This window comes from Lactuca serriola, chromosome 8 (assembly GCF_051521515.1).
Source record: "Lactuca serriola cultivar US96UC23 chromosome 8, Lser_US96UC23_V15, whole genome shotgun sequence".
In the NCBI taxonomy this organism is placed as follows: domain Eukaryota; kingdom Viridiplantae; phylum Streptophyta; class Magnoliopsida; order Asterales; family Asteraceae; genus Lactuca; species Lactuca serriola.
Genome location: NC_136415.1, coordinates 233537318 through 233609406, shown reverse-complemented (window position 1 = coordinate 233609406; position 72089 = coordinate 233537318).

Below are 72089 nucleotides of genomic sequence, written 5' to 3'. Positions count from 1 at the left end.
CTCATTAAGTCATTTTAGGTGAATACAAGTTAATGACTTAATTAATTGACGAATTCGGGAACGGATTTTGAAACGGCGTTTGGTTGATCGAATTAGATTACAATTTGAGTTACAAGAAGTGATATGAAATTTCGGGTTGTTACACGTTTGATAAAACACTTTAGTATGAAGAAACATTTGTTTGAAATACAATTGTAAATAAGTTTGGAATGTGATATACAGAGTAAAATATACAGTGTAATAAGGAGTTTATAACATATAAAATGTTTATAAAAATCATTTGAAGGAAACTGTTTGGTAAAACAGCTAATGAGTAGCCAAATCTTTTGAATGCTGTATATTAATCACATGTGATTGATGTAATAAGTAGCATAATTCTACTTATTAATCACATGTGATTGATATAATAACTAGCATGATTCTTCTTGTATCCCCCCATAAAACATTTAAAAATAGTTTAAAACATTAGTTAAGGGGTATGAACTCACCTGCAGTAAGTGACTAGAATTGAACGGACTGTTATCGTAAGGAAGGATCGGGCAAGTGCTCGGTGTCAAGTGAAGACTTTAGACACACACAATGATCCTAATTACATATGAAGACATATGTATATAAATAATTAGTGACTAAAACACTAATTATACAAGTATAAACATTTAAACGCGAGGAAAACACTTTTGGTCAAGTGCTAGGAGGCTAATGGGTTGCAACAAAGGAGTTCAATGCCCTTAATGGGAGTTTATGGTCTAATGGCCATATGTTTTGGAGTTTACAGCGCAGGAGAGTAAACTCCTGGCCGTAAACTCTCAACCAAGTCCCTAAATAAAGTCTAACAATTATACAACTCATGTGGTGAATTGCTCCAAGGCTTAAACAAGTGTTTGGGCTTCCTAATAACTCCTTTGAGTAGTTTACGGCCCCAGGACCATATTCCCTTGGATTTTACGGCCGTAAACTCCCTTGGGAGGGTGTTTATGGTGTTTTCAAGTCTCAAACATTTCTAGGTAATGATCTATGTTGGGTTCTAGGCATAAGGAAGGAGTTAGGGTGTCATTTGACCCCTTTATAGGTGTTTACGGCCCAAGAATTACTCTTGGCCATAAACTCCTCAATACTTGTGATTCCTTATGTTTTCTAGCCTTTAAACACTTTAGGGTACATGTCTAAAATCAAGTCTAAGACTTTGTGGCATCAAAACACCCCTAACTAGAGTTTTCGGCCCATGTACCAATTGGCCATGTGTTTGCGGCCGTGAACACCCCTAGGTGTTGGTATTTTGAGTGTTTTGGGTATTAGACACATCAAGGTAATGTGCTAGGCTAGTCTCTTGGCTAAATGAAGGCATATAGGGAATTTTGGGCACTTAACATGGAGTTCACGGCCCAATAAGTTCCTTGGCCGTGAACTCACTTTCCTCATTGTTTTGAAATGATTTTGGTGTCCTAAACATGAAGTGAAGGCTTCTAGTTCGAGTTTGAAAGCTTTGAGGATCATTGGAACCCTTTACGACCTTAAAATGGAGTTTACTCCCCAAGTGTTCTTGGGCGGTAAACTCCCAAATCTTGGGTTATTAATCCGATTTCGATCTTTTCTAGTCGTATACACACTAGAATACAAGTCTAAGGTAGTTACAAGTCACGGGGAAAGGACTAGGTAGCATTTAAGCCACTTTTTGGAGTTTACTCCCCAAGAACGTTCTTAGGCGGTAAACTCCTGAATCTTGCAGATTTGCTATGTAATTGGCGTTTGTAAACACAATCTAAGCTATATAAAATAACTAGATCGAAGTACTCACAATTTGGGATAAAAACCCGAAGATCCGTGAGAGAGAATTTTGGCTTTTCTCTAATTGGAATTCAACTAATGAACCAATTTGGTTCAGAATTCTATTTATAGTCCTGAGATATTTTTGCCGGAAAATATTTTTATTCCTAGAACGAATTCTAATGTCCTAGAGTATTGGAATAACAGTGTCGCACAAAACCCTAGTGCATCCACTTTCCTAATATCTCCTTAAGTGTAAAATCCTGAAAACTGCCAAACTTATACTCGAAATCTGAGTTTTCACTGTAACTGTTCTACTTCTATTGGCTTCAAATGGTTTGTTCAGAATGGAAATTTCGGGTTGTCACATCATCCCCCTGTTGAAGGGAATTTCGTCCAGAAATTAGAATTTAAGCAAGGAAGTATGTACGAATGATCGAGTCTTGAGGAGGAAACTTCCTAATCGATTTGTTCTAGCGCACCTAAGTGAAATCGGGTTCTCGGTTGGCATTCCAACGAACCTTCACTAACTGGCGACGGTGTTGCTTCATCCGCTTAACCTCTCGGTCGAGGGTCACTACGGTTCTAAAACGAAGGCGAGGATCTCGACGAGTGGACTTACAAGAGTTCTAATGGAAAGGTATGGTTCCACGACAGAGACGCGAAGAGTAGGATGTATGTTACTGAGTTCGCAGAGTAGGTCTAGTTTGTGCGAGACACAGGACCGATTCTGATGAGAATCTCGGAGGTCCTAACTATATTGGATTTACCTTTCCACGCGATACGAAGCGTGTTAAGCCATTCCCAGAGTGAGTTAACCAAAAGAGCTTGGTCACTCACTTGGAATTCTGAAGGTTCCTCTTCTTGCTTAACTTCCCAGTCAAGGGCCACCCCTTGCTGGGTCAAAGTCGTACAAGTTTCTGTAATTTGCGAGGAGTTCTGAATGAACTAAGTCGGTAGGTCGGTAAGACCTAGAATTTGGCGAATGACTGTCGGCGTCTCTGTTGTCGACAAATGCTCATCGGCTTTGACAAATTGAAAGAGTACTCAAAATTTCCCACATTACTAACAGTGTGTCATATAAATTTGACTCTTCAATTTCAAAACTCGTGCCTAGAGAACTTCGCTAAAGTTCCTCTGTAGCAAATGTTTCCATGGGTTTCCTTCTTACTACGAGGGTAGATAAGTAAGTCATTACATGGAGAAATGACGAACTGATCCAAGTAAGAAAGACGTAACCCTATTCATTTAGCTCATGAAAACTATGGGCATATTGGTCCTATCCGAAGGGTATCACTACAGACTCGAAGTGTCCGCATCGAGTTCAGGAGATAGTCTTCCGGACATCTTTCCCTAACACTCGAACTGGTGATATTCGGATCTCAGATCCATTCCTGGAAGTAGTTTCTTTCCTTGCGTTTGCTCAACCATTTCGTCTACGCAAGGCAGAGATAATGATTTCTAATGAAAAATCTTGACGGAGTCCTCGATAACCGAGGTACATACTATGCGATCCGTCGATCTCTGGAAGAATATAACCGGGGTTCTCTAGGGTGAAAAACCTAGTCTTCTAATTCTATTTCTTTGTAGTTCGCTAAGTTGTCCGGACTGTTCTTGTATCTCTGTAGGTGTTAAAACTATAGGGTGAATCCTTGGATTAAACTTGACGCACTGCACGAGTGGTACCTCGGGGATTTCTTCGGAAATAAAATAACTAAGAGGTACTCCTGGCATGAGTACTTCGGTGTTCTGATATGACGGCTTCGCTGGAAAAGTGATCTAGAAGAAAGAGATGTACGTATGAAGTTGTTTTCGTGAAGAACAAATTGAATCGAGTCGTATGATAATGTCGGAATCATATTGAAACTTAAAGACATTAGATTTGAACATATGACGTTTACAGACAAAACACAACCGTGCAACCATGAACAGAGTTACAGTACTTTAGATTTACCACTAGACTATTGCTGCGAATCAGATATACTACAAAAGACAAGTATACGCAGCACGAGAATCCCTATACAGACAAGATCTCGCAAAAGGCAAGACTCTAGTTGCACTAGTCCTGGATAGTTTATAGGTCTGTTACAACAACAAGCCTTTGTTATGTTAACGAGGGTTCCGGAGTAGGCTCTCCTGCAGCTGTGATCCTGAGAATTTTCCCATCTGCGCCAGAGTTCTTTGCTATAGGGCAATCCTTCTTGACGTGCCCTATCTCACCGCATTGGTGGCATGACTGGCTAGTACTAGCTTTGGTGACGGGATTGCGGTGTTTAGCCAATGTTATATGGACACGAGTGCCTTCCTCATTACTCCACTTTGAAAATTGCTTCCTAAAGCGTTCAACATAATGACTACTCTCGTGTGTAGGGTTAGTCCCGATGAAAGGGACTTGAGTGATGGGTCGTGCCGGTGCTCCACAGCCACGAGCATGGTGCCCTATTTTTAGGCAATTGCAACACTTCTTCTCATGGCAAGCCCCATGATGATGGAAACTACACCTATCACACTTCGGGAGTTTTCCCTCGTATGGCCTGCTCGGTACTGAGATGGCAGGGGTTTCCACTTCTTGCTGTTGCATAGCAAGTTTTTGGGATTTCTTGCGTTCTTTCTGGACTCGACGCTTTCGTTTCTTGTTCTCTGTCTTTCGGCTTTGCGAGCCAGTGACTGTTACTGTTTGTTGGTTTCCCAGTTTGGTACTACCATCTAAACTCTCGACTCCTTTTCAGTCTTGTTTGTGTTGCCTGAGTTGATGTGTGTAAGGAAAGTTGTCACAGCAGCTGCTACTGCAGCTTGTAAAGTAGCGGTGTCGATATGGAGGATGGGGGTTTCATTGTTCGGTTGATTGTTTCCTGATGACGACATGATTCTGTAACACGAAAGATAAGGATTTGTGAGCGATTCAGGTTGACCCTATATGTACTTAGATTGCTCAAGAAAAGAGTAAGAGTATGTTCTCGAAAGGTTGACCTACATCCCTATGATGCAGTCCTATTAATGAGTAGAAGTAAGTTCGTAGAATGGTCTCAAAACGTTTGCTGTGCAAGCCGAGGTATCGTGGGTTGGTGAATAACAAGATCCAACCACTGAAAGAGACTTGTAAATGTCTCCGGAGCTAAATTACCATAGTCCAATGACTTGACTAAAGCATGATTCGGATAGACCCCTATGAAAGTATAATAAAAGTACTTGAATGAAGAATGACACAGAAGTTAGCCGGCTGTCAATATCTTGGATATTCATGATGTAAAGATTCGGGCAAATGACCTTGTAAAGGTCTTACATCATATCCACAGAAGATACTTCCTAACAGCATAAGGACCTAACCTAAAGTACATACAGTACAAGGTAATTTCATAAAAAAATGCCACATCAGGCAATGACAGAAAACGATTACTTTCTAACAAGGGAAGCAAAGTAAAGAGTCTACTAGTGACGACGGTCACCCCTCTGGTGAACTCTCAGTTCAGCCAGTTGACGTTCTACATCAAGTAGGTGTCTTTCGTACACCCTCTGGTGTACTCGGTGCTCTATGACCTCGACTCGTGATTCAGCTAGTGCTTGCAGCAGGGTTTCATGGTTTCTCTCTGTTCTCTTGTGAGCATCTTCTAGGCGAATAGTGCGGAGGGTATGCATTCTCGCATCGGCGACAACTTCGGTAATCTGATATAGGGCTGTCCTGCCTTGAATCTCATTTCGGGCCACTCTGCGGACCAAGATTGGCAAGATTCTGTATGCTGAGCCCCTATTGCTCAGGTTGTAAAAGCTTCGGTCTCCATTAAATGGCATGGGCTAATCTTGTCCTTGGCTCCATGTTTCCAAGCATTCCACTCACTCAGGGGGTCGGGCCATGAAAAGCCGGACGAGGGTTAGGAATTGGAAAGGGAGCTGCTCGTGGTAGGTTCTCAACCTTTGGTTCGGAGTTAGCATCACACGAAAGGTCTTCATCATGGTGATCATTCAAGGGGATAGGATGATCATTGTCTGGTTCTTCTCTAAACCAACCAACTATGACTTCGTTCGGAAGATACTGGTTGCCGATGGGATGGAGTCCAGCTATGTTTTCTATGTGAGAATTTAGGGTAAGGGAATAATTATTAGACGAACTATCTAGATAATTATTTAGAAAACCTTCATTAGTTACATCGTTGTTTGTGAAGTGCATACCAGCTATGTGTAATCTAAACAGGATAGACCTTCGAATAAGTGACCTTAACTCCATATTCACACAGAATAGGGGTGAAGTAAAATTTTCACAGATTCTAAGTCTATAACATCCTAATTACATATAGCCTAAGTGTATCCACTTAGAAACTATCAACTTAGTATTGAAGATCCCGTTTTAATTCTCAAGTATAAAGTACTTATAGTAACACCAAATACTCCTATAGTATTTTAATTTTAATGTTATGTTCTATTGTTCTCATGGTGGTAGGGTTGGTAAGATTTTAGCATTGTTGCAACCACACAATTAAACTTAGGCACATGCTAGTCAACCCTCGGATAATATAGGTGATCAGGCTATATCTTCCCAGTTTTGACAATATGTCTCTAAGCCCACTTGTGTTGCCCAACAATCGTAATTCCTTTGTACTGTCCTAGTGACACTGATTTTAGTATGAATGCTGGCACGTATACTTTATTAAATATTTTATTATTTAAAGTATAAACTCTTGGTCTGAGTATTTTTAATCCCTTATGTATTTATAGTTAGTATATCTTTTATGGGTTGATATACTTACTTCACTATAAACAATGCTTTGATACCAATCTGTCACACCCCAAAACCAAGAACGGCGGAAACGTTCTGGGGCGGAGGACGTCATGTTTAGTATCACAACAATGAAAAGTAGTAAACAAGCAACAACATCATCCATTGCATTAATAATAGAATTATTATACAAGTATGTTCTATCAAATTTTGATAAACACTAAAGCATAAATCAAAATGAAAGATGAGTCTTGAACAAGCTCCATCTTCCTTTCTCCTTGCATCGGTACCTGTCTATGATGACCTGAGGATACAACTAATTTTGAAAGCGAGTATCAGCTTTGAAGCTGGTGAGATCATAAGTATTTAGTGTCTTAATTTATATCTAAGAATTTGTAAGTAAGAAATTGTATATGAACTGTAAGTATGAAAATGTTTGTAAAACAACTGTAAACGTTTGAAAAACCCTAGGAATCCCTATGATTCCTACTATTATAACTGGGAGTCTTTTACCAAGACTTAACTGATTCTCTATGTTCGTCTCTTGTAAAAGTGTGTAATTTTTCCCAAGTGTAACTATAATTATCAAAATATAGTTTTTACATTTATAGTTTAAGTGAAAAGATCACTAAATATATGTACAGGGAAAATTAATGTAGTACTAAAACGTAGCGCTATAAGAACTATTGTTGTACTAATTACTTTAGACCGGATTTATATTAAGGCATTATGTGATAAATTGCACCATACTATAGACTGGTAACAACGAAAACATATAGTCGAAAATAAGGTATGACGTTTAGCACCTGCAGACCTATAGGTCCTACTGTAGCTACCGACAAGGTGTAGGATAGTCAATCCAGTATAGATCTATACGCAAACTCATACTATAGACTGGTAACAACGACAACGTATAGTCGAAAATAAGGTATGACGTTTGGCACCCGCTGAGCTGCCGGTCCTGCTGTAGCTAGCAGCAAGGTGTAGGATAGTCAATCCATTATAGATTTATACGCAAACTCACGCTCTCCCTACAAGAGACTCTGGCTACAACTCGGGCCATGACATTTAAGGCATGCTCCGATACACATCACAATAATTAACGTATTCATATCTATGTAATGTAATGAACTGTTCTAGCTGTATTGTACGTGCTCTCTACCTAGCAAGTATAGTAATGTAATCGTTCTAGTATCGTTGTATAGGTTCTATTCCTAGTATCGTAGTATATGTAATGTACTGTAATGTTCTAGAAAGTATTGACTCATGAATGAACTGACTCATTGTATGATATCGCGCTCTAGTAATGGTTCTAGTATCTTCCAAAACTACCCATATGGTAGTTTACTAGTAATCTAACTGGTACGTATGGTCATGGATGTATACCCTTGCTACCCAAGGGCATGTGATGAACTTGAAGGAACTTTTATGACTATATATGTACATAAGTTATATAACTAATATTTAAACGACCTTCGGACGAGTACCCGATATCCCACCAGACCACATCTCAAGCGCGAAAAGGAAATAGGCTGGATAGCCTTCCTAAGTCTTTTAAACATTTCTTATATAACTATACATATAGAGGCATGCAATTTATAATTTAAAAGCATAAAATAAGGTTTGTAAAACCTTTGAACATAAATATTTTCTAAGAAAAGACCGACTTGATGTCAATCTATAAAACAACTTGAAGGCATGGGTTTGATAAAACAGTTTAGTATGAAGAAACATTTGTTTGAAACACAATTGTAAATAAGTTTGGAATGTGATATACAGAGTAAAATATACAGTGTAATAAGGAGTTTAAAACATATAAAATGTTTATAAAAATCATTTGAAGGAAACTGTTTGGTAAAACGGCTAATGAGTAGCCAAATCTTTTGAATGTTGTATATTAATCACATGTGATTGATGTAATAACTAGCATAATTCTACTTATTAATCACATGTGATTGATATAATAACTAGCATGATTCTTCTTGTATCCCCCCATAAAACATTTAAAAATAGTTTAAAACATTAGTTAAGGGGTATGAACTCACCTGCAGTAAGTGACTAGAATTGAACGGACTGTTATCGTAAGGAAGGATCGGGCAAGTGCTCGGTGTCAAGTGAAGACTTTAGACACACACAATGATCCTAATTACATATGAAGACATATGTATATAAATAATTAGTGACTAAAACACTAATTATACAAGTATAAACATTTAAACGCGAGGATAACACTTTTGGTCAAGTGCTAGGAGGCTAATGGGTTGCAACAAAGGAGTGCAATGCCCCTAATGGGAGTTTATGGTCTAATGGCCATATGTTTTGGAGTTTACGTCCCAGGGGAGTAAAATCCTGGCCGTAAACTCTCAACCAAGTCCCTAAATGAAGTCTAACAATTATACAACTCATGTGGTGAATTACTCCAAGGCTTAAACAAGTGTTTGGGCTTCCTAATAACTCCTTTTAGGAGTTTACGGACCTGGGACCATATTCCCTTGGAGTTTATGGCCGTAAACTCCATTGGGAGGGTTTTTATGGTGTTTTCAAGTCTCAAACATTTCTAGGTAATGATCTATGTTGGTTTCTAGGCATAAGGAAGGAGTTAGGGTGTCATTCGACCCTTTATAGGTGTTTACGGCCCAAGAACTACTCTTGGCTGTAAACTCCTCAATACTTGTGATTCCTTATGTTTTCTACGCTTTAAACACTTTAGGGTACATGTCTAAAATCAAGTCTAAGCCTTAGGTAGTGTTTGTGGCATCAAAACACCCCTAACTTGAGTTTTCAGCCCATGTACCAATTGGCCATGTGTTTGCGGCCGTGAACACCCCTAGGTGTTGGTATTTTGAGTGTTTTGGGTATTAGACACTTCAAGGTAATGTGCTAGGCTAGTCTCTTGGCTAAATGAAGGCATATAGGGCATTTTGGGCACTTAACATGGAGTTCACGGCCCAAGAAGTTCCTTGGCCGTGAACTCACTTTCCTCATTGTTTTGAAATGATTTTGGTGTCCTAAACATGAAATGAAGGATTCTAGTTCGAGTTCTAACGCTTTGAGGGTCATTGGAACCCTTTAGGACCTTAAAATGGAGTTTACTCCCCAAGTGTTCTTGGGCGGTAAACTCCCAAATCTTGGGTTATTAATCTGATTTCAATGTTTTCTAGTCGTATACACACTAGCATACAAGTCTAAGGTAGTTACAAGTCACGGGGAAAGGACTAGGTAGCATTTAAGCCACTTTTTGGTGTTTACTCCGCAAGAATGTTCTTGGGCGGTAAACTCCCGAATCTTGCAGATTTGCTATGTAATTGGCATTTCTAAACACAATCTAAGCTATATAAAATAACTAGATCGAAGTACTCACAATTTGGGATAAAAACCCGATGATCCGTGAGAGAGAATTTTGGCTTTTATCTAATTGGAATTCAACTAATGAACCAATTTGGTTCAGAATTCTATTTATAGTCCTGAGATATTTTTTGGCAGAAAATATTTTTATTCCTGGAACGAATTCTAATGTCCTAGAGTATTGGAATAACAGTGTCGCACAAAACCCTAGTGCATCCACTCTCCTAATATCTCCTTAAGTGTAAAATCCTGAAAACTGCCAAACTTATACTCGAAATCTGAGTTTTCACTGTAACTGTTCTACTTCTATTGGCTTCAAATGGTTTGTTCAGAATGGAAATTTCGGGTTGTCACATTTTGTAAAACATTTAAGAGTTTTGAACAATTAATAACAATGAATTGATGTCATTTTATAAAACATTTCAAAAGTAATTCATTTGATAACAACATATTTTAAGACAGAAAACCATTTCATGCATCACATTTTGAATATGTGAAATCAGTTGGAGGAAAACACAGTTATGAATCACATAAGATAGATTTTATTTCATGTGTTGTTTTCTACTTGTATTCCCCCCCCATTAAAGCATTTAAAATCATTGATTAAGGGGTATGAACTCACTTGTAGATGGTGGTTTGGATGAACTGAACGATGTAGGATTGCTAAGTGTCAAGTGAAGACTTGTACACACTCAAAGATCCTAGTTAACATATAATCACACATATATGTATCCAATTAGTCTTTAAACTACTAATTGACAATGTTAAGACATCCTAGGACTTGCTAAACACCATATATAAGTGTTATTAGTCCTAAGGATTGCATCTAAGTTGTTGTAGGACAAGGCTATTGGGTTTAGGGTTCCAAATGACCCCTTTCTTGAGTTTACTCCCCAAGGACCATAATCTAATGAGTTTACGGTCGTAAACCCTTCATTTTACGGCCGTAATTTCCTAAGCTTTTGATCATTTGATGGTTTGAAGCCTTACATGTCCCTTAGAAGTATTTCTACTTGATGGTTTAGTCCTTGGAAGAGATTAGGGCACCATTTCCCTCCTTTGAGGAGTTCACGGCCCTAAGACCAATTCCCTTAGGGTTTGCGGTCGTAATCTCTTATGGACATGGTATTTTTGTGCTTTCAAGTCCTATACACATTAAGGTATGAGTCTAGGCTAGTTTCACAAGGAAAGGAAGGGACTAGGGCACACTTTTCGCCCTTAAAGAAGGGTATACGGTCCAAGGTGTTCTTGGGCCGTAAACTCTTTGATCATGGTGTTTCCTCATGATTTCTTGATGTTTAAACACATAACAAGCCCTATTATACTCTAAGATAGAAGCACTTACGATTCAGGATGAAAAGCTGAAGATCCTTGAGAGAGAATCGGGTTTTTCTCTAGTTAGAAATGGAACAAATGAATAAATATGGCTAAGGACCATATATATATACCCCTTGGGGTTTAGGACCGCAAACTCCATGTTTGGGTCGTAAATTTCCAATTTCTTGGAGTATGAAATGTTATTGTTGCACAATAAACCCTAGGGCATCCCCTCTCCTGGCATCTCCTAAAGTGTTAATCATAGAATACTCAAACTTATCCCAAATAGTTTGAAAATTCACAGTAACTGTTCTGACTTCTATTGACTTGGTATGTTGTACAGAATGGAAATTTCAGGTTGTCACAAGACCCGCTGAAAGCAAGTAAGTAGTCTTCTTATGAGACCCGCTGTAAGTAAGTAAGTAAGTAGTTTTCTCACGAGACCCGCTGAAAGTAAGTAATAATGTGATTGATAGTCCCCATACTAAAAGTTCTCCTTAGAAGAGATTCTGGGAAACTAAAGGTGACTTTCGCAATGAATCGCTAGGTCGAAATCCACATTTATGTTAAGTAATCATATATATACCCAAAACTATACGTATAATAGCTTACTAGAAATATATGAACATATAGCTTTGCTACCCAAAGGTACTAAACTGACTAATTAGAACCTTTATATCTACATGTGTATACATAACATATAAGTAAGATTTAGACAACATTCAGACAACTAACTGATACCTTAAGTACACATCTAAACAAGGAGATAAGGCGAGTTAGCAGTTCTAAGTCCTTCAAACAATATTTATTTAACTATACATATCTAGACATGCTTTTAACAATTGTACTAGGAATAGTAAATAGTATCTCCTAACTATACCTATTATAGTTACTAGTAATGTATGTGAATACCCGAAAGTATGCCTTCGCTACCCAAAGGTACTGAATTAACTGATAGAACTTTTATGTCTATATATGTATACATAATATATAACTAATATTTAGACGACATTCAGACAAATAACCGATACGCTAAGCCTACATCCAAACAAGGAAAATGAATTAAAGCGAGCTAGCAATCCTAAGTCCTTTAAACATTACTTATATAAATATACATATATAGGCATGCAATTGACAATATGAAAGTATAAAAGAAATTTTGGTAAAACCATTCAAAAGTTTAATAAATAAGAATTTATGACTTGGTGTCAGTTTATAAAATGATTTGAAAGCAGTTTGTTTGATAAGAACATTTTAAAGTATAAGAAATCCTTTGTTTGAAACACATTTGTAACAGAGTTTGAAAGGAAAGATATAGTATGAAATACAGTTTGATAAAGAGTTTTAGTATGAAAAGATGTTTTGAGAATTCATTTTGAAGTAGTATACTTGGTAAAACAGCTAAAAGTGTAGTAAATCCATAGTTTGATAGTTCTTAATCACATGTGATTGATATAATAACTATCATGTTTCAACTTGTATTACCTACCAGAAAAGCATTTATAAACATTTAAAAACATTTAAAAGGTTAATTAAGGGGTATGAACTCACCTGTTGTGAGTGGATTGTACGGAAGTGTTGGAGGAGGTGCTAGGTGTCAAGTGGAGACATGATCACACACAATGGTCTTAGTTAATGTATAAAGAAACACATATGTATCTAATTATTCGTTTAACAACTAATTAACCAAGTTAAGACACCCTAGGACATGGAAACACTTTGATTCAAGTGTTATAGGTACCGAAGGGTTGCATCTAAAGGTTGTATGGCATGGCATTGGAGTTTATGGCCCAGGAACCACTCCTTATGGAGTTTACGGCCCTTGGTCATCTCCCATGAGTTTATGGCCATAGATGCATGGTACTAAGTGCCATTTGGTGTTTTGAGGTCTTATAAGTCATGATTGAGCATCCAATGATCAACTCCAAGCCTTAGGAAAGCATTAGGGCACAATATCACTGCTTTGTAGAGTTTACGTCCTAAAGACCATATCCTTATGTGTTTACGGACGTAAAATCTTATGGGGACATGTTTTGATTGTTTTTGTAATGTCTTAAAAACTTCTAGGAAGGATCAAGGCTAGCATCCAAGGCTTATGAAGGGACTAGGGTCCATTTAACCCCATTTAGAAAGGTTTACGACCCAAAAACATCCCTTGGCTGTAAACTCCTTTGATCTTATGTTTCTTGGTGATTTTCAAAGGTAAACAAGTTCATATTAAGCACACAAGAAGCTAGGGCAAGTGCACTTACAAGATATAAGCTTGATTGGGTGTTTAAGGTCCAAGAACACTAGTGTGTGTTCTTGGTGTTTTGAAGAATGCTTGATTATCTATCAAATGAAGAGATTTCATGGATGAAATCATTCACAAACACTAGATAATGAAGTTTACTAACAAATCAAGGAAGAAAATACTTAGTAATTTGAAGATCTTGAGATGATACTTGAGAGAGAATGTGGTTAGGACTTGAAAATGGTTGAAACTGACAAAAATTGCTAAGTGCCACTTATATAGCCCTTAGGTTTTACGGCCCCAATACCATTTGGGCTGTAAACTCCCTTTTTCTTGGAGTCTTGGAACCTAAATGTTGCACACATTACCCTATGGAATCCTCTCTCCAGTTATCTCTTCCAGTACTAGGCTTTAGAACACTCAAACTGACTCCAAAAGTGCTAAATTTAGCAACTGAAAGATTGAATTTGATTGAATGCAGGGATTGTTATAAGATTGAAATTTCATGTTGTCACAGGTACACTTCGGGATTGACGCCCCCAATGCAAGGAAATGCCTTGGCTGCTAAGCCTTCCACTTTTGACAGCGCCAAGTGCCTGGCACAGGCGCTGATAGATCATTGGGTTAACTTGATGAAGTGACAGCCTCTCCCAAACCACCTAAGGCAAGTGGTGAGAAGAGAAAGTTCTGGAACAAGTGTGAGTGCCAGTCTTCACATGAGCCCTCTAAGAAAAAGCAAGTAGTGGCAGTTCATTTTGCTACCACTCCTGTCGCTTTTCCTATAGCTCAAGCACCTACCAGTGGATATGTTGGTACCCTTCCTCGGTGCAACAAGTGTTACTTGATGGATAAGGTGTCTAAGTCCATAACTATTTATGGTATGTACTTGACCCGACCTGACATGGTCCATTTGGGTTGCATGGCATCATGCATGTGGATAGACTAAATGAGAGAAATAACACTTGTGGTTTATTAATATATTATAAGTTCTAATATATTAATAGTATTATTTAATTAGTATTGATCAAGAATTAATTTAGAATTAATTAAGTGATCAAAAGATAACTAATTAAATATATGGGTTGATTATGTAAATCATCCATAAATTGTGTAGTGAGCTAAGAGGCTCCATGGAGTATCAAGTTGGGTTAAACTCATAGGATGCTCCATGGATGCTTCATGGGAGTTACAAACCCATGGGTCATGGAAATGAAGAGTCATGTCACATTAGGGTTTACATGGTGTAACCCTAGATGTGACAGACTATATAAGTAACATGTTATCTACCAAAATCAGCGACACTAAGTTACAAGAGGGCTAGGCCGATTTTTACAAGTGTTTGCATTCTCTCAAAGTCATTCCAAAGCATTTAGTGTTGTGTGAAGCATTTGAGGCATCACACTTGAGGTGCTAGGCTCACAAGGTTTTCAAGGAAACAAATGAGCTACAAGGTAAGTAATTCTAGCCATCTTTTAGATTAAAACATCCCCATGTATGCTAGATAGGATTATGAAGCTTGGAAATCATATTTTGCATGTATTTCAGACAAACATAGATCCTAGGTTTTCTAGGGTTGCATGTACACTTAGGGGTGTTAGAATGCTCAAAACCCATCAGTTGTATCGGAGCCTAGGCTTGTTTGTTAAATACTTGATGCAAAATAGTGAAAAAATCAAATTTTGAGCTGTCTGCACAGGGGACTCGACGATTCCAAGTGAAAAGGCAACCAACTCGACGAGTCAGTTCGTGCACTCGACGAGTTGGCCAGGCAGAGTGCAGAATTTCGATTTTTGCTGCTGGAAATGGACTAGAAACATTACCCTAAATTGTTTTGGTGTTGTAAAACTTGATTTAGATGGTCTAATGGCTGCTATAATCCATTTACATTGGTTAATATCAATTTTTCATGATTATATGTGTTCATATGTTCTTGAAACTTTGATATGAATATTCATGTTCTTATGAGTTTTGATATATCATAGGAATTACTTGCTTAAATGATTAATTCATGATCTTTATGTGTTTTAATGGAGTCCATAACTTGTCCTCAAGTTGTGGATAACCAAAAGTCTCTTTGTGTTAAAAACCATTAAAAGAACACATAAGTTATAAAATGAAGAGTCTTCATTTTAATGACTCATAAGTTATGAATGTGAAAGCTTTTGTAAAGTTAAGAAACTTTCCCTCAAGATTTGGAACATGTAAAGTCACTTAAAAAACTTTAGTTCCAACCCCTAGATTTTTTTAAAAGTTAAAAATCAACCCTTATACTTTATAATACTATAATTTAATATTATATATATATATATATATATATGTATTTAAAAGAGCAAGTCGTCTTACCATTAGTAGGCCTTATTCACGAAGCCGTTCTATAAGGGGGTATAAGGTTGCTACCTATAAAATGGCAGCTTAATGGGTGTCCACTGTCACCCACCGTTTCCTTGATCGGTGGAGGGTCGTTAGCCGAACGGGTAGGACAAGGACTTATAAATTCTCTTTTAAAGTATGATGAGTATTATAAAGTAACTAAATGTTTTATTAAATTCCCAATCTTAGTTATTTTAGGAAAATGTGAATAAGGTGCTAATCCATGAAATTACACTTTACACATTGTTTAAGTTGTTGGTGGAGCGTGTGTGGTTAACCGACACACTAACTTGGACTTAACAAGGTAGGTAAAGGTTGACCTAAGGATTATCATAGTATCGATGGAGCGTGTGTGGATAACCGACACATCGATTGAGTGATAAAATTTAAGGGTACCAAGTGATTTGCATGGTTACTTCACACCTCGTTTTGTGATCCTCGGTATCCCAGTCACAAAACTTGGAGGGCACACACAAGATTGAAACATGCCTTTGAAAGATTCATTGAATCTCAAAAGAATATAGGAATTTCTAAGAACCAATTAAAAAAACCTAATATTTATATTTTGTTTTTCATGGTGGAAATTGGTGAATCGTTAATCACCTACATTTCAAATATGTTATAGCATAGATTACCGCATACCTCTTCTAAGTTATGATATATTTTGATTGGATCCTAGCCTTAATATTATATTTGGGTGTTTTATTAATGACTATCTTTATATCTAAAATAATCTTGTTCTCTTCTTTGCAAATGTCTTCCGACAACACTACTTTTGGCTCAAACCATACTGGCTCCTTATCCCTCATGAACCTATGTGGGAGGGTCATCTTCGATGGTTCCAACTTTATGGATTGGATCCGGAACATCAGGATGGTGACTCATTACGAGGACAATGAATATGTCCTGGACAAGGACCTAAAGGAGATCGATGAGTCCACTGCTAATCCCCAGGAGATCGCTAACTTCTAGACTCATGAAAGAGATGCTACCAAAGTGGCATGCATTGTGACAACCCGAAATTTCCATTCTGAACAAACCATATCAAGACAATAGAGCTTAGAACAGTTTCAGTGAAATTCCAAACTTCGGGTATAAGTTTGGTAGTTTTTCACGATTTACACTTAAGGAGATATCAGGAGAGTTGTTTGCACTAGGGTTTTGTGCAACACTGTTATTCCAACACTCGGTTATATTAGAAATCATTTCGGGAATAAAAATATTTTCTGCCAAAAATATCTCAGGACTATAAATAGATTTCTGAACCAAATAATTCATTAGTTACATTCACAATTAGAGAAAAGCCAAATTCTCTCTCACGGATCTTCGGGTTTTTATCCCAAAACGTGAGTACTTCAATCTAGTTGTATTTTATAGCTTAGATTGTGCTTAATAACATCAAAATCACGATAGAACAACAAGATCTGTGAGTTTACTCCCCAAGAACATTTTGGAGAGTAAACTCCTTTTCGAAAGCCAAATGAGGCCTAGTCCTCCCTTAAGCCATAAAACTAGTTTGGACTAGTACACTAACTAGTTTAGGGACAGAAAACAAACTCAAACAACAAGATTTGAGAGTTTACTCCCCAAGAACATCTTGGAGAGTAAACTCCTATATGTGGCTTAAATGCTACCTAGTCTTTTCCCCGTGTTAGGTAATGACCTTAGGCTTGTATATAAGTGTGTTTGAGACTAGAAAACAAACAAAACCCAAAGATTCGGGAGTTTACCGCCCTAGAACACTTGGGGAGTAAACTCCATTTTAAGGGCTAAAGGTGTCCCAAGGTGCCTCAATGCCTCGGATCTCAAACTAGAAGCCTACATTACATGTTTAGACCACCAAATCAATTAATATTCAAGGGAGAAAGAGAGTTCACGGCCCAAAAGGTTCTAGGGCCGTGAACTCCAATAAATGGTGCCATAATTCCTCCTAAAGCCTTCAACAATTGCGTAGAAGCTATACCACATGAGCAAGAGACTTGAAAGCATCAAAAACACCCATACTTAAGAGTTTACAGCCGCAAACTCTAAGGGAAATGGCCTTAGAGCCGTAAACTGCTAAATGGAGTGTTTCTAGACCTTAAACCCTTCCAAGAATTTAACCACCAAGTTGGAATAACTCTAGGAATCGTTTGGAACTTCAAAACACACCAAACACCCATGGTTGGGAGTTTACGGCCGTAAACTCAAGAGTTTACAACCGTAAACTCCATGTGTGTTGGTATATGAGGAGTAAACTCATATATGGGGTCCTTTGGAACCCTAAACCCAAGTACCTTGTCCAACAATAGCTTAGATGCAACCCTAAGGGCTTAAAACACTTATATAAAGTGTTTATTTTGTCTAGGATGTCTTAACATTATTAATTAGTGATTTGAGACTAATTGAGTGCATATATGTGTGAATATATGTTCATTAGGATCGTAGTGTGTGTACAAGTCCTCACTTGACACCGAGCAATCCTACGCCATCCAGTTCATCCGAATTACCAACAACAGGTGAGTTCATACCCCTTAATCAATGTTTTAAATTATTTTAAACATTTTAATGGGGGGGGGAATACAAGTAGAAAACAGTATGTTATTAAATCAATCTTATGTATTTTGTAACTGTGTTTTCACTTAGTAGATTTCACATATTTCAAAAGGTGACACGTGAAGTGGTTTTCTATCTTAAAATACCTTGATAACAAAAGTATTAGTTTTGAAATGTTTATTAAAATGACGTCAAGCCATTCTTAATTATTGTTCAAAACTCCTAGATATCTTGCAAAACCATTATTTTACCTTCTTGAATCAAACTATACTTATGCGCATATGTTCATTTATATGTTAGAGATTATAGTTTTCATCCTTCGTTCAGTTTCCCACACCCTAGTGTATCGAGGGTGCATAAATTTAGTTGAACAATCACTTACTTTCCAGTTAATTATCATAGGGATAGTTAGAAGAAACAAAACATTATTACTAGTACAAGGAATCACACAAGAGTCAGTTCATTCATGAGTTTATACTAATACCTTACATGATACATGAGTACACGTACTTAGGAATACATGATACATGAATATGTTTACATATACTTACCTGTTACATGAACACACTTACATGAATACCATACAGGAACACTTTTACATAGGTGCCTCATCCTGTATTCACTTACCTGGATACTTGTACTTAGAACTACGAGGATGATTTATTAATACTTTCTGTGTAAATTATCTTTCCTTTCCCGGTTCAATGGGATAGCTCGGCGGGACTTACCATTTTGAATCCCATCTGATTAACACGAGTGGTCGATGACCATCTACGGAGGTCTAAGGTAACTACTTATATGTCACACCCCAAAACCAAGAACGGCGGAAACGTTCTGGGGCGGAGGACGTCATGTACAGTATCACAACACAGTAAATGTATATAAGCAAACAACATCATCCATTGCATTAAATATATAATTTTAATAAAAGCGTGTTCTGTACAGTTTTAGACACCAAAAATATAATGTAAATCAAAATAATATGATGAGTCTTGAATGCGCTCCATCTTCTCAAAAGGTGGCATCGGTACCCTGTCTACTGATGACCTGAGAATAGAAGTTATTTTGAAAGAGTTTATCAGCATTAAGCTGGTGAGTTCATAAGTATCTTAGTGTCGGTGTTTGTTATCAAAACGTTTGAACCTGTCGAAGTATAAGTTGTAAAAGGTATGTAAGTGTTTGTAAAAGTTTGAATCTCTCAAAGAAACCTATATTTTCTATTAAAGTAGTCTTCTACCAAGGCTTTACTGTTTTGTATGCTCATTTGTTGTAAAAGTGTGTAATTTCCCACGTGTAACTATCATTTAACAAATATAGTTTGTACATTAATGTTTAAGTGAGGTTATCACTAAAAATATGTAATGGGTAAATCATTGTAGTACTGTAGTTTTGTATTATAGGAACTACTGTTGTACTAACTACCTTAAACCGGATTTATATTAAGGTATAATGTGATAATTACACCATACTATCGACTGGTAACAACGACATACGAACGGTCGTAATGACGGAATGACGTTTGGCACCCACAGACCTGTAGGTCCGGCTGTAGGTAGCAGCAAGGTGTAGGATAGTCAATCCAGTATAGATCTATACGCAAACTCACGCTCTCCCTACAAGAGAATTTTGGCTACAACTCGGGCCATGACATTTAAGGCATGCTCCGATCCAATGGATCACAATTGTTATTGTATTCATGTATATGTAATGTTTCTCGTTCTAGTATAGTTGTATATGTTCTCCTCCTAGTATAGTTGTATATGTTCTCTTTCTAGTATAGTTGTATATGTTCTCCTCCTAGTATAGTTGTATATGTTCTCTTTCTAGTATAGTTGTATATGTTCTCCTCCTAGTATAGTTGTACATGTTCTCTTTCTAGTATAGTTGTATATGTTCTCATAGTAATGTAATGTATAGAGTCATGAATGAACTAACTCATTGATCTAACAATTGTAGTTGTATGATCCTGTGTCACCCTGATGGTAACTTACTAGTGATGTGTATAGTACGCATCAATATGGAAGTACTTTTATGTCTATATATGTATAATTGATATATAACTAATATTGAAACGACCTTCGGATGGTCACCCGAAATCCCACCAGACCACATTCAAATCGAGAAAAAGCAAATAGGGCGGATGGCCTTCCTAAGCCCTTTAAACATTGCTTATATATCTATACATACATGGGCATGCAATTTATAAGAAGTATAACAAAGTTTAAATAAAAGTATTTGGTAAGTAAAAGAGTTTGTAAAACAATTTCAGGTAAACCAGTTTGATAATCAGTTTGAACAGTGATAAAATCATTGGTTTTCTAGTTATTAATCACATGTGATTAATGCAATCACATGTGATTGATTTCAATAACTATAAGAATTGAACTTGTATCCCCCCCATAAAGTATTTAAAACATTTAAAAGTATTTCAAAGGTTAATTAAAGGGGTATGAACTCACTTGTGGTGAGTGGTTTGGATTGTAGTGTCGGATACCGTGCTAGGTGGCAAACGGAGACTTGTTCACACGCACGAGCCTAGTTATCATATAATAAGCATATATATATATATATATATATATATATATATATATATATATATATATATATATATATATATATAACTAATTAGCCAGATAATAACTTAATGAAATAAGTTGGGACACTGAGGAACATGTAAACACTTTGTATAAGTGTTATAGGTCCTAATGGTTGCATCTAAGTTGCTACGGGACAAGGCTAAAGGGGTTTAATGTACCAAATGACCTTGTATATGAGTTTACCACCCAACAAACCCCACCCTTGGAGTTTACGGTCGTAAACCCTTGAGTTTACGGCCGTGAACTCTTGACTTGGTGGTTTTGGGTGTTTTAAAGTGTTAAATGAATTCTAGAATAAGCCTAACATTGGTGGTTTAATCCTTTAGGTAGTTTAGGGCCTTAGAATGCTCCTTTGAGGAGTTTACGGCCTAAAGACCATATCCCCTAGAGTTTACGGCCGTAAACTCCTATCGGGTGGGTATTTTATTTCATTTAAGCCTCTTCCACACAAAGGATAAATTCTAGACTTTTCTTTAAGGCTAAAGGGGACTTTAGGCAAACTTTGGTGCCTTTACTTGGAGTTTACGGCCCAAGAGTATTTCTTGGCCGTAAACTCCCCTTTAGGGATGATTTTGATGTGATTTACTCCCCATTCAAGCTACAAGTAATAGAGGGTTATTGTCTTAAAGTCTTAGGAGTGTTTAGGGCACTTTAAGCCCTTGAAATTTGGTGTTTACGGTCCAAGAAACTCTTGGGCCGTAAACTCCTAAAACTAGGTGTTCTTGATTGTGTTCTAGCCTTAAAAGATCATACATAATGTCCTTAACTAGCTACCTAACAAGAAAATGGGACTAGATAGCTCCTAGGCTTCGTTTTGGAGTTTACTCCCCAAGAACGTTCTTGGGCGCTAAACTCCCGGATCTTACATATTTGACATGTAAACTATGTTATTAAGCATAAAACAAGTAAAAAAACACAACTAGGGAAGTGGAATCACGACTTGGGATGAAAACCCGAAGATCTGTGAGAGAGAAATTGGCTTTTCTCTAGTTGGAAATGTGAATAATGAATAATTTAGTTCAGATATCTATTTATACTCCTGAAATATTTTGGCAGAAAATATTTTATTCTGGAATTGGACTCTAACATGATGAAGTGTTGAAATGCTCAAGTTTCACAAACCCATGAGCATCCACTCTCCTGATATCTCTTTAAATGTAAACCCTAAAGTACACAACTTATTCGGAAAAGTCTGAAGTTCATTGAAATTGGACTAGCTTCTATTGAATAGTTAATGTTCGTACAAAATGGAAATTTCGGGTTGTCACATCACCCCCCCCCCCCCCCCGTTAGAAGGAATTTCGTCCCGCAATTAGAATTTAAGCAAACAAGAAGTTACAAATAATTAAGCGAAAAGATGAGGGTATTTCAGTTTCATCTGATTTTCGTGTTCCCAAGTGAATTCCAGTCTTCGCTTGGCGTTCTAGCGAACCTTCACGATAGAGATACGGCTTTGCTTTGTCTGCTTGACCTCACGGTACATGATCTCTACAGGTTCTTCCACGAAGTTGAGGCTCTCGTTGATCTCGATCTCGTCGAGTGGGATTGCAAGAGTCTCATCGGATAGACACTTTTTCAAGTTAGATACATGGAATGTAGAATGTGCGTTACGAAGCGCGTCGGGTAGGTCGAGCTTGTAGGCTATGGGGCCGACTCTTGCAAGAATCTCGAAAGGCCCTATGTAGCTCGGAATAAGCTTCCCACGCTTTCCGAAGTGTATCAAGCCCATCCAGGGTGAGACTTTAAGAAGGATTCGGTCTCCCACCTGGAATTCCAAAGGTTTTCTTCGTTTATCAGCGTAGCTCTTCTGTCGGTCTCTAGAGGTTTTCAATCGTTCACGAATCTGAACGATTTTTTCTGTCGTTTCCCGAATGATCTCCGGACCGGTGAGAGTATTGTCGAAAGCTTGCCCCCTGGCTAATTGGGTATCACCCACCTCAGCCCAGCACAGAGGAGATCTGCACTTTCGGCCGCAGAGAGCTTCAAATGGAGCAGCCTTGATGCTCGTGTGATAACTGTTATTATAGGAAAACTCGACAAGGGGTAAATGAGTATCCCATGCCTTCCCAAAGTCAATCACGCAGGCTTGCAACATATCTTCCAGTGTTTGGATGGTCCTCTCACTCTGTCCGTCGGTCTGTGGATGGTAGGCTGTGCTCATGTCCAGCCTTGTTCCTAAGGAATGTTGTAGTGATTGCCAGAATCTTGAGGTGAACCTACTATCTCTACCGTAGATAATGGACATAGGTACACCATGAAGCCATACGATTTCCCTAATGTATGTTCTCGTAAGTTTCTCCATCTTGTCAGTTTCTTTGATAGGCAGGAAGTGTGCAGACTTGGTCAATCTATCGACGATGACCCATATGGTATCAAGTCCACCCCTTGTCTTGGGCAACTTGGTTATGAAATCCATAGTGATCAACTCCCACTTCCATTCCGGAATCTCTGGTTGTTGCAATAAACCAGAGGGCTTCTGGTACTCGACCTTAACCTTTGCGCAAGTAAGGCATTTACTTACGAAGGTAGCAATCTCTGCTTTCATATTAGGCCACCAGTATAGCTTTTTAAGATCCAGATACATCTTATCTGAACCTGGGTGGACGGAATACCGAGTGTTGTGCGCCTCGGTCATGACCAATTCTCGGAAACCACCGTGTTTCGGTGTCCAGATCTGGTTCATGAAATATAAGGCTCCGTCACCCTTGGCTTCTAAATTCTTGTCCATTCCTCTAAGGGATTCACTCGTCACATTTTCAGGTTTCATGGCTTCAAGTTGGGCTGCCTGAATTTTCTTAGACAAGTGTGAATGGATGGTTATTGACAATGACTTGACTTTGCGACCAGAATATTCCTTCCGACTTAGGGCGTCTGCTACATCGTTGACTTTACCCGGATGGTAACGAATATCGCATTCGTAGTCACTGAGTAGCTCGACCCACCGTTGTTGTCTCATGTTGAGCTCCTTCTGATCGAAAATGTGTTGTAAACTCTTGTGGTCAGTAAAGATAGTGCTTTTCGTTCTGTACAAGTAATGTCTCCAGATCTTCAGAGCAAACACCACTGCTCCCAGTTCAAGATCGTGTGTCGTGTAGTTAACCTCGTGCGTCTTCAACTGTCTCGAGGCGTAGGCGATGACCTTACCTCGCTGCATCAGAACACACCCGAGCGCTTGATTCGATGCATCGCAATAGACTACGAAGTCTTCTATCCCTTCGGGGAGGGATAGTATTGGCGCGGTGCACATGGCTCGTTTGAGCGTTTGGAACTCTCTCTTGTTTCTCTTCCCAGTCAAAGGCCATGCCTTTCTGGTTCAAGGTTGTAAGGGGTTTCGCTATTCGGGAGAAGTTCTGAATGAATCTGCGGTAGTAGCCAGCGAGACCTAGAAATTGACGAATTTCAGTAGGCGTCTTCGGTGCTGACCAGTTCTCAATGGTTTTAATTTTGGATGGGTCTAAGTGGATTCCCTCTTCGCTCACCACGTGTCCTAAGAATTCGACTCTTCTGATCCAAAATTCACATTTCGAGAACTTCGCATAAAGTTTCTCTTTTCGTAATGTCCCTAGAACTTGTCGCAGGTGGTCTCCATGCTCTTCCTTACTTCGGGAGTAGATCAGGATGTCGTTAATGAACACGATGACGAACTGATCCAAGTAAGGTCGGCATACTCTATTCACCAGATCCATGAAGACTGCAGGCGCATTGGTCAATCCGAATGGCATCACCACGAACTCGTAATGTCCGTAACGAGTTCGAAACGCTGTCTTCGGCACATCCTCCTCTAGTACTCGTAACTGGTGATATCCGGATCTCAGATCAATTTTGGAAAAATAATTCGCCCCTTGCAGTTGGTCAAATAGATCGTCTATGCGAGGCAGAGGGTAACAATTCTTGACCGTCAGTTTGTTGAGTTCTCTGTAGTCAATACACATATGGAATGATCCGTCTTTCTTCTTAACGAACAAGACCGGTGCTCCCCAAGGTGAGAAACTTGGTCTTATAAAGCCCTTGCTGAGCAGTTCGTTAAGTTGCCCAGAGAGTTCCTACATCTCAGCTGGTGCTAAGCGGTAGGCCGACTTGGCTACCGGGGTAGCTCCTGGGACTAAGTCGATTCTGAACTCGACCTGCCGTTGCGGAGGTAATACAGGTAGCTCTTCTGGGAAAATGTCGGGGAAGTCGCTCACTACTGGGATGTTCTTTAGTTCTTTCGTTTCGAGGCTCGTGTCGACGACGTGAGCAAGGAATGCATGGTATTCTTTACGCAGATACTTTTGTGCTTGAATACTTGATATAATACAAAGACTCGCACTAGGTTTGTCGCCATAGACTATAAGAGTTTCGTTAGACGGAAGTTGTAGACAGACTGCTTTCTCGTAGCACATGATGTCGGCGCGATGAAGACTTAATCAATTCATGCCGATGATAACGTCGAAGCTTTTTTTTGAGACCGGCATGAGGTCGATTGGGAATGAATGGTTATCTAGAGTTAGGGTACAACCTAAGTATATGCTATTCGTACTTTCAGTTTTTCCATTAGCCATTTCTACTGTGAATAGTTCTTTGAGTGCGTGTGGTGGTTGTTTAAGCATGCGAGCAAATTTATGGTTTACGAAGCTTCGCTCCGCTCCACTATCGAACAAAATGCATGCATAGGAGTTATCGAGGAGGAACGTACCAGTCACCACTGTCGGGTCAGCAACTGCTTCCCCGTGGCCTATAGCTAGTACCCTCCCTGCTCCACCAGCATTCTTTGCTTTGGGTCAGTCCCTCTTAAACTGGCCTGCTTCGCCACATCCATAGCAGGTCGGGCTCGCGCCAGAGCCAGGGACTTGGTTGATCGGTTGTGCCGGGAACTTACAGAAACGGATGGTGTGTCCTTTCCTATTGCAGTTAGAGCACTGCATTTCACGGCAGGGGTTGTTGTGGTGGTAGTTGCATTTGTTTCACTTGGGCAAACTTCCAGCATACTGACCCACCGGAGCAGTAGCAGCAGCAGCAGCAGGGGTTATTGCGGCATGCACTGCCACAATTTACTGCTTCCTAGTAGCCCGTTGCTTCTTCTTTTCATCCCAGAATTTCCGCTTAGTGTCAGCGGGTTTGGAGGGTTCCGGGACGGCTAGGGTGGTTGTGGTTGCAGGGGTTTTGACTCCATGGTCAATGAATCGTTGTGCTAATCGCTTGGCACTGTCGAAGGTAGTGGGGTTTGATGGTAGGACATTCCCCTGATACGGAGGCACTAGCCCCCATATGTACCTTTGGATCTTTTTACCCTCAGTGGGAACCATATTGGGGCAGAGGGCCACCAGCTCGCTGAATCGGGCAGTATAAGCGATTACGTTGGTGCCCTTCATAGTCAGGTTCCAAAGTTCATGTTCCAGTTTCTGGACTTCGTCCCTCGGGCAGTATTCCTCAATCATGAGGTCTTTCATTGTTTCCCAGCCCATGTCGTTGGCTACGACTAGGGTTAGAGCTTTAACGTGGCCGTTCCACCACGTCAGGGCTTTTCCCTCAAAGGTGCATGCGGCATATTTGACTTTGCTTGCAGCAGGTCATGAACAGATTTCGAAGACCGGTTGAATCTTCTCGAACCATTACGAGAGGGCAATGACTCCACCGGTGCCATAGAAAGGCTTCGGTTTGCAATTGGTGAAATCCTTGTAGGAGCACTCTCTCGAGCGCACAGGGGTTTCAACCGAAATTGATTCCAAAGGGGTTCCACCTCTGCTGGCATCAGTTGAGTGATACTGAGCCATGGTAGTTGCCACTGCTGCAGCTACGGCAGCATTCAGGGCTGCAGTATCGATGACCAGAGGCGGAGGAGGCGGTGGAGGTGCAGGGTTATTCCTGGGAGATTTGCGAGGAGGCATCTTTCAGCTATAAGTTTATAAAGATAAGAAAAATGGTAAGAATCAATTTGTAAGCACGTGAGAGTGACACATGGACTAACTAACCATAGCCCAACAGTTGAATGAGTGTTTGAAATCACAACAACGAATATTAGTAGGAAAACACAAGTGTACAGATTTTTCCCACAGATTAGATATATTTCAATAATACTGGTATTACTGATGTAATAAGTTCAAGGAAAATCGACCTAACAGTAGGTCTTACATCATACCATACAGATAAGTTTTACAGTTCTCAGATTCCTAATTAGGGTACTGAAAGTTAGGAATATTTTACAGACAAGTGCTTCTTAGAACACAGATGTTAAAGGCTATTCCTTAACCAAAAGACAGAGATGTACTAGACATCATCTAACGGAGATGGGAATTCCTCGGGCGTGCCCTGAGGTCGGACACTTGACGAAACACCTCTTGAAGGTGTCGCTCCTGAGCCCTCTGACGGGCTCGAAGTTCCAAGACTTCAGCTCGGGAGGCAGCCAGCTGTTGCTGCAGGGTTTCATTGGTACTCCGGGTTCGTTCCATGTCTTCTTCAAGACGGCGGATGCGGACTGTGTTGACACCAGAGTTGGCATCAATCTCCATGACCCGGTCGATGGCTGCTCGACCTTGCTCAGCATTACGAGTTATCCTGCGGATAATGACGGGCAGAGCTCGGTCAGCAGAGCCACCTTCACTGATGTTGTAAAAGCTTCGGTCCCCAAAGTATGGTAAGGGTTGACCCAGTTCATCACTCCAGCGATTCAAGTTGGTTGCCCACAAGGGAGTAGGACCTGGAAAAGCTGGTCGGGGGTTGTTGTTCGGGGCTTGACCTACTAGCGGTAGGTTGTTGACTTCAGGCTCGGAGTTGGATCCATCAGAAAAGCCTTCTGCGAGGTGATCATCCAAAGGGATTGGATGCTCATCTTCGGGCTCTTCTTCGATCCACCCGACATTGCCTTCATTTGGAAAGTACAGGTCGCCATGATGGAATCCAGCCATTTAAATCTACGCGAGAAGAGAGGTATAAGAGTATAGTATACATGTAACTAGTAGTACAAAATACACCTATAGTATTTTAAATTTAAGTTCTACTGATCTTCTTGTGGTATTGTTGGTAAGTTTTTAGACTTTTTAACACATCACAACCATTCTAGGGCATATGCTAATCACTCCTAGGACCAGCATAGTTGATCATGCTATGCCATTCCCAGGACTGACCATACATCCCCGAGCCTACTTGTGATATTTAACAATCGTAATACTTTTGTTCTTGTCGTTGTAACACTGATTTTAGTTTGAATGCAGACTAGTATACTTAATTAAATATTTTAATAATTAAAGTATAGACTCTTGGTCAGAGTGCTTTAATCCCTAATGGGTTTATAGTTTAGTATATCTTTTATGGGTTGATATACTTGATTCACTATAAACAATGCTCTGATACCAATCTGTCACACCCCAAAACCAAGAACGGCGGAAATGTTCTGGGGCGGAGGACGTCATGTACAGTATCACAACACAGTAAATGTAAATAAGCAAACAACATGATCCATTGCATTAAATATATAATTTTAATACAAGCGTGTTCTGTACAGTTTTAGACACCAAAAATATAATGTAAATCAAAATAATATGATGAGTCTTGAATGCGCTCCATCTTCTCAAAAGGTGGCATCGGTACCTGTCTACTGATGACCTGAGAATAGAAGTTATTTTGAAAGAGTTTATCAGCATTAAGCTGGTGAGTTCATAAGTATCTTAGTGTCGGTGTTTGTTATCAAAACGTTTGAACCTGTCGCAAGTATAAGTTGTAAAATGTATGTAAGTGTTTGTAAAAGTTTGAATCTCTCAGAAAAACCTATATTTTCTATTAAAGTAGTCTTCTACTAAGGCTTTACTATTTTGTATGCTCGTTTGTTGTAAAGGTGTGTAATTTCCCACGTGTAACTATCATTTAACAAATATAGTTTCTACATTAATGTTTAAGTGAGGTTATCACTAAAAATATGTAATGGGTAAATCATTGTAGTACTGTAGTTTTGTATTATAGGAACTACTGTTGTACTAACTACCTTAAACCGGATTTATATTAAGGTATAATGTGACAATTGCACCATACTATCGACTGGTAACAACGACATACAAATGGTCGTAATGACGGAATGACGTTTGGCACCCACAGACCTGCAGGTCCGACTGTAGCTAGCAACAAGGTGTAGGATAGTCAATCCAGTATAGATCTATACACAAACTCACGCTCTCCCTCCAAGAGAATTTTGGCTACAACTCGGGCCATGACATTTAAGGCATGCTCCGATCCAGTGGATCACAATTGTTATCCTATTCTTGTATATGTAATGTTTCTCGTTCTAGTATAGTTGTATATGTTCTCCTCCTAGTATAGTTGTATATGTTCTCTTTCTAGTATAGTTGTATATGTTATCCTCCTAGTATAGTTGTATATGTTCTCTTTCTAGTATAGTTGTATATGTTCTCCTCCTAGTATAGTTGTACATGTTCTCTTTCTAGTATAGTTGTATATGTTCTCATAGTAATGTAATGTATAGACTCATGAATGAACTGACTCATTGATCTAACAGTTGTAGTAGTATGATCCTGTGTCACCCCGATGGTAACTTACTAGTGATGTGTATAGTACACATGAATATGGAAGTACTTTTATGTCTATATATGTATAATTGATATATAACTAATATTGAAACGACCTTCGGATGGTCACCCGAAATCCTACCAGACCACATCCAAATCGAGAAAAAGGAAATAGGGCGGATGGCCTTCCTAAGCCCTTTAAACATTGCTTATATATCTATACATATATGGGCATGCAATTTATAAGAAGTATAACAAAGTTTAAATAAAAGTATTCGGTAAGTAAAAGAGTTTGTAAAACAATTTGAGGTAAAGCAGTTTGATAAACAGTTTGAACAGTGATAAAATCATTGGTTTTCTAGTTATTAATCACATGTGATTGATTTCAACAATTATAAGAATTGAACTTTTATCCCCCCCATAAATTATTTAAAACATTTAAAAGTATTTCAAAGGTTAATTAAAGGGGTATGAACTCACTTGTGGTGAGTGGTTTGGATTGTAGTGTCGGATACCGTGCTAGGTGGCAAACGGAGACTTGTTCACACGCACGAGCATAGTTATCATATAATAAGCATATACATAACTAATTAGCCAGATAATAACTTAATGAAATAAGTTGGGACACTTAGGAACATGTAAACACTTTGTATAAGTGTTATAGGTCCTAATGGTTGCATCTAAGTTGCTATGGGACAAGGCTAAAGGGGTTTAATGTACCAAATGACCTTGTATATGAGTTTACCACCCAACAAACCCCACCCTTGGAGTTTACGGTCGTAAACCCTTGAGTTTACGGCCGTGAACTCTTGACTTGGTGGTTTTGGGTGTTTTAAAGTGTTAAATGAATTCTAGAATAAGCCTAGCATTGGTGGTTTAATCCTTTAGGTAGTTTAGGGCCTTAGAATGCTCCTTTGAGGAGTTTACGGCCTAAAGACCATATCCCCTAGAGTTTACGGCCGTAAACTCCTATCGGGTGGGTATTTTATTTCATTTAAGCCTCTTGCACACAAAGGGTAAATTCTAGACTTTTGTTTAAGGCTAAAGGGGACTTTAGGCACACTTTGGTGCCTTTACTTGGAGTTTACGGCCCAAGAGTATTTCTTGGCTGTAAACTCCCCTTTAGGGATGATTTTGATGTGATTTACTCCCCATTCAAGCTACAAGTAATAGAGGGTTATTTTCTTAAAGTCTTAGGAGTGTTTAGGGCACTTTAAACCCTTGAAATTTGGTGTTTACGGTCCAAGAAACTCTTGGGCCGTAAACTCCTAAAACTAGGTGTTCTTGATTGTGTTCTAGCCTTAAAAGATCATACATAATGTCCTTAACTAGCTACCTAACAAGGAAATGGGACTAGATAGCTCTTAGGCTTCGTTTTGGAGTTTACACCCCAAGAACGTTCTTGGGCGGTAAACTCCCGGATCTTACATATTTGACTTGTAAACTATGTTATTAAGCATAAAACAATTAAAAAAACACAACTAGGGAAGTGGACTCACGACTTGGGATGAAAACCCGAAGATCCGTGAGAGAGAAATTGGCTTTTCTCTAGTTGGAAATGTGAATAATGAATAATTTAGTTTAGAAATCTATTTATAGTTCTGAAATATTTTGGCAGTAAATATTTTATTCTTGAATTGGACTCTAACATGATGAAGTGTTGAAATGCTCAAGTTTCACAAACCCATGAGCATCCACTCTCCTGATATCTCCTTAAATGTAAACCCTAAAGTACACAACTTATTCGGAAAAGTCTGAAGTTCATTGAAACTGGACTAGCTTCTATTGAATAGTTAATGGTCGTACAAAATGGAAATTTCGGGTTGTCACATTATACTAGGTAGATCGATAACTCGGCGGGACTTCCAATTCCGAATCCCATCTGATTAACACAAGTGGTCGATGACCATCTACGGAGGTCTAAGGTTACTACTTATACTAGGTAGATCGATAACTCGGTGGGACTTACCATTCCCATCTGATTAACACCAGTGGTCGATGACCATCTACGGAGGTCTAAGGTTACTACTTATACTAGGTAGATCGATAATTCGGCGGGACTAACCATTCCGAATCCCATCTGATTAACACCAGTGGTCGATGACCATCTACGGAGGTCTATGGTTACTATTTATATTAGGTTATATCTTTCGCTTATTGCGATGTTGTGTTACTCATAGTACCCAACGATGACACTTACATTAATACTTGTTCTGGACAATCTTCGGATGTTCATTAGGTTATATCTTTCGCTTATTGTGATGTTGTGTTACTCCTAGTACCCAGCGATGACACTTACATTAATACTTGTTCTGGATAATCTTCGAATGTTCATTAGGTTATACCTTTCGCTTAATGCGATGTAGTGTTAGTCCTAGTACCCAGTTACAGTAGTACATTTTCCTGTTTACTTTATTTTGTGATACTTTCACATAAACATTGAGTTAGACTAAGTACTTTAGTACCTAACAATTGAAGGAAAAACTATCATTTTACTTACAAAACATTTGGGTCTTGGTAGAAGACTACATTATTATAACAAAACATTCGGGTCTTGGTAGAAGGCTACATTATTATAACAAAACATTCGGGTCTTGGTAGAAGACTACATTATCATAACAAAACATTCGGGTCTTGGTAGAAGGCTACATTATCATAACAAAACATTCGGGTCTTGGTAGAAGACTACATTTCATACTTATAGACAACAAGGGATTTTCTAGGGTTTTTCATACTTACAGCAACACTTTCATTAAAGGTTTACATGGCCTTCATAATAGATTTTCATAAGCCAGATAATGACACTTAAATACTTATGAATTCACCAGCTTTAAAGCTGATACTCGCTTTCAAAATAACTTGTATTCTCAGGTCATCAGTTAGACAAGTGCGATGGCCAGAATTTTGAGAAGATGGAGCACAGACAAGACTCGCCTTATTTTGATTATTCACATTATTGTTATATGTTATGAAATAACACTCATGTATTAAAACTTTACTTACAATGCAATGGATGATGTTATTTCTTGTTTATTATATTACACTGTTGTGATACTGTACATGACGTCCTCCACCCCTGAACGTTTCCGCCGTTCGTGGTTTTGGGGTGTGACAGATTGGTATCAGAGCACTGTTTATAGTGAATTAAGTATATCAACCCATAAAAGATATACTAACTATAAATACATAGGGATTAGATCACTCTTTCTAAGAGTTATACTTTTAAATAATAAAATATTTAACAAAGTATACGTGCCTGCATTCATACTAAAATCAGTGTCACAATGACAAGAACAAAAGTATTACGATTGTTGAATATCACAAGTAAGCCTGGGGATGTATGGTCAGTCTTGGGAATGGCATAGCCTGATCAACTATGTTGTTCCAAGGAGTGATTAGCACATGCCCAAGAATGGTTGAGATATGGCAACAAGTCTAAAAACATACCAACATTACCACAATGAGAACATTATAACAAAACCTAAGTCTAAAATACCATAGGGGTGTTTTGTGTTACTATAAGTACTTTATACTTGAGAACCAAAATGGAATCTTCATTCCTAAGTTGATAATTGCTAAGTGGATACGCTAAAGTTATATGTAACGAGGATGTTATAGACTTAGAATCGGTGAAATTTTTGCTTTACCTTTATTCCTTGTGAATGTGGAGTTAAGGTCACTTATTCGAACGCCTATCCTGTCTTGATTACATATAACTGGTATGCACTTTACAAATAGCGATGGAACTAATGAAGATTTCCTAAATAATTATCTAGATAGTTCGTCTAATAATTATTTTCTTACCCCAAATTCTCGCGTAGATAACATGGCTGGATTCCATCCCCACGACAACTTGTTCCTTCCGAACGCGGTTATTGCTGGCTGGTTTGGAGAAGAACCATATAATGATCATCCAATCCCTCTGAATGATCACCAATGTGAAGACCTTTCAGACGATGCCATCTCTGAACCCGAGGTTGAGAACCTACCTCAGGCAGCTCCCATTCAGATTCCTAACCCTCGGCCGGCTTTTCATGGCCCGACGCCTGAGTGGGTGGAATGTTTGGAAACATGGAGCCAAGTACAAGATCAGCCCATGCCATTTAATGGCGACCGAAGCTTCTGTGACCTGAGCAATGGGGGCTCAGCAGACAGAATCATGCCAATTCGGATCCGAAGAGTTGCCCGAAACCAAATTCAGGGCAGGACAGCTCTACAACGTATCGCAGAAGTCGATACAAATAGGGGAATGCATATGCTTCACACCAGTCGCCTTGAACATGCTCGTGAGAGGTCTGAAAGAGACCATGAAACCCTACTGCAAGCACTGGCTGAATCACAAGCCGAAGTCATGGAACTTCGGGTACGTCAAAGAGTGTACGATAGACACCTACTTGAGGTGGAACGCCAAATGGCTGAACTAAGAATTCACCAGAGAGATGAGCGTCGCCAGTAGTAGATGCTTTACTTTATATTCCTTGTTAGAAAGGAATCGTGTTCATGTCTATGCCCGATGTGGCATTTACTATGAAACTATCTTGTACTGTAAGTACTCTAGTTAGGTCTATATGCTGTCAAGAACTATCTCCTCTGAATATGATGTAAGACCTTTTTACAAGGTCATTTTCGCGAACTTGTACGTCATGAATATCAAAGATATTGACAGTCGGCTAACTTCTGTGTCGTTCTTTATTCGAATACTATTATCATACTTTCTTTAGAGTCTATTTGAAACATCCTCTAGTCAAGTCATTGTACTATAACAATTTGACCCCAGAGACATCTCCGAGTCTCTTTTAATGGTTGGATCACGTTATTCGCCAACTATTGATACCTCGGCTAGAACGACAAACATCTTGAGACCATTGCATGAACTTACTTCCGATCTTTGCTAGGACTGCATCATAGGGATGTAGGTCAAACCTTCGTGAACATACTTCCATTCCATACTAGGACTACATCATAGGGATGTAGGTCGAACCTTAGAGAGCATACTTCTATTCTTTACATGAGCGATCGTACTACGTTTAGGTTCAACGATTCTCGCTCACAACTTCATTTTTTTTGGGGTAACAGAATCATGTCACCCATGAAAAACGATCAGCCCATCAACCCAACACCAACTCTTTAGATTGATGTAGCTACCTTTCAAGCTGCAGTCTCGGCTGCCGTGTCAGCTATTCTGACCCACCTGAAGGCTAACAATGCAAGTGTTAGCGGGATTGTTAACAACTATTCCCATCCAAGTAACAATCCAATACCCCGGCAAGCAACAAACTACCACGATACCCCGAATCCTAAGACCAAGATTATCAAACGAAAGTCTACTACCAACCATCGCCGCAGGAGAGTCTAATCTGGACCCCTGTTAATGTACTTTAGGCATTTCGTTGTAACAGACTTATGAACCATCCCAAAACTAGTGCAACCAGAGTCTTATCTTTGGCGGGATCCCGTCCGTTTAGGGATGCTCGTGCTGCATATACTTGTCTTTTGTAGTATACCTTGTTCGCAGCAATAGTCTTGTAGTAAATCCTAAGTACAATAACTTTGTTAATGGTTGCACTGTTGTGTTTTGTCTGTAACGCCTTATGATCAAATCTAATGTCTTTACTTTCCATATGTTTTCGACTTTATCATACGACTCAAGTAAATTTGATCCTCGAAATACCAGCTTCAAAAGTACATCTCTTTCTCAGAAATCGTCTTTTAGCAAAGCCGTTATATTAGAACACCGAAGTACTCATAAAAGGAGTACCTTATAGTTCTTTTCCTTTCCAAAGGAATCCTCACAGTATTACTCGTGCAGTACGTCAAGTTCAATTCCAGGATTCATACGGTTGATCTATCACTGAAGAATGTATACATGAGAGTGATATATAATCTATGTTATATAGGTTTAGAATTGATGATTCCACTTTAACATCTTTTCCCTCGATGGGATGTCAGATTAAGGAAGAATCAGTTATTCGACTACCTTTTCAGTCTTAATTATATACGACTCGTATACACGAAATTGTGATCATTGAATCACGTATGAATTCTAATATGAACTTCAGGACGGAGACTGTCCAGGAGTACGAGTAATTGCATTTGGCATAGGAACAAACTTAGAACCCAATATGACTCTTATAACCAGATCGCCTTACAGTCTAAACACCTATGGAAGATACAAGAACAGCCCGGACAACACAGCGAACTACTCAACAATAGAATTAGAAGACCAGGCTTCTCACCCTTGAGAGCTCCGGTCTTATTCTTACCAGAAGTCGACGGAGTGCATTTTATGTACCTCGACGACCGGAGACTTCATTTAGATTTCCTTTAGAAATCGTTGTTTCTGCCTCGCATAGACGAATAGAATGGGTAAACACAGGGAAAGAATTACTTCAGAAATGGACCTGAGATCCGAATATCACCAGTTCGAGTGTTAGGGAAGGATGTCCTAAAGACTACCCTCCAAACTCGATGCGGACACTTCGAGTCCGTAGTGATACCCCTCGGATAGGACCAATACGCCCATAGTATTCATGAGCTGAATAAGTAGAGTACGCCTTTCTTACTGGGATCAGTTCGTCATTTCTCCATATAATGACTACTTATCCACCCTCGTAGTAAGAAAGAACCCATAGAAAAATTACCCTCGGAGATACTTTCCGCAAAGTTCTCTGAACAAGAGTTTTGGAATTTAGAGTCAAATTTCCTGAGACACACTTTTAGTGTTGTGGAAATTCTTGAGTACTCTGTCAAATTATCCAAACCGTTGGGAATTTTTCGGCACCATAGTCACCGACGGAAAATTCGCCAAATTCTAGGTCTTACAGACCTAGTATCATATTCCATTCGAAACTCCCCGTAAACTTCAGGAACCCTTTCGACTTTGACCCAGCAAGGAATGACCCTTGACTGGGAAGTAAGCGAGAGGAAGAACATTTGAAATTCCAAGTGAGAGACCAAATTCTTTAGGAAACTTCACTCTGGGAACGGCTTAATACGCTTCGTAAAGCGTGGAAAGCTAAAATCCAATATAGTTAGGACCTCCGAGATTCTTACCAGAATCGGTCCTGCGTTTCACAAACTAGACCTACTCCGCGAACTCAGTAACGTACATTTTCCCCTTCGCGTCTCGAACTAGAAACAATATCCTTCCATTAGGACTTTCGTAATCCCTCTCGACGAGATCGAGATTTACGAGATCCTTGCCTTCGTATTAGAATCGTAGTGACCCTCTACCGAGAGGTCAAGCGGACGAAGCAACGCCGTAGCCCGTTAGTGAAGTTTCGTTGGGATACCAACCGAGAACCCGATTTCACTTGGGAGCGCGAGAGCAAATCGATTAGGAAGTTTTCACCTAACGACTCGATCATTCGTACATACTTCCTTGCCTAAATTCTAATTTCGAGACGAAATTCCCTTTAACAGGGGGATGATGTGACAACCCGAAATTTCCATTCTGAACAAACCATATCAAGACAATAGAGCTTAGAACAGTTTCAGTGAAATTCCAGACTTCGGGTATAAGTTTGGCAGTTTTTCAGGATTTACACTTAAGGAGATATCAGGAGAGTGGTTGCACTAGGGTTTTGTGCAACACTGTTATTCCAACACTCGGTTATATTAGAAATCATTTCGGGAATAAAAATATTTTCTGCCAAAAATATCTCGGGACTATAAATAGATTTCTGAACCAAATAATTCATTAGTTACATTTCCAATTAGAGAAAAGCCAAAGTCCCTCTCACGGATCTTCGGGTTTTTATCCCAAAACATGAGTACTTCAATCTAGTTGTATTATATAGCTTAGATTGTGCTTAATAACATCAAAATCACGACAGAACAACAAGATCTGTGAGTTTACTCCCCAAGAACATCTTGGAGAGTAAACTCCTTTTCGAAAGCCAAATGAGGCCTAGTCCTCCCTTAAGCCATAAAACTAGTTTGGACTAGTACACTAACTAGTTTAGGGACAGAAAACAAACTCAAACAACAAGATTTGAGAGTTTACTCCCCAAGAACATCTTGGATAGTAAACTCCATTTGGAGAGTAAACTCCTATATGTGGCTTAAATGCTACCTAGTCTTTTCCCTGTGTTAGGTAACGAACTTAGGCTTGTATATAAGTGTGTTTGAGACTAGAAAACAAACAAAACCCAAAGATTCGGGAGTTTACCGCCCAAGAACACTTGGGGAGTAAACTCCATTTTAAGGGCTAAAGGTGTCCCAAAGTCCCTCAAAGCCTCGGATCTCAAACTAGAAGCCTACATTACATGTTTATGCCACCAAATCAATTAATATTCAAGGGAGAAAGAGAGTTCACGGCCCAAAAGGTTCTAGAGCCGTGAACACCAATAAATGGTGCCAAATGGTGCCATAATTCCTCCTAAAGCCTTGAACAATTGCCTAGAACCTATACCACATGAGCAAGAGACTTGAAAGCATCAAAAACAACCATATTTAAGAGTTTACGGCCACAAACTCTAAGGGAAATGGCCTTAGGGCCGTAAACTCCTAGAATGAGTGTTTCTAGACCTTAAACCCTTCCAAGAATTTAACCACTAAGTTGGAATAATTCTAGGAATCCTTTGGAACTTCAAAACACACCAAACACCCATGGTTAGGATTTTACGGCCTTAAACACAAGAGTTTACAACCGTAAACTCCATGTTTGTTGGTATATGAGGAGTAAACTCATATATGGGGTCCTTTGGAAACCTAAACCCAAGTACCTTGTCGCACAATAGCTTAGATGCAACCCTAAAGGCTTAAAACACTTATATAAAGTGTTTATTTTGTCTAGGATGTCTTAACATTATTAATTAGTGATTTGAGACTAATTGAGTGCATATATGTGTGAATATATGTTCATTAGGATCGTAGTGTGTGTACAAGTCCTCACTTGACACCTAGCAATCCTACGCCGTCCAGTTCATCCGAACTACCAACAACAGGTGAGTTCATACCCCTTAATCAATGTTTTAAATGATTTTAGACGTTTTAATGGGGGGGAACACAAGTAGAAAACAGTATGTTATTAAATCAATCTTATGTATTTTGTAACTGTGTTTTCACTCAGTAGATTTCACATATTTCAAAAGGTGACACATGAAGTGGTTTTCTATCTTAAAATACCTTGATAACAAAAGTATTAGTTTTGAAATGTTTATTAAAATGACATCAAGCCATTCTTAATTATTGTTCAAAACTCCTAGATATCTTGCAAAACCATTATTTTACTTTCTGGAATCAAACTATACTTATGCGCATATGTTCATTTATATGTTAGAGATTATAGTTTTCATCCTTCGTTCAGTTTCCCACACCCTGGTGTATCGAGGGTGCATAAATTTTATTGAACAATCACTTACTTTCCAGTTAATTATCATAGGGATAGTTAGAAGAAACAAAACATTATTACTACTACAAGGAATCACACAAGAGTGAGTTCATTCATGAGTTTATACTAATACCTTACATGATACATGAGTACACGTACTTAGGAATACATGATACATGAATATGTTTACATATACTTACCTGTTACATGAACACACTTACATGAATACCATACAGGAACACTTCTACATAGGTGCTGTATCCTGTATTCACTTACCTGGATACTTGTACTTAGAACTACGAGGATGATTTATTAGTACTTTCTGTGTAAATTATCTTTCCTTTCCCGGTTCAATGGGATAGCTCGGCGGGACTTACCATTCCGAATCCCATCTGATTAACACCAGTGGTCGATGACCATCTACGGAGGTCTAAGGTTACTACTTATACTAGTTAGATTGATAACTCGGCGAGACTTACCATTCCGAATCCCATCTTATTAACACTAGTGGTCGATGACCATCTACGGAGGTCTAAGGTTACTACTTATACTAGGTAGATCGATAACTCGGCGGGAATTACCATTCCGAATCCCATCTGATTAACACCAGTGGTCGATGACCATCTACGGAGGTCTAAGGTTACTACTTATACTAGGTAGATCGATAACTCGGCGGGACTAACCATTCCGAATCCCAGTGGTCGATGACCATCTACGGAGGTCTATGGTTACTATTTATATTAGGTTATATCTTTCGCTTATTGCGATGTTGTGTTACTCCTAGTACCCAACGATGACACTTACATTAATACTTGTTCTGGACAATCTTCGGATGTTCATTAGGTTATATTTTTCGCTTATTGCGATGTTGTGTTACTCCTAGTACCTAGCGATGACACTTACAGTAATACTTGTTCTGGACAACCTTCGGATCTTCATTAGGTTATACCTTTCGCTTAATGCGATGTAGTGTTAGTCCTAGTACCCAGTGACAACACTTACAGTAGTACATTTTCCTGTTTACTTTATTTTATGATACTTTCACATAAACGTTGAGTTAGACTAAGTACTTTAGTACCTAACAATTGAAGGAAAAACTATCATTTTACTTACAAAACATTCGGGTCTTGGTAGAAGACTACATTATTATAACAAAACATTCGGGTCTTGGTAGAAGACTACATTATTATAACAAAACATTCGGGTCTTGGTAGAAGACTACATTATCATAACAAAACATTCGGGTCTTGGTAGAAAGCTACATTATCATAACAAAACATTCGGGTCTTGGTAGAAGACTACATTTCATACTTATAGACAACAAGGGATTTTCTAGGGTTTTTCATACTTACAGCAACACTTTCATTAAAGGTTTACATGGCCTTCATAATAGATTTTCACAAGCTAGAGAATGACACTTAAATACTTATGAATTCACCAGATTTAAAGCTGATACTCGCTTTCAAAATAACTTGTATTCTCAGGTCATCAGTTAGACAGGTGCGATGGCCAGATTTTTGAGAAGATGGAGCACAGACAAGTCTCGCCTTATTTTGATTATTCAGATTATTGTTGTACATTATGAAATAACACTCATGTATTAAAAGTTTACTTATAATGCAATGGATGATGTTGTTGCTTGTTTATTATATTACACTGTTGTGATACTGTACATGACGTCCTCCACCCCTGAACGTTTCCGTCGTTCGTGGTTTTGGGGTGTGACATGCATCATTATTGCCACCGTGACAGCTGAACTCCAGAAGTGCTATGAGGACTACTACCCTTTTGAGATGCACCAAGATATGGTGGACAGATACCTTAAGAGTGCTCTTCAAGAGCGGTATGAAATAATCTCCTCCATAATAACAACAAGGATGAAGGACGGAGACTCCATCACGAGCTACATAAAGAAAATGCAAAGGTATGTGGACCGTTTAATGAAGCTTAATGTGAACTTCCTTGAGGAGCTTGCAATAGATATCATTTTGCACTCCTTACCCTCGTGCTATGATCAATTCCGCATGACATACGACAAGAATAAGGAAAGAAGTCACACTCAGCAAACTTCAAGGACACCTAAAGATCGCAAAAACATGTCTTAAAGGTAAGTCGGTTGTTAACTCTCCTACTCCTACTCCAAACTCCGCACCTGTCTTGGCAATCGGGAAAGGTAGAGGGATGAAGTGGAAGAGATCTTTGAAGGGTACCAAGGCAAGGAACCTTGATGGCTCTTCTTCAAGTGGAACCAAGAAAGGTTTCGTCACTCCTTCTTCTGACCCAAAAGAGGCTGAATGCTTCTATTGCCATGAAAAGTTGCATTGGAAGCGGAAGTACCCAACGTACCAGCAAGATGTGAAGGATGGGAAAGTTAAACCCAACCATGTAGGTATTTACACTATTCCATCTAATAACTCACCATATTCTAAGTCTTTGGTCCTTGATACCAATTGTGGTATTCATATTTGTTCTGATTTGCAAGGACTAAGAAGAAGTGAGAATGTCGAGCATGGAAAAGTATTTTTGATCATGGGGAATAGGAACGCTTCACCTGTCACAAACATTAGTGTTTATTCTTTATTGCTAAGCAGTGGGTTTACTTTAGATTTGAATAAATGTTCTTATTCGCCAGAAATGGCAAGAAGTATTATTTCCTTTCATGCTTTGTATAAACAAGGGTTTACCTTTTCTTTTGATAATGAAATTGGTGGAATAAATGCTTTCTTTAATAATGTTCTTTATTTTAAAGCATAACCTTGGGATGGTGTGTATGAAGCTGTATCTGTTGTAGATAATCTAGAAAATAATGTGTTGTGTATTGATTCTTCTGATAATAATAACTTGGATAAAGCATCATTATGTAATTGTCGTCCTGGACATGTGAGCAAGAAACACATAGGCCAACTCCAAAAGGATGGAGTCTTGGAGTCATTTGACCTAAATTCAGATGATAATTGTGAATCATGCTTACTTGGAAAAATGACAAAGTCACCTTTCACTGGTTCTTGTGCTAGGGGTGAAGGTTTGTTGGATTTAGTGCACACAGATGTGTGTGGACCCTTCAAATCTGCCACAAGGGATGCTAATCGTTATTATTTGACTTTTACTGATGATTATAGTAGATATGGATATGTCTATTTAATCAAGCATAAGTAAGAGACTTTTGAAATGTTTAAAGAGTTTAAACAGGAAGTAGAGAATCAATTGGGCAGGAACATTAAGATGCTTCGATCTGATCATGGTGGTGAGCATCTTAGTACATAGTTCCTCGACTATCTTATGGAATGTGGTATTATCTCATAATTGACACCTCCGAGAACACCACAGCTTAATCGTGTGGCTGAGAGGCGCAATCGAACCTTGTTGGATATGGTTCATTCCATGATGAGTCGAGCTTCGCTACCAATCTTATTTTGGGGGTATGCCTTAGAGACTGCCACCCATATCCTTAATCTGGTCTCTACAAAGAAAGTTGCCAAAAATCCTCATGCGATGTGGACTGGTAAAATTCCCAAACTAGACCACATCAAGATTTGGGGTTGTGAGGCTCTCGTGAGACGCGAGACTCATGATAAGCTTGAAACTTGAAGTGAGAGGTGTATTTTCATCGGCTACCCACAAAAGTCCTATGGTTACCTCTTCTACAGACCTAGTGACAATGTGGTCTTTGTAGCAAGGAGGGGTCTCTTGAGAGAAAGAGAGAGAGTTCATAAGCTAAGGAAATAGTGGGAGGTAAATCGACCTTGAAGAAATTCAAGAGTCAAGTGTTGAAGGAACTTCAAACCCTAGCACTCAACCTGAGGAGGAAATTCATGTTTAGCCAATTGACAAGTCTGTACCTTTGAGGAGTTCCACAAGGGTTAGGAATGCACCTGAGCATTATTATGGTTTCCATATTACTGCGGAAGGTGAGACACTTATCAGTGATGAGACATTGGTAAGTATGAATGAACCTAACAATTACGCGGAAGCCATGGCAGACCCCGAGTCTACCAAATGGAAAGGGGCAATGGACAGTGAGATACAGTCCATGTATGACAATCAAGTTTGGAACTTGGTTGACAATGTATGAGGTCGTAAGACTGTTGGGTGTAAGTGGATCTTCAAGAAGTAGACCGACATAGATGGTAATGTACACACATATAAGCCGCGACTGGTTACAAACAAAGGTCTTCTCTCAAACTCCGGGAGTTTATTATGATGAGACCTTTTCAGCAGTAGAAAAGATTAAGTCCATTAGGGTTCTGTTTGCCATCGCTGCATTGAATGATTATGAAATATGGCCAATGGATATCAAAACCACCTTCCTTAATGGAAGTTTGGATGAAGATGTTTACATGAGTCAGCCAGAGGGTTTTGTCAGTACATAATACCCTAATATAGTGTGTAAACTCGAGAAATCTATTTATGGATTGAAACAGACACCTCAGAGATGGAATCTTTTCTTTGATGAGAAAGTCAATGAATTTGGCTTTTCAAGGAGTGAAGATGAATCTTGTATCTATGTCGAGGCTAGTGGGAGTATAGTTAGCTTTTTGGTACTATATGTGGATGACATACTACTCATAGGAAATGACATCCCAACCTTGCAGGAAGTGAAGTCCTGGTTTGGGAAGTGTTTCTCTATGAAAGAACTAGGAGAAGCTGCCTATATTATGGGGATAAGGATTCTAAGAGATCGGACTAAAAGACTAATTGGACTTAGTCAGAGTACCTACTTGGATAAGGTGCTGAAGAGAGTCACCCATCCAGTGTAACGCCAGACTGAGTAAAACTCAAAGCTTGAGTATTGAGGCTGAGATAGCAGAAACTAGTCGAGTACCTTATGCTTCTGCTGTAGGTTCGATCATGTATGCTATCACTTGAACTCTTCCTGATGTAGCCTTTGACATGAGCATGGTTAGCAGATATCAGGGGAACCCTGGCAAGGCTTCTGGTCCACGATAAAGAATATCCTCAAGTACTTGCAGAGGACTAAGGACTGGGTCCTTACCCTCGGTGGGAGTGATGAGATGAGAGTTGTAGGGTATAGTGATGCTAGATTTTAGACTGATAGGGATAATTTCTGCTCTCAGTTAGGCTGGGTCTTCACTTTAAACTGCGGGGAAATTACTTGGAAGAGTTCCAAGCAGGAGACAGTGGCTGATTCGACTTGCGAATCAGAGTATATAGCAGCAAGTGTGGCAGCAAAAGAGGCGATATGGTTGAAGAACTTCATTGGAGACCGTGGAGTTGTACCAGCTATAAAGGAGCCAATGGAAATTTTATGTGATAGTGAAATTGCAGTTTCCTTAGCCAAGGAACCAATGGATTATGGGAGATCCAGACACATAGACAAAAAATACCATTTCATCAGACATAAAATAGAAGAAGGACTCCTCGTGGCAAAGAGGGTATCATCGGATGAGAACCCATTAGATCCCCTCACGAAGGGACTGACTCGGGTTAAGCATCTCCAACATGCTCGGAGCATAGGGTTGAGGGATGATATTAGTTTTAGTAATTAGATAATTTTGAAATGTGTAAAGTGTAATTGGGATTTGATGATGAATAAAAGTTGTGTTTATTGATGAGTAAAGTGTTTTTATCTTTTGTCAATAGTTTACTATATTTCTTTTGCATGTTTTGAATTCCAGAATAATTATGTTTGGTATATCTTATTATTCGAATCTCCACAGTCGGTCATATGTTGGATGTAGGTATGAATCAAGACTGTCATGAGTTTGTTGCAGAGGTCTAAGTTATTAGACATGGCTACAACACTCATGAGTGCTCATAAGCTCTGAGCATCGGACTGAACCCACGCTCATTGGTATCACTTCATGGAATTTATCATGAGTGATCATAAGACGGTAATATCATATAAGTCTTCAATCCTAGAGATATGACTTGTTGCCTATGAGTTCGTTATGCATTGATCGTATGAAACCACATCGATAACTCGATGTTATAAAACGTACTTTTGTGTGTGATTCAACAAACAGTAGAATAAGCATATGATTCGAAGTTTATCTACTCCTTCTTGGATTAGAAGCGATATCTGGTCCCCTCAATAATTTTGTTTTGACCTATGTACCGGGCCCGGTCAGAACCGAATTGATGTGTTCAATTTAGTTCTATGTCAAACAAATTGGAAATCGGGAAACGAACTGCTGGATAATAAGTAGGACATTGTTCCATGTATTTGTCTGGCTGATATCTAGAAGAGAGGATTCTATGATCACTTATCTTAAATGATACATCATCATCTTCTCAATTCCGAGAGACCTTGAAAGAGCTACGATTGCTGATCGGTTCCTGAAGTCATACTTGTAGTTATAGTTATTAGACTTATCCAAGTGGGAGACTGTTGGATAAGGTGTCTAAGTCCATAAATATTTTTGGTATGTACATGACCCGACCCGACATGGTCCATTTGGGTTGCATGACATCATGTGTTTGGATAGACTAAATGAGAGAAATAACACTTTTGGTTTATCAATATATTATAAGTTCTAATATATTAATAGTATCATTTAATTAGTGTTGATCAAGAATTAATTTGGAATTAATTAAGTGATCAAAAGATAACTAATTAAATATATGGGTTGATTATATAAATCATCCATAAATTATATAGTGGGCTAAGAGGCTCCATGGATTATCAAGTTGGGTTAAACCCATAGGATGCTCCATGGATTCTCCACGGGAGTTACAAAGCTATGGGTCATGGAAATGAAGACTCATGTTACATTAGGGATTACATGGTGTAACCCTAGATGTGACACAATAAATAAGTAACATGTTATCAACCAAAATCGGTGACACTAAGTTACAAGAGGGCTAGGCCGATTTTTACAAGTGTTTGCATTCTATCAAAGTCATTCCAAAGCATTTGGTGCTGTGTGAAGCATTTGAGGCATCAAACTTGGGGTGCTAGGCTCTCAAGATTTTCAAGGAATCCAATCAACTACAAGGTATGTAATTCTCACCATCTTTTAGATTAAAACTTCCCCATGTATGCTAGATAGGATTATGAAGCTTGGAAATCATATTTTGCATGTATTTTAGACAAACATAGATCCAAGGTTTTCTAGGGTTGCATGTACACTTAGGGGTGTTAGAATGCTCAAAAGCCATCATAACTATCATCATAATCATGGGCCATGCCGTGAGATGTTGTGTAACAGCTGTGGCAAGAAGGGACATACAACTCGTTTTTGCATGACACCCGTCCAACCAACCAATCAGGCTACCGGAGTAGGCATTGGTCAAGCCTGCTATGGCTATGGGGAGGTCGGGCACTACAATAAAAGTTACCCCAAGGCAACAACAGTTGGCAACACGGGGAGAGTGCTAGCAATGGGCCAGGAAGAGGCAATTGCTGATCCCACTATTGTTACGGGTACGCTTCTACTTGACAACTCTTATGCATGCATTCTTTTCGATTCTGGTGCGGAGATAAGTTTTGTTAGTCATGCATTCAAGCATCTTCTCAAATATAAATCCATCTCTTAACCAAAACATTCATTGTTGAGATGGCTAACAGTAAGAAAGAGAGCACTAACGACGTATTCATTGGTTGTACCCTTCCCCTAAACAACTATTCCTTTCTAATAGATCTTATGCCAGTTTCCATAAAGAGTTTTGACATCATCATCGGCATGGATTGGTTGAGCCCCAATCGTGCCGATATCCTTTGCTATGAAAAAGCCATCCGCCTCAATCTGCCATTTGGCGAAGCCCTCATGATCTATGGTTATAAACTCAGCTCAAACCTCTGTTTCATTTCATCCATCAAAGCCCAAAAATTTCTGCAAAAGGAGTGCCACGTGTTCCTAGCCCATGTCGTTAAGGAGAAACAAGAAGTTAAAGACCTCGAGAGCATCCCCGAAGTCTGCAACTTTCCTGATGTCTTTCCCTAAGAGCTTCCGGGAATCCCTCCCGAGTGCCAAGTCGAGTTCCAAATCGACTTAGTTCTCGGAGCTACCCCCGTAGCTAAATCCCCATAGCGTCTAGCGCCAGCAGAAATGCAAGAGCTATCCAGCCAGCTCAATGAGCTGCTGAACAAAGGATTCATCAGACCGAGTTCCTTACCCTGGGGAGCCCTAGTCTTCTTCGTGAAAAAAGGATGGGTCTTTTCGGATGTGCATCGATTATCACAAATTGAACAAGCTTACCGTAAAAAATCGTTATCGTCTTCTCCAAATCGACGACCTCTTCGATCAACTTCAAGGATCCAGCTACTCCTCAAAAATAGACCTAAGATCAGGGTACCATCAGCTACGAGTCCATGAAGGTGATGTTCCCAAGACAACATTTCAGACACGATATGGTCACTACGAGTTTGTAGTAATGCCCTTTGGTCGAACCAACGGACTGACGGTATTCATGCATCTGATGAATTGGGTGTGCTGCCATTTCATAGACATGTTTGTGATAGTATTCATCGATGATATAGTTGTTTATTCCCGAAGTGAGGAAGATCATAGGCAACACCTGAGGATAGTACTGGAAACTCTAAGGGCGGAGAATCTATATGCGAAATTTTCTAAGTGCGATTTCTGGATTCGAAAAGTAACTTTCCTTAGGCATGAGGTAAGCGAAGAAGGCATACATGTTGTAACTCCCCGATTCTTAGGTATTATTTAAATAAGATTTATTGGGTTAAGATCTACTCGACGAGTTGGTTACCCTATTCGTCGAGTAGAAGCGGGGCGGGATTGCGAGTTAAGCGACCTACTCGACGAGTCCATATTGGGAATCGGCGAGTAGGAGCTGGCAGATGAAACCCTAAATCCCGAGGTTTGCACCCTTATTTAAAGGAGCCTCAACCTCCTTTGGCCTCTTTGCAGCCTTTGAGAGCTCCTTAAAACCCTAATTCGTGTTATATTCCATTTTGGTGTGTCTTAAGCTTGGAATGTAGGTTGGCTAGAAGAGAAAAGCTAGAAGTGCAAAGGAATTGAAGCAATAAAGGTGTGGGAAGCAGAATTTACCTCAGCTAGCATCCTTTGGAGGTATCAAGTTGCCATCCTTACTTCCCTTTTTCCTTTTGTTGAGTTTTTTTGGGGTTTTTATGGATTTTGAGGTTGATAAGGTGGGGTATATGCTAGATCTAAAGCTGTAACTTCAGATCTAGACCCTCCTTAAGTTTTAGAATCATAAATGTGTTGTATTAGTCGTCAATGAGGCCCTTCTTAGGCATGAGACTCCATTAAGAGCTTAGATTTGGCATTTAGAACCTTTGTAGCTATGCATGCACGTAATGTTTGCAACTTTACGTGGAAAGCATGCCCTAGAAGATTGGATTTGTAATTTGGAGCCGCTTCATGGCTCAAAATAGGTTTGTATTGAAAAAGGATTGAACCGGCTCGCAAGGTTGATTCGGCGAGTCACATGAAGATGGCCATGAAATCGACGAGTTGGATGAACAACTCGACGAGTCCGATGATGATTGCCATAAGACTCGACGAGTTGAAGAACAACTCGACGAGTCTGATGACTTTTCTCCAGGATATGTACGTGTGTGTATCTGTCGAGTTACAAGGAGGAAACTTGGCGGATGGCCTTAAAGTTTGATCGAGAATTAAAGGAACTCGGCAAGTCACCCCGATGACTCGGCGAGTTGGAATGTGCTTCAAGAAACTCCGCGAGCAGCCGAAGGTACTCGGTAAGTTGTGGTCAACATGGACTGTTGACCTTATCTGAGGACTTTGACTTTGACCAGGGGTTGACTAGTGGGTTATGGAGTACCTTTAAAGGATAAGCACTTATGATTATGTTGTACAATGAAAATAGGTGGTGGAGCCTGTGTCAAGTGATCCAAGAGTTGGAGTTTACCTTTCGAGTCTACATCTGCGAGGTGAGTTATCCTCACTATATCGATAGGGTTTACGACACCAAGGCCGACCCTTCAGTTGTTATTGTTATGGTATGGTACATGTGGTTATGATATGTTAGATCGGAATAAGGGTAGACAGTATGTTATGCTCTTATGATCCGTAGGGATTTGTATGTTAGTGACCTGCTAGTCGGTGCCTTAGTTACTAGAAAATTCTAGGACTGATGATTAATGAGATAGACATGTTTGGTGTTTGTATATGCCAGTATATGATAGTTATGCGCACATGGTTATTTCCTTGATTGGTTGGGTTGAGGTGGTCCTGCTTTGTGCTGAAGGCCAACATACCCTACGAGCGGTCCGGGGAGACTATAGGCCCACGTGGCGGACCAGTCATGTCGAAGGCTCGTGATAGATCCAGATAGACTGTAGGCCCTGTAGGGCAGTCCAGTCAGGTCGATGGCCCAGTATGGATGTTGATTGATTGATTATTACTGATATGGTATTGTCATTGTGGTATTGGTATTTTAGGGGTAGCTCACTAAGCCCTCAGGCTTACAGTTTTCAGTTTATGGTTTCAGGTACTTCAGGAGGTCATGGAAAGGCGAAGGCGTGGCCGTACCACTCATCATCCTTATGATATGATTTTGGGACACTCTGATGGATAATGATTTGAAAACTTTTTTGTAAACAATGCTATTAGATTTTTATTTATGATTGAAAAAGTTTAAATTAGCGTAAAATTTATGGATGTTACAAGTTGGTATCAGAGCCTTGGTTTGAGAGAATTGGAGGAACACTCGAGTGAATCCAGTCTCAAATCAAGGAGATTTTTGAAAGTAAGTTTTAAAATGGTTTTTAAAATAAAGGATGGAGGGTGCAGAGGGTAGGATTAGCCGGAGCCTGTAAGTAAACCTCAAAATACCCTACAGTTGTTTGATATTATGATATGTTAGAACGACATGTTAGTGCTAGGGTAGGGATCTCCAGGAATCGCATGATAGATTCCCTGATTATGTGATGCCTATTAGCCTAGGGTTTCTTGTATGTGGAATTGAAATCATAACTGTAGATGTTTGGTGTATGCATCACGGCTGTGCATAATAAAGACCTTATAGCCTGAGAATGTTGATTCGGCCTTACGGTAGGATTGGATATTCGAAAGTTTATTGGGTCTAGCGTTATGCGCAGCTAGTATGCACTAGCACTACAGGGGATGATGGAAGTTTCATGGGTGTGTGAGTCATGAGAAGTGGTGAGACTAGAGGCGAGATAGTTGCTATTCCCTTAGAAGTGAGGGTTGAGCGCGTTCTATGTTAACAATATTGTTAGGGAATTATGGTGACGCCTGAGACAAATATGGGTAGGTGCGGAAGGTAGTATGGGCTCATACTACTGAAAGTGCAGGACCCATACCGTAGCAAGGAAATCACAACCCCTAGGGTTTGTGGGTTTTGGTCCCCCAATATTATGTTATTTATTTGTTGACTTGTATATACTCCAGTATGGTGGTGACGAGGCGTGTTGCTTCTGGATCCGGATCAGGATCACGATCGGGGTCGAGAGACGGAGGGTTGGAGGTGCCAGTAGCACCTGAGCCCATGGTACAGATAGGGACCGAGGAGTTGGATGCCAGGATCCGGGAGATTATGCACGACGAGATTGCTGCAGCGTTTTGAGCGCAGCTACCAGAGATATTTGGGTCAATTAAGACTGCAATGGTCGAGTACTTTGATAAGCGATATGCAGCTCTAGCAGAGACAACCGATGCTGTAGCCACTTTGGCTATAACTGTGGCAGGGGTTCGAGGAGGAGCCGGCAGGACTTTCCAGTACCGGTACTTCGATAATATGAAGCCCTCGACAATTGATGGTACACATGATGCGATTAGGGTTATGAGGTGGTTATCTGACGTGGAGGGCTGTTTCTTCACTTTCTCATTTTCCGCTGACCAGAAGGTCAGGTGTGCCCTGAACCTCCTGAGGCTTGGGGCAAAGGACTGGTGGAGGCTGACGACTGGGCTGTATCAGCGGGCTGCTGTTACTGTTGGGTTTTGAGCATTCTAACACTCATATGGTGTACATGCAACCCTAGAAACCTTGGATCTATGTTTGACTAAGATACATGCAAAATGATTTTCCAAGGTTCATAATCCTATCTAGCATACATGGGGATCTTTTATTCTAATAGTTAGTAAAATTACATACCTCTTTGTAGCTTGGATTCCTTTGAAACTTTGTGAGCCTATCACCTCAAGTGTGATTCCTCAAGTGCTTCACACAATACCAAGTTCACTTGGAATAAACTCTAAGAGAATAAGAATACTTGGATTTTCGGCTAGCCCTCTTTGATTCACTCTAGTGGCCGAAAATGGTGAATAATAGCTTCTTTATATAACATGTTACAATTAGGGTTATACCATGTAAACCCTAATTATCATGACCTTTCATTTCCATGACGCATGAGTTATTTAACCCCCATGGAGCATCCATGGAGCATCTTATGTATTTAACCCAACTTGATAATCCATGGAGCCCTGACCCACTATATAAGTTATGGATGATTGACACAATAAACCCATATATTTAATTAATCTTCTTTTGATCACATAATTAATTCTAAATTAATTATTGATCAATACTAAGTAAATAGTATTATTCTTATTATTAATATATTAGAATTTATAATATATTAATAAACCATAAGTGTCTTATTTCTCTCATTTAGTCTATCCAAGTGCATGATGCCATGCAACCCAAACGGACCATGTCGGGTCGGGTCAAGTACATACCAAATATAGTTATGGACTTAGACACTATATATAACAGTCTCCCACTTGGATAAGTCTAATAACTATAGTTGCAAGTATGACTTCAGGAACCGATCAGCAATCGTAGCTCTTTAAAGGTCTCTCGGAACTAAGAAGATGATGGTGTGCCATTTTAGATAAGTGATCATATAATCCTCTATTCTAGATATCAGCCGGAAAAACACATGGAACAATGTATTTCTATTGTCTAGAAGCTATTTCCCGATTTCCGATTTGTTTGACGTAGAACTTAATTGAACACATCAATTCAGTTCTGACCGAGCCCGGTACATGGGTCAAAACAAAATCATCGAGGGGCCCAGATATCGCTTCTAATCAAAGAAGGAATAGATAAACTTCGACTCATATGTTTGATCTACTACTTGTTGAATTACACATAAAGGTACGCTTTATAACATCGAGTTACCAATGCTTTTTCGTACAATCAATGCATAATCAACTCTTAGGTAACAAATCATATGTCTAGGTTTGAAGACTTATATGATATTACCATCTCGCGATCACTCGAGATAAATTCCATGAAGTGATACCAGTGAGCGTGGGTTGAATCCAATAATCAGATCTTATGAGCACTCATGAGTGTTGTAGCCTCCTTTGTCCAACATTTTGGACCTCTACAAACCAACCCACAACAGTCTTGATTCATATGTACTTCCAACATATGATTGACTGTGGAGAATTTGAATAATATGATATATGCCATAACATAATTATTCTGGAAGTCAAAACATGCAAAAAAAATACTAGTAAATGAATGACAAGAGATAGCAACACTTTACTCATAAATAACAACTTTTATTTATCATCAAATGTCAATTACATTTTACATATTTCAAAATTATCTAACTTCTAAAAACTAATATCATCTCTTAGCCCTATGCACCTAGCATGCTGAAGATGCTTAACCATACTTAGTCCCTTCATGAGGGGATCTGCCGGGTTCTCATCTGATGAAACCCTCTTTGCCACGAGGATTCCTGCTTCTATTCGATGTCTGATGAAGTGATATTTTCTGTCGATGTGCCTAGATCTCCCGTGACCCTTGGTTTCTTTGCTAAGGCAACTGCACTTTCACTATCACAGAAAATTTCCATGGGCTCCTTAATAGCTGGTACAACTCCAAGGTCTCCGATGAAGTTCCTTAGCCAGATAACCTGCTTTGCTGCTTCACTTGCTGCTATATACTCTGATTCACAAGTCGAATCAGCCACTGTATCTTGCTTGTAACTTTTCCAACTAATTGCCCCTCCATTGAGGGTAAAGACCTAGCCCTGACTGAGAGCAGAAATTATCCCTTTAAGTCTGAAAGCTAGCATCACTATACCCTTCTACTTTCAAGTCTTCACTCCCACCAAGGTTAAGGAACCAGTCCATAGTCCTTCGCAGGTACTTGAGAATATTCTTTACTGCAGTCCAGTGAGCCTTGCCAATATTACTCTGATATCTGCTAACCATTCTTAGAGCAAAAGCAACATCAGGACGAGTACAAGTCATAGCATACATGATCAAGCCTATAACGGAAGCATATGGGACTTGACTCATCTCAGCTATCTCTTCATTTGTACTCGGGCTCTGAGCTTTACTAAGTCTGGCATTACACTGAATAGGTAAATCTCCTTTCTTGGAATTTTCCATACTGAACCTCTTCAGCACTTTGTCCAAGTAGGTACTCTAACTAAGTCCAATTAGTCTTTTACTCTTTTTTCTCAAAATCTTTATCCTGAGGATATAGGCAGCTTCTCCTAGGTCTTTCATAGCGAAACGCTTCCCAAGCCTGGATTTCACTTGCTGCAAGGTTGGGTTGTCATTTCCTATGAGCGGTATGTCATCCACATACTGTACCGAAAAGCTAACTATACTCCCACTAGCATTGTCATATATACAAGATTCATCTTCACATCTCGAAAAGCCAAACTCTTTGACTTTCTCATTGAAGCAAAGATTCCATCTGCGAGGTGCTTGTTTCAATCCATATATGGATTTTTCAAGCTTAAACACTCTATTAGGGTATTCTGTACTTACAAAACCCTCTGGCTGCACCATGTAAACATCCTCAGCCAAATTTCCATTAAGGAAAGCGGTTTTGACATCCATTTGCCATATTTCATAGTCATGAAATGCAGCAATGGCTAACAGAACCCTAATAGACTTAATCTTGGCCACTGGTGCAAAGGTATCATCATAATCAACTCCTGGAGTTTGAGAATAACCCTTTGCAAGCATAACTCAGATGCTAATAAGAAAAATTTTACTGATATGCTTCGGTGGTATATCACCTTTCAGTACCATTTGTTAGCTATCATACCGAGAGTGTTCAAGACAGTGAAGAAGCCCTCGGTTCCTAAATAGAATTGAAGTCTCGGTCCCAAAGATGCAAAGGGGGAGATTGTTGGGACTTATCGTGTTGTGTCTTAGGGCTTTTTGTATATATCCGGATTAGGCCTGTCCATCCGTGATTATCTCTTAGGGTTAGACTATATATATGCATGTATTTATGCATTATGGTTTTAGACGTCTTATTAATTACGCTTGAGTTTTGTAACCTTAAACACCTCTACAGTCGAATTTCTTAATCGAGCTCTTCTGAGGTGTTGAAGCATTAATCATTCAACTTATTAATACCATATTCTTGTTAACTTTACGTTCTTTCTTTTTTGCGTACTTAGAATTAATCGATCCTGATAGAACTTTGTTCTAACACCGTCCACAAACAGACAGGCAGAGTGAGTGGACCATACAAACATTGGAAGACATGTTGAGATCATGTGTAATTGATTTTGGTAAGTTGTGGGACGTCCATTTGCCCTTGGTTGAGTTCTCCTACAACAACAACTATCATACCAGTATGGGAGCGGATCCGTACACAACAATATTTTTCCATACACAATAAGTCATGCTTTAAAATGTTGTACAGTACAATCCTATAAACCATAATTTGTTGTGTACGGACAAAAAGTGTTGTGTATGAATCACTTCCCTACCCGTCTTAAGGCTACGCCTTTTGAAGCCCTTTATGGCCGTAAGTGCAAATCCCCTCTGTGCTGGGCTGAGGTGGGCGACACGAAGCTAGTCAAGGGACAAGTTCTCGACAACACTCTCACTGGTCCATAAATCATTTGTGAAACCACAGAAAAGATCGTACAAATCTGGGAACGATTAAAGGCTTCGAGAGATAGAGAAAACAGCTACGCTGATAAGAGACGAAAATCCTTGGAGTTCCAGGTTGGAGACCGTGTTTTATTGAAGGTCTCGCCCTAGAAAGGTTTGATACGCTTTGGAAAGCATGGAAAGCTAAATCCGAGGTGCATAGGACCATTCGAGATCCTTGTTAGGAGCGGCCCCGTAGCATACAAACTCTGTTTACCGCAAGAGCTCAACAATATTCATCATGTCTTCCACGTCTCAAATCTTAAAAAGTGTTTATCCAATGAAACCCTTGTGATCACTTGTGAGGAGATTGAGATCAACGAAAACCTTAACTTCCGGGAGGAACTAGTTGAAATCATGGATCGAGAGAACAATCGAACGAAAAAAAGTCGCACACCAATAGTGAAGGTCCGCTGGAATGCCAAGCGGGGACCTGAATTCACTTGGGAGCTCAAAGATCAGATGAAACAGAAATATCCACATCTCCTTTCAAGTCCATGATTTGTATTCTATGTTTGAATTTCAGGATGAAATTCCCTATAACGGGGGAATGATGTGACAACCAGAAACTTTTTCCGTTACCGCTAATAAACTTCCGTTAACAAAACCTGAATTTTATTGAGTCTCGTGAAATTCCTTCGGTTTGGAAAATCATTTAGTCAGATAATTGAACTTTATATATGAGTAGGGTCCAAAACCACACGAAATTCAATTTTTCCTTAGAACAAAACATCAATTCACGACCTGACTGGAGTTCATGGCCGTAAACTTGTTTACGGTCGTAAAGTCGTTTGCGGTCAATGTCAGGTGGACCCCACCACTGTCCACGTAAACCCCTATAAATACTGGAGCCCCACCTTCATTTGAACCTTCTTAGCTGAAAACTCTCTCATTCTCTCTCTAGAACTTATGGCTGTAAAAACCAAAAACACCTCTTTTCTTTCGAATAACATCAAAATCGTCCATTGCGAGTCATTTCAGAGCATTTAGAACGCATTTTCACCAAAATCCAACATGATTGTTCTTGAGTTTACGGCAGTACACGCTTCAAATCATCAAATATTCAAAGGTCGTAATCTCGTTTACGGGCGTATAGTCATCGAATCTTCAAAGGCTGTAAACTCCAGTTCACGGACATAAACCCTGTACACCACCATAAACTGCCAGTTGGCCGTAAACCACTCTTCATGGCCGTACACACCTCTTTAGCGGTGAAAAACTCGTTTCCTCGATTCAACAAAGTCCCGATAACATCCCTTAACCAAAAGCAAATGTTTTTCTAACACTTTATCTAACGATATCGCTAATCTAGTTACATATATGTATTTATGGATAATAGGATTACGTTAGGTGCCACGTACAACAACTCAAGAATCTACGTTTCCAGTTAGACGTTTTTACGCAACAAACAGTGAGTTCGTACCCCTATGCTTTTATGGTTTTTATACGTTTTCAGGGAGGGATACAAGCCAAGCATGAATGATTTTATGAACTAAAATGTAAGGTTTTTCAACCAGTTTAAACATAATTGCATAGTTTCAGAACAATTCACGAACATAACATTTCAGTCAAACTATAATAGGTATAGTTTGGGGATTTCATTACCAGTTTTACCAATACGAACTAATTACTTGATCAAACATATAAACAATGACAAATTTAGTTTATGATATTTCATTGCTACATTCAGATAAAAAGAGTATAACACCAAATAATTATTTTTCGTATAATTATTTATACTCTATCAAGTATACAAACGATTTTCATATATGAGAACATGATACAGAACAACACGTAAACTAGTTAATACAGGATTGTGATACATCTCTGCATATGTACCCTTCAAGATTCATTAACAAGTTTTCACTACAAAACATACTTATGAACTCACCAGCTTTATGCTGACACGTTTTCAAAATCGCTTGTATTCTCAGGGCAGTAATACACAGGTACTCTTGCCGGCTTTTGACAAGACGGAGCATTCAGAGTCTCGTCCTAATATTTTTGCTACTTTGGATGTATATAAACAATGAAACAACATATGTAAATATTCATATTATATTGTAATGGTTGTGTTTACTTTGATTATGATGATGCAATTGTTCTGATACTACACATGACATCCTCCACCCCCGAATGTTTCCACCATTTTAGTTTGGGGGTGTGAAACCTTCCCTTTGCTAGTGGAAGTACCTGAAACCAAAACTGAAAACTATAAGCACAAAGCTCAGTAAGTCTACCCAAGCTACCATATAATATACACATAATCACATACTGGGCCTAGCCCACTGCATCGGGCCCCGCCCGGCATCGGACGAGTCCATCATCGAGCCCTGCCCGGCATCGGACCGTGGTCCGACATAACTTGGGCCTAGCCCCTGCATTAGGCCCCGCCCGGCAGCAGTCCGAAGTCCGATACGCATATCATGAGCATAAAATAAGGATAGACATAGACATAAGCATAACAAGAAAGCTAACATTCCTCGGGCTTGCCTCGGTATCGGACAAAAGTCTAGAACACATAATCATACATATGCTAGAATCACAAAGACATCAAGCAAACTAACTGCATCGGGCCCCGCCCGACATCCAATCGAAGTTCGGAACATAAAAATTACATTAGGAAAACCTCGACACATACAATCACACATAAATAGGCCAACCTTTGTGCCTTAGACCCATTCCAATAGGAGAAGACTCACGTCTCAAACTGAATGTTGAACTCGTGTGTGAGGAATCTCTGTTGGATGCTCCCACGACTCCCCGACTAACTCTATACAACAATACTTAGTCAGACAAACTGAGAATCCTTTTAAGGGTAAAATGACTATTTTGCCACTACTCTGATTTTGACCATAAACATGGCCCAATTCCATCTAATCTTTCAAAGTCCACTAATGGCCCATTAAAGGCCCACTAATGGCCCAATTTTCTAAATTGGTCCCAACTTCTCAATTGGCCCTTTCGTAAGCCCAAACATATTGTTATCCCAAATTATCTCACTTTTGATGGCCTACTAAGGCCCAAAGGCCCAAAGTCCAAAGTATAGGCCAAACCAAGGACCAAAACCCCAAGCCCATGTTTCTTGAGTATGCGGGGCTTACTCATATTATGACAACCCGATATTTTTCTCAAATCAATGTAACATTCAAAAAGTCAAATATAATGAATTATTTGGAATCAACGAAATTAGCTTCAAAAATGAAATGTTCTAAAATCTTAATTGGGATGCATAAAGTGTTAAATGTCGTGCCAAGGTATCCAAAAAACATAAAGAACACTCAAATCTAAGTTATGACGAATCGAAAATCCACGACACACCGGGTAAAACATTGCTAATCGTAAAAAGTGAAATTTCAATAAAATGCTTTTTTACCTTAGGTATCTAAATGTAAGTTGTAGATTACGTTAAATCGTGAATGTGCATAAAAAGAACGCTCAAAACGGACTTCGTATGAAGAAGGTACAAATGTTCTAAGTTTCGAAACAGCGGTAGACAGCTAAAAACTCGAAATAAAGATCGAGCGATTTTTCGCCGACACAACCTATACGAGAGTTGAAGGTCTCTACAATAGTAGTTCAATGGTAAAAAGACAAATGAAAAGGAACGTCGGATAAAGAAGTTAAGTATTTTTAAAGAAATTATCGTGTCCCGGCCTATTAAATACAATATAATTAAAAATAAACTCAAAATTAGCCGACGGAGTCTAAATGAAACTTGTAGAGTATTTTTGCACCTTCGTGTGGATATAAATAATGTCGAAAACCGAGCTCGTATGCGAAAGTTACGCATTTTATAAGTTTTTGGCACGCATTTCAAGGCTTATCCGAAGGAGTACTCCCAGCGTACTTCGGAGTACGCCCATCGTACTGAATGGAGGGCCTCGGATCGACCATGTTGCCGCTATGCCTCTGCACCCCATCTCGTCCGAAGACCAGCAGTCGATGATGCGGTAAGCCATGACGCACAAGTACTCCCCACGTACTTCGGTGTACGCCCAACGTACGAGGGCAGTGGTCCTCACCTATAAATAGGATGCGAGACTTCCGACTTTCCTTGCCCATTTCTCTCTTCTCTCTCACTTTTACTTCCCGTTTAGCATCCCGAGAGAACCCCGACACCCCAGTTTCATACCCCAGCCCCGACGAAGGTCCTAAGCCCCGAGATTCCCGAGAATCTCGCCACTTTCCAGTCGAAGTTCCGCCCGAGAAAAAGCTCGTTTTCTTCGAATCATCACACTTTCCAAGTGATTTGATAACCCTACTTTTTCACGTGATTTTAATATTTTAGGGAGGGGGGGGGGGGAATACAAGTGCAATACGAGAAAACATATCGCTTTAAATACAACATCTAAATTTTTAATTCTTCGATATCAACATTATACTTTGCATGAAAACTTAGTATTTCATCGAATTATTATCACCAAATGGAACTCACTTTCGGAAAAACTATAATGGGTATAGTTTGCGGGTTATTCATTACATTCTTACGTAAACATTGTGAAAAAGAAATACTTTCATCTGCATGAAATATAGACTTTCTTTTTCGTAAATCTATTTATACTAAGTCTTGTGAGATATTCAACTTCAATGTACTATCAAGTATGCATTGCAAGTCCTATATTATAAACCATAATCTGTTGGAGGGAGAGCATGATACTTGTGTATAGATCTATACGGGATTAACAATCCCGCACCTAAACTGTTAGCTACAGTTAGACCGGCAGGTCTGGGGTGACAAACGTCATAACACTACAACGCCCGAAGAACGTTGTTACAGGCAGTCTGTGTCAATAGCATGGTTATAAAACTCACACGAAAGTATAAAATAAGTTTGATTTACGAGACTCTTGAATGCATTCAGTATATACATTATTTCGAGTATAAATTTACCTTCATCATTCGAGCACGAAAGACACTAATGTCCTCCAAATTATGGGACCTTTTTCAAACTATATGTAGAATATATTGAATTTTCTGAAAACCACATTCACCTATTTTTACTAAAAGACATACAACTTTCAGTACAAAAATACTTATGAACTCACCAACTTTATTGTTGACACTTTTTCGAAACTATTTGTATTTCTTAGGGAATCAGTAATACAGGTAACCATCAGCTTTTGGAGAAGGAACGCTAAGGCGTCTATTATCAAAACATTTTAAATCATCATATTTGTAATATTCTTTTGAAACATGTATTACGCAACAATGTAAGTTTTTGTTATATATATGATGGTTGTGTTTACTTTCTTTACAATATTCAACTATTATGATACTACGTGCAATCACCCACCCCCGAATGTTTCCGCCATTCTGGTTTGGGGGTGTGACACATATGTACGCTAAGCGTATTGGCTAAATGGTATGTAAGTTGCGCGTACCTGCATGTACGCCCAACATACTTCCCTATTAAGGCACTTTTACATTAAGTGCTTAATACTCTAATCCAAAGGCTAAAACACAGATCTAAGCCTCTTCAATGTGTTGACCCATAAAGTCGATCACTTGGTGGCTTGCGACCCACCAAATGAACCCAACTTGGAAAAATAGCAATGAACTTCCATGGAAATGGCTAGATCTCATGCATGGTTACATAAAGGCCTTAAATGTTGAAACTTTACTACTAAAGGGATACTTTGAGCACCAACGGTGGCAAGCTTAAGCTCAAAAATGAAGTTGTATGAAAAAGATCCATCCTTTGGACGTAAAAAGGTCCAAAGCTCCATAATCCTGGATCTAAGCTTCTAAGAGGAAAGAGAGAATCTTTATACCTCCTTTGAGTGCCAAAAGATGATAAGGTTCTAGATCCTTGAGCTCAAGATACTCAAGTTCTTCTTCTTCAATTACTCTTCTCTTATTCCATGCTTTTCTTCAGCAAAATGAGCTCAAAAGGTCACACACACAACAATGGAGTATGAGGACGTATTAGGGTTTAGTGAGGGTGAGTGACTGGTAAAGAGGCTAGGGTTTGAGCCATAATGGGGTATTTATATGGATTAAACTGGAAAAATTAGGTTTTTGAGTCTACTCACATACGTTGTGCGGACTCCCTAGTTCGTTGCATGTACGTGCTTGCGCCCCCGAATCCTAGGAGGCTCTACGCCCCGCGTACGCCAAGTTACACCCAACGTACAACTTATAGGCAGCCCAACTATTAGGCCCATTTTTCTAAGGTTCACTCTAAAAGTCCATTTGTACCATTGTTAGTCCAAACTAATATTAATTATTTAAACTAAATAATACCTCGAGAGTCGGGTGTTACACTGATAGTTTGTCCAGTACCAGGGCAATTTTTAGCAGCTCCATTAGGGTTGGATAGCTAAAATTTTAAAGCATTCACAAGTAGATCCTTGATAAGGACATGCATAGATATATTTCCAATGGAAACATCAAGTCGGGGAAAAGATGATAACTGAACAATTGGAAAGACGTCTCATGTTGGAACTCTAACGATAACCAGAGCTTTTGATGTGGAAGTATGAAAGAGGTGAATAAAATTCTAATTAATACGACATGGGCATGTCGCTTCCTTCTAGTCATTTCATAAATTCCATAAAGATTCCAAAGAACTACAATGGGATAGTTTGAGTAGTACACAATATGAGTTGAGGTATTGTTGTCATTGGGGATGCAGTCCTAAAAGCAACCTTTGGTACAAATTTATAACTTATGGAAAGTCAAGTTCTTTCCAGCTTTGAAAGGAATGTCAATATTAGTAAACCAAATTGATGGTGAGGGTCACCAAGTTGTTTATGGTGGTTAGCCATTAAACCAACATAAAGAAACTTAGTGGTTTTTAGAGATCATAGACATGGCACGCTCTATATATTGACGAAGTTTCTAATTCTAAAGTACGTGCTAATGATGAAGTTGATCAAAATGGCAAGATTAATAATACTCTAATATCCAGTGAGAATGAATCATAAAAGGTTGATAAGGATGCAAGAACATGAATGGAAATAAACACACCAAGCTTAACAAGACTGGTGCTTGAAATTTCATAAGGAGACTAATTAAGTTGTTGTTACAAGTGGAAAATGAGTATTTTGAAAATGACCCAAGATTTGATATTATGTTTTTCTTATCACAAAGAAAATTTAGTGAAGGAAGTAAATAACAGGCTTGGGTCGAGAAGTTAAGTGTACAATGCCCAAAAATCCATGTTCCTCGTTTAAAATTCAAATTTTAAAATACTCAAAAAAAGAGATCACATACACTTGACGTTTCAATTATAAATAGTTAAGAACGTAATGGTAGTAATTTGATGGAAAATATAATAATTTTTAAAAATTTCGAATTTTGGAGACTTCATGATTCATAATGTAAAAGGCGGCATAAAAGAGTAAAATAAGAGATGTTTTAAAATCTATGTCCTGATAATGTAATATAAACATATTAGGACCACAAGGATCTGAAATGACATGTTTGAACTCGAGTAAAGACATTTAAGCAAAGTGGGATACCTAAAGGAGTAAATTGTCAAAAAAATGTCCAAGATGATTATTATGGTCTTGCGAAGCATAAACGAATACTGAAATGGATATCCAATGTGAATGGAACATACAGAATGAATGCAAACACACATTTTCAGATAGTGAATATGAACTAGCAATTCCTGAGGTCTCAATCATATCCACATGAGGAGTCTCCTGATTTATTCAAATCTACAGGTTTTCGATGAGGTATTTTGCCTTAGAAAGGTACTCTTTCCCTCCACATAATGTTGAAGACATTTCCAATTAGTGAAGATAGTGATTCTGATCCTATACAAGTGGTGCCTCCATATTTTAAGGGTGAAATACACTGCTTCTACTCTTGGTCGTGTGTGGTATAATTCTTCTCATGTTCTCACAATTTCCACGATGCATGTGCAATAACATTGTCCTTTTGCATCAATACGCAACGCAGTCCTTAGCATGATGTGTTATAATACACTATGGAATATTCCATGCCCTCCAGTGGAGTCAGGACTGGTACATCACACAGCTTGTGTTTTGGAAATCAGGGTGTATCTTGATGTTGTTTTTTCCTCAAATGAAATTCCTATCTTTTTGGTCAATGGATTTACTAGTTGGGCAGTGTTAAGGAAGTACGAGGCACCTTGCAATTGGTCGAACAAATCATTGATTTGGGGAAGAGAGTATCATTGTTTTGATTGTCGATCCATCCATCTTTCTCTTTAACGGATAGTGCCAGTGCAACCCATCATGAAGAATTTAGACGAATGAACCTTTTTCGTGGGGTTTCTGGAGTTGAGCAGATAGCTCTTGTATTTTGGAAGGGTGCCAAGCGGTACGAAGCATTAGTTATAGGTGTTGCCCCATAAATTAGGTCAATTATGAACTCAACCTGTCTAGGTACAGAATGTTTAGGCAATTACTTTTGGGTTGAAGGCGAGACATCTAACAATGTTGGTTTTTCAGTCTACATGTTGGATATCAAAATGTTGGAAAAATAGTTCTTGTCACATCCCCAAACCAAGGATGGCGGAAACGTCCGGGGGTGGAGGACTTCATGTACAGTATCACAACAACGTGTATAATAGTGCTCAAAGTAAATACAACCATCATAAATATAATTGAAAAAGTTACACAAAAGTATATGTTTACATGTTTCAAAATACATTACATTATGATGACAAAAATAAATTGTTGACGGTTTAACGTCCCATCCTCAAAGCGCTGAAGTTTTCCTGTTTCACTGATTTCCTGAGAATACAAGTAGTTTTGAAAAAGTGTCAACACTTAAGTTGGTGAGTTCATAAGAGTTTTGTTTGAAGTAGAAACCGTTTTCCATTTAAAATCGATAGAGTTTGATTTCCAGAAAATCCAATATTTTCTTAGTTAAGTGTGAACAGAATATTCCTATATGATGTGTTAATGAACCCTAGAATCACCCGTAGATTTCCTTTATAATCGTCCAGCGTATATAAGTTATATAAGATTTAAGTTAGATAAAACGTTGAATATAGTGGGTCTGCCCTAGGTCCACAACCCAATGAGGAACAGGAGATGAGGCGGGCCCACCAATTCTAAGCCAATCGAGACTAAATTCTTATATGACTCAAGCATATACGCTCAACGATTATAGTAGAAGTCTAACAATTCTAGATGAAATATAGTTTTAATATCATAATAACTATTTTCTGAGAACCCGATACTTTGGAATGTATCCCATTCATATGAAAACCCGGTACTTTGGAATATACCCCATTTATATGAAAACCCGGTACTTTGGAATGTACCCCATTCGTATGAAAACCCGGTACTTTGGAATGTACCCCATTTATATGAATACCCGCTACTTTGGAATGTAACCCATTTATATGACAACCCGTTAGTTTGGAATGTACCCCATTTATATGGAAACCCGGTACTTTGGAATGTACCCCACTTATATGAAAACCCGGTACTTTGGAATGTACCCCATTTATATGAAAACCCGGTACTTTGGAATGTACCCTATTTCGTGTGAAAACCTTTTCTAATGTAAATGATCATAAACTATCCCTATTATAGTTTATCAAAATGTTTGAAATGTATATGCAACCTAACTACACTTATTATAGTTTAGTATGTTTATTTGTGGTGTATAAGAAACCTTTCTATGTAAGTCAAATGTATAGTACAATATAACTATGTTTATCTTGCTTTGTTTTGTACTAATGGTTAAGATGGAGGATTCTTATAAATTCAGTAAGTATTTTCCTATTATATAATTATACCACTACAAGAAATACATGTAAAATATGAAGTCATCAAAGATTTAACACTTTGCTCAACATGTTACTAAGTGTTTTGAATGTTATAAGCTGTTAACTAACTCTTAACCTTTATGCACTGTATTAGAAAGATCATAGAAAAATCATACGAAGTCGAAAACTAAATCCATAAATTCTGAGAGTTCCGAAAATCAGTCTAGTTTACTCATAATTTTTGTCATGATTTTTGGAAGCTTTTAACTTGTATTAAAATGCTCATATTCACAGACTAGTATGGATTTGTGTTTGAAAAGATAGGATGTTTTGTAAAAATCACCATAAATTGTAGAAAAATCATATGGAGATGTGCAAGTAGTCATTTTAAAGCTAAGAACTGGAACTACTTACACCTAAAACAGTTTTGAAAACAAAATGCTTAAGTTGTCCAAAAGAGTCCGTGAATGGAGTCAAACTTTTCTGATGAAAGCTGTTAGAAAAGTTTACTTATGTTCTTGATGTTTTAACTTGTATTCCCCACCCCCCCCCCCCCAAAAAAAAAATTGAGTTAACGTAAAAATGTAGGGGTATCAACTCACCTTGAGTGATTTGAGTAGATGGATGATGGAGAAAAGAAGTGTTTAACTCAAGAACACTTTGGAGATTCTTGAAGATTGGAGGAGCTAACAACAAATATAACGATATTTGTGTAAGCAATCTATGATTTGAGTTAAAGGAAGTGAAATAATCACAGGGAGGATGAATTATACTTAACAAGAGAAGAATAAAGCTTGAAAATCAGCCTTGGAGTCTTGAAATAGAGAGAAAAAGTTTGAGAGAAAAGTTGTGTTGTATTTTTGGTGAAATGAGAGAAAGTGAAAGAAAATGAGGAGAGAGGATGAATGTCCAGCTCTCAAAAACGTGGGAATGACTTGTGAGTGAGGTAAAAAGGACAAGGAATTGACAAGGTATGGTGGGGAGGAGTGTGGGTTAGTCATGGAGTGGATATGGTGGTTGCCTGTGTCATAATACAAAGAAAAATCAACACTCAACCTTTGTACTTCACCCACTCTTCTTGGATAAAGTTTTATCCCCAAAAACGTGATTAATCATTAATTAAGGGTCCTTGTATGTTAAAATAAAGTTTTGGGTGAAAATCCCACGTTAAAACAATTAAAAACGAAGCTAAAATGAAATCGTAGTCGAAAACCGGAAAGAAATGAACTTCCAGTGAGGCTTCTCGGAAGGGGGCCGAAGTTTCGGTCCCTTCTGATGATGGGTCCGAAGCGAGGCGAGGCAGTAGGGAGCGAATGGTAGGTTCGGTCCGAAGTCAACAGGAGCGAAATAGACCGAGGCTCGGGTTTGGGTCTTGTGCGAGGTTCGGGCCCGAGAGGACCCTTCGGGTTCGGTTCAGCAGCCTTCGGGTTCGGCTCAGGAGGGTTCGGTCCCTAAGAGGACTTTCAACCCTAAGAGGGGTTTCGGCTCCTTAAGAGGGGTTTCGGGTCCTTAAGCCTATTTTACTCGTTTTTACCCCGTTTCAAGCCGTTTTTTACCCGATTAAGGGTCAGAATGACCCGAATGACTTCAAAAAGTTACAGGAACTTTTGAGAGAAATTTGGGAGAGATTTCACATACTTGGAGAGATTTCTCATACAAAGAGAGTTTTGGGAGAGATTTCACATACTTAGAGAGATTTGGGAGAGATTTCACATTCTTCGAGAGATTTCTCATACAAAGAGAGTTTTGGGAGAGATTTCACATACTTAGAGAGATTTGGGAGAGACTTCACATTCTTGGAGAGATTTGTCATACAAAGAGAGTTTTGGGAGAGATTTCACATACTTAGAGAGATTTGGGAGAGATTTGACATACGTGGGGAGATTTGGGAGAGATTCTCGATAAAGTGAGATAGAGTGAAAACGATTGAGAGAGGTTTCATTTGTGACGTTTTTGAGTGTTCGGCTTCGCAAAGCAAGGTCCGTAAACCCCGTTAAGCCTTGTTTAAGGATCTTACACACTCCCGATGAGTATGCAACATTGTTTTATCTGTTTGGATCGCCACGTACCATAGTTTTAGGTTAAGGAGATCTAGATGTACGCACTTTTCGATTTATGATCTCTCGTTAGAATAGCGAGTTGTTTAGTAATTACGTAACGTAAGCCCTAGTACACAAGGGTTAGTTGAGTTGACCGGTTTGACTTGTTGACTTTATTTGACTTTGAATTGACCAGAATTTGACAGTTGTCACAGTTCTCTAGATTGGTTGAGGAGAAGGACCTAAGGGTTGCTATGAAAATATTAGGAATGGGCATAGAGAGAAATATAGTTGACGATATTCTAAAACTTGCTCGAAAGAAGTATGTCCAAAAATTTCTAAGAAGTTCTTATGGATAGGAGAAAGCCCAGACATACGCATTTGAGAAGTCACTTAAGACTTTCAAAGAATCAATCTCTAAAGAGAGAGAACGACCTAGAGGGAGTGGCAAAGGCCTTTTTCATATTATTAGTCGGCAGCATAATGTATACGACAATACGATGTAAACCAAATGTGCCCTATACATTGGGAGTAGCGAGTCACTTTATAATCCATGAAGTTAACATTAGGATGGTGTTGATTATCTTCCATGGTACATGAAGGGTATTTCTAAGGTTTCATAGAGTAACAGATCAGAGTGGACACACATACTCCAAATGTGGTAGTATAGATATCAAGCAAGTTTTAGATACGTCCCCGAAATTGTATAAGAAGAGTATGCCATGGTGGTACCTTCCATCGTGAAGTAGTTCTCTATAACGATGTTCGAGACGTAGTATCCTCTCCATGTCTCGAATGATGTTGTAATTGGTTAGTTACTCTCCATATTTAACTTTTGTAACTCGGGATAAAAATGAAAGGGATTGAAACTTAGGGATTGAGGTAAAATCCCAGGGAGTATCTAATATTACAAGATACTTATACATATGTTAATAGTACACTACAAGGTAATGAGAGTGACGCCTATAGGATCGTACAAGGACTAGAGATATAACCTAGTTTGCAATCTGGTATGTGCAATATGAAAATGAAGATGTCGACCTAAGGAGACTCTGACACAACAGACTATCACGTAGGTCTCCTAGGTAGGTTCCAACTAATAACCTCCTCTCCTGGCTCTGATCCGATATAGGGGTCCTTTTCTAGCTCGGTACTGGATTATTTAATTAATACACATCAAATAATGTATCCTCATGTGTCGCCCGATTTAGGAGCACGAGACATAGAGTTCAACCCACCTAAATTGTACATAAGGATGTCTAGCGTCTAGAAGCATTTTAGCAGCCTAATGTAACTTGGTAGCCATGTACACCCAAGGGTCTCTATTTTTGGTTAGTGTCTAAGCATATCCTAGGTTGTTCATATCTCTCACTATAACCAATTTCGGTCATGCACTTGGTCTTCCTTAACTATACATAAGTGATCAGGCTGTGTCTATTTAAGGTCCAATATTGCACTACCCGATTTACTTATACTAGACGCCATGATTACAAACTCGTTGGTTATAGTTTAGGCTTTCCCAAGGGAAAAGGGAAAACCATTATTTGCTTTAACCTTCGGCTCTGATACCAAATCTATCACACCCCTTTAAAGAGGAATCACGAAGAGTGACAGACCAAGGTCTCATAACACAAGGTAAATATGATTACCAACCATAATCATTTAGCATTTTTAAGTCTAAATCATATTCGAAACAATATTACATTTAGTTACGTACTACATAGTCTAGTACATAACAAGAGGAATAAACATAAATCATTGGGGCGTCTTAAACTGGCTCACTGACCATTTCCTGAAAAGCATGCAAAAGCAAGGGTCAATTATAAAATAGTTGCTGAGTTCAAAGGTTTCTAAAGGTACATCATGTAATGCAAAACTGATGGTCAAAGAAAAGTGATTTTAAGCAACTATTTTGTAAAAATCATCAAAAATCGAGTTCTTAATGTTTTATAGATGAATTGGGTTCGAAATTTAATTAGAGAACAACGTATTAGAAAAAGAATATATTGATTTGGATGAGTAATGAGTGAGATACGACTGTTCAAAGTCGAATAAATAATTCTGGCAGAGTGCATGCTACCTTTGATTTGATTTGAGTGTGCCTTAGGGTCATATTTTCTCAAGGACAACATGCATACCCCTTCATGGTTGAAAATGAATAACTAGAAACTAGAGTTTACAGAAGAAAAATGACTTTTATGTTCTAGAATCCAATCCCTTGATTTATGTTTATCCAAGACCTGAAAAATGGGTGTTTCGTTCTTGTTATAAATAACTCCTTGGAACTAAATCTTGCATTAGGATTTGCATTACAATTCCAATTTCAATCACAAGAATGGAGTGAAAACACATACAAAAGGTACTAGAAATGGTTTTGAAATAAGAAAAACTCAAGCCAAAAGAAGATGAAGGAGTAGAATCCGATTTTCTTTTTGAAGTTTTGAGAACATGCACGCTTCCCTTTGATCTTAGCTTTGGTTTGATCCCGAATATTCACCATACTTAACACATGCAATGTATTTTGGTGAAGATATACGAACAATAAGTGGGAATAAAAGATTCTAGTCATGGGAGGGGAATAGAATCCAAAAATATGAGAAAACATGCTACAACTTGCATCAAAATGAAGATATTAATGGAGATAGTGAAGTTTCTTACCTTGTCATCGATTTTGAGGCATCAAAAACACCCAAATATATCATTATTTTTGTGTGTAGAATGCTGCTTTTTGGTGGAAAGAGTTGAGAGAAGTAGATAGTGATTTTGTAGAAAAGAAAGAGATAAAGTGAATTTCTGTCTTTCTGGATAGATCATCTCTCTCTCTCTCTCTCTCTCTCTCTCTCTCTCTCTCTTCTTCTCTTTGGGGCTATACTCCACCAAAATCGGCCACAAAACACCATATATGTGAGCTAACATGTGAAAAATGAAACGGAAAAATCTCTCCTAAAGAAGTTGCTTATAAGAACGGATTTACTCTCTAAAAGGGACATGCAAAATCTGACCTCGGGATTTTGCATCATGGGAGCAAGGAATAAAGAGTGATAGAGAAATAGAGAGAGGGAACGTATGAACGAATTTTAGGATAAGAGAAGGGATTAAAGAGGCTTTGAAAGTCTCATTTTGAATAAATATGGTTTCTTAATCATTTTTATAAAAATCATCTTTAGTTTTTATAAATATTCTATGTATTTTTATAAATTTCCAAGAGTTTATTTCTTGGGTTTTTTTTTCAAGTATTTTTTTTAGAAATAAGTTCATAAACTTGTATTCTCTTGAATTAAATTATAAAAATGAAAACTTATGGTTTTATTATTATCAAATCAAATTTTATATCTCAAATAAATGAAACAAGGATTCACATATGAATGTAGGATTAAACAATCCTTGGATTTTAATTTTGATTCATAGATCAAATTATGATATGTGGATACTATTTCACAATTGTAATTAAATCATATTATGATTTAATCAATTTGATTTAGGAAGTAATTAAACAAGTTAAGCACTTCATAAGTTTTGATTAAGAAGTTAGGGTACTTTACTTAACTGAGAGCTTTGATCTTCTGAACATGGTTTTGTGTTTAGTTTTAACATTGAGCTTTTAGACTTTATAGTCTTGTTGTTGTATTCACATATTAATGTGACAACTTTTCACAAGTCAAGGTACACTAATTATTCTGAGGGATCTATGAAGTCATGACCAAGTTCATCTTGTGGCATCTTGAACCAAGTTATGGTCACACATAAAGATGGTGAGGTTCAAGTTGAGTACTATCTTGAGTTTTGAAAGACGTCACATATAGTATTAACAAAATTCTCAAAAGAATTTTGCAGTAAATAGATTAGAATATGTTCTTTATCTTCATTTTCAATCTTTACGTTTATAACCTTGTAAATACAGGATGATCCTCTTGAAGTTATCCAGATGATCCTTCACTTTGGTGATTTCTAACATCCAAAGAGTATATAAACGTTGCTCTTGGTAGGGCCTATTTGTCAAAGATTTGTTTTTATACTTGTCATTTTTCATACAATTTCTCCCAAAGCCCATTAGAAATTATTTGATCCACGACCTCTCTCAGTACTTCGTCTATCAAACTCAACATAATAGCTTATGTCCTCTTGCCAGAGTATCCACCTTCCATTCAGCCACGATGTTCTTAGGTAATTTCAATTCCCTTCCTATTCCGCTACACATCCTTGTTGAAATAGAAGATCCTTCATTTGCAACTTCATCAAAGTGAAATCATTTAAACCATTGAACTTCTCTAAATTGAATGTGTGAGATGTCATCTTCAATAATTAGAAAAGCAACTGCACCTCTGATACCACTTGTTTGGAAAACCAGATGAAACTTGTCAAGAATGAGAACATATCTGATGCCACTTGCCTAATTCTCATAACCCTAATTATTATGTAATGTAGATAACAAACAAAACCAAAGCACACAAAGACATTGTATATACGTGGTTCGGTTAATGTGACCTACGTCCATAGAAAGGAGGGGAGTAGTATTTAGTTATGAATTTTCAAAACGAGGTCAAAAGTAAATTGATGGGTGTTGAGCACTATAACACTATTATGGTGCACATATAACCCTAATGATTTGCATCTAAGTTTTCTTTAGTTATACATGCCATAAACAATTTTCCAAAGCATGAAGCCTAACTAGCATGCAATTTAATATATGAATTATAAAAACTAGTTAAAAGATTACCTATTGTTGTAGCTTGTTGATTTAGACCTCTCAAGTGCTTAGCACCTCAAGTGTGATGCCTCTAATACGTCACAAACACCACCAAAAATTGGAGGACTTGATATGGAGATTAGGAGAACCATAAAATCGACTATACCCTTGTAATGTCACACATGCATCTAATTTTGGGGCCTAAGGGGTTACATATATAGTGTTGAATTCCAAGAGTCATATGAAACCCTAATTCTTACACTTAGGCTTATCATCCATAACTCATGTGGACTAACTCTTCATAGACTCTCACATAAACCTAACTCATCATAGATTAATAGCCCAAACCATATGTATCACTAATTTGAACAAGTAGTCCCCATTAATTTTGATTTGTCTCTTTTGATCACTAAATCAATTCCACATTAATGCTTGATCAATACAAATTAAATAATATGATTCCTCAATTAATATATTATACTTATAATACATTAATAAATAATAACTTACCTCTTTCTCAAATATCCATCATATCAGATTGTATAGGTGAAGGCTACCCAAAAGGACCATGATACTATCAGGTTAAGTACATACCTATTATAGTTACGGGCTTAGACATCTAATCCAACAGTCTCCCACTTGGATAAATCTAATAACCATAACTGTAAGTAAAATCGATTAGCAATCGTAGCTCTCAAAAGCCGCTGTCGAACTCTGACTCATCATTTAGATAAGGGATCGTATAATCCGTTGTTCTTCAAGATATCATGCAGAAAAATACATGGAACATAGTCATACTTATTGTCCAACAGTTTGTTTCCCGATTTCCAATTTGTTTGACATAGAACTTAATTGAACACATCAATTAAATCCAGACCGGGCCGGCACATAAGTCAAGACAAAATCATTGAGGGGCCCAAGATATCGCTTTCAATCCTTCAAGGATCAAAAGGAACAGATAAACCTCGGCTTATATGATTGTACTAACTACTCATTAAAACATACACAACAGTATGTTTTATAACATCAAGTTACTGATGCATTTTCATACTATCAATGAACATTCAACTTGTAGTCAACAACTCATATCTCTTGGTTTAAAGACTTATAGGATATTAACGTCTCACAATCACTTATGATCAATTCCATGAATTGATTCAGGTAAGCG